Source organism: Pimephales promelas, chromosome 11 (genome assembly GCF_988280905.1).
Source record: "Pimephales promelas chromosome 11, fPimPro1.hap1.1, whole genome shotgun sequence".
Taxonomy (NCBI): Eukaryota; Metazoa; Chordata; class Actinopteri; order Cypriniformes; family Leuciscidae; genus Pimephales; species Pimephales promelas.
In genome coordinates this window covers 21,019,227-21,079,931 of record NC_142779.1, presented here as the reverse complement: position 1 = coordinate 21,079,931, position 60,705 = coordinate 21,019,227, and the positions used below count along the sequence as shown (strand labels likewise).

General features: G+C 38.2%; 2 protein-coding genes across 7 annotated transcripts; both read left to right on the top strand.

The window, feature by feature from the left end:
* Positions 1-6,514: 6,514 nt before the first annotated feature.
* Positions 6,515-55,617, top strand: actn1 (actinin, alpha 1). 6 transcript variants are annotated; one of them, XM_039656149.2, is made up of 22 exons: positions 6,515-6,926; positions 26,302-26,416; positions 29,129-29,248; positions 32,044-32,130; positions 32,435-32,522; positions 32,646-32,724; positions 32,816-32,897; positions 41,960-42,045; positions 45,512-45,604; positions 46,237-46,467; positions 46,581-46,728; positions 47,635-47,785; positions 47,875-47,983; positions 48,122-48,262; positions 49,316-49,498; positions 49,669-49,803; positions 50,605-50,784; positions 50,877-51,023; positions 52,478-52,558; positions 52,806-52,871; positions 54,529-54,687; positions 54,771-55,352. In XM_039656149.2, the coding sequence occupies exons 1-22, from the start codon at positions 6,798-6,800 to the stop codon at positions 54,927-54,929; spliced, it is 2,769 nt and encodes a 922-aa protein (XP_039512083.1). In that variant the 5' UTR covers positions 6,515-6,797; the 3' UTR covers positions 54,930-55,352. The 6 variants fall into 6 exon arrangements, with proteins under 6 accessions (XP_039512083.1, XP_039512082.1, XP_039512087.1 ...); XM_039656148.2 differs by lacking the exon at positions 41,960-42,045 and adding an exon at positions 41,389-41,474; XM_039656153.2 differs by lacking the exon at positions 52,478-52,558 and having other exon boundaries at positions 54,771-55,617.
* Positions 55,618-57,096: 1,479 nt separating this feature from the next.
* Positions 57,097-59,839, top strand: cox16 (cytochrome c oxidase assembly factor COX16). Its single transcript, XM_039656170.2, has 4 exons — positions 57,097-57,299; positions 57,812-57,889; positions 58,046-58,114; positions 59,415-59,839. Exons 1-4 carry the CDS (start codon positions 57,237-57,239, stop codon positions 59,526-59,528), a joined length of 324 nt encoding a protein of 107 aa, XP_039512104.2. The 5' UTR covers positions 57,097-57,236; the 3' UTR covers positions 59,529-59,839.
* Positions 59,840-60,705: the final 866 nt, after the last annotated feature.

Genomic DNA, 60,705 nt, shown 5'->3' with positions numbered 1-60,705 from the left:
TATTGCAAATATATGCAGTTCTTTTGATCTTTCAATTCATCAAAGAATCCTGGAAAAATGTATCATGGTTTTTAAAATCAAAATTAAGCTGCACAACTGTTTTCAACATTGAAAATAATAGGAAATGTTTCTTGAGCAGCAAATCAGCACATTAGAATATTTTCTGAAGGATCATGTGACACTGAAGACTGGAGCAATGATGCTGAAAATTCAGCTTTGCCATCACAGGAAAAAATTACATTTTGAAATATAATAAAATAGAAACGTTGTTTCAGATTATATTTCACAATATTACAGCATCAAATAAATGCAGCCTTTGTGAACATATAAACATAAAAAAACAACAACCCCAAACATTTAATAGATATAGGTTACATGTAATGTATACGACCCCATTATTCTCAACCCCTAATCTGTGACTCAAGTTTCGTCTATTGAATGACATTGCAGACAATTAATAATGAACTAAATGTGTCGAACAAAGTGAACTCTTATAGATATCACCTGATTGTTCTACAAAGAGAAAATGCAGTTATTGAGTTTGACATAAAACAATTGCAGAACAGTTCCTGCGGCTGACGATGAACAGATTAAACTCGTGGCATCTAGAGAATTCACAGAATCGCAGCAGTATTTTTTAATGCAAGCCCTTGGATGAGAAACAGGTTGTCCTGGAGGAAATGAACTACAGCTTTTCCACTGGCCACACACACACACACACACACAGTCAGACTGACATGGTCTTGTTCCGATGAGCAGTTCGAGGCAGCCATACATGGACTCGTCTCTGTTGTTGAACACGATAAGGAAACTCCACCCAGCGGTAAGCGCTATACTGACAGTTATTTGGCTGATGTCATTCAGGAGTACGGTCACTGGGACACACCCTCAGTCTCCTGTAGAAGTGTGAATTGTTCTCACATCATGACCCCTGTTTTGCAGTGAGTCATCTCTAGAATTGTGTTCTAGTCCTCAAAACGGCAGGCTGCTTTTACTCACCTGTGGAATCAAGGTTTCATGCAAACAAAGCTTTTGATATTTCTCATGACCAAGGCCAGAAATCACTGTTTATTTAGACATAAATGTGGGGGCATCAAGTTTTTCATAAATTCATAACTATATTAGCTGTATTTAGTACCTCTAGTGACTATTTTTTTTGTGTGTTTTAGGATATCTTGTGCCTAATTAGTTTTTTGTCACTTTGGTAAATTTCTTGAATCATCCTTAAGATTTTTTTCTTTTTTTTTTTTTCTTAGATTTTCTCACCCTTTAGACCAGTTTTTGCATTTTTCAAAACAATACATACAAACAGCACCACACAATGGATTACCTGCCAAAACCCTGTAACTTGCTCAAAATCCTCAAAAGTATTTACTCAAGATTGTTTGTCACTATACGAAGGTTTAGCGAAATGGTAGCAATCCTTACAGTGCCATCACATATACCATTGTGCAAAATAAACAGCTAATTTAAACAAATACAATTAGAGTAGAATTTTAAAGAAAAGATATACAATAAGCAATTTACAACACATTATGTCAATAAACAATATACCATAATCAATAGAATGCAAAAACAATACACACAAAACTAGTGAGAGGAAGGCGGGCAGTCGCATATTGAACAGAAATATTGCACAGTAAGCAACATGTACTGCTTGATATTGCACACAACGAAAGAGAGGTAAGTGCAACAGACTGGAAACAAATTTGAATAATATAGTGTAAACATATCGACACACTGAGATATACGCCTTATTCACGGCAGCGCCATCTTTGATTTTTAATGAGAATGAAAGCGAGGCTGTGAGGGATAGACATGCATCTCTTCAATGGGCTGTACTGTTATTTAACGTGTTTTCGGATTGTTCTGCTTATGAAACACTGGAAAAATATCTTTCCAAGACATTTCAGTTGACAAAAAACTCCCGACAATGTGCTGTGGAAAATTGTAAGTTATCTAGGAGCTTTATTCAGCGGATGCCATTGGAAACATGTCTATCCCTCACAGCCTCACTTTCATACCTGTCATGGCGCGGCTCTGAATAAGGTCTATAAGTGATTAAATGAGTGATTGAAAATGCAGAAGACTACACCTTTTTTCTATGGCATGTATACATTTAAACAATATACATTTACACATTACTCTTTGGGATATTGATTGAATGAGATTGTACAGGATTCACAGTTTCACTTTACTGTCAACAAATTACAGTACAATGTCATGCGATATAAAGAAAAAGACAAGACACATGAATATAAACAGACTGTATGTGTGTTTGTTACATTGTGTCTCTATGAAGTATATTTACTGTATGATGTAAAATTTATTAATTTAACATTACAGTATTGAACATTGTCTGATTGAGGTCACGGATGTTCTCCCAGGATGTCCTGATTTAGAACATGGTCCACAATGGCCCTTTTCTACAGTTTTGCCTCTGTACCCACCCACATGCATCCTTACTCTTCTTTTTCTTAGCTGTTGACCTTGTTTGTTTCCTGATTGTTCTTCATTGTCAGAATTTGTAATACTGAGATGTGCTCTGTCTATACATGCACCTCTGAGCTATTTTAGAGAACTGGTTGATCATTGGTTGATTTAGTCCTTTACATTTTCCTTCATTAGTGGAAAAAAAAGTCTAATAAATATGCTTGACTGCTTATGACACCTAGTTCAACCATTCTGCATTTAATCAATAATGCATAGATGTATGAAGTGAAGTGAAAATCAGTTTCTGTGAGAGGGCTGTTGCGATAATGATGTTTTTGCTCAGCTGTAAGCGTCTGATCGTGTTTAGTTTTCGTGTCTCTATCCTGTAACCTTGTTCTTCTCGTTCTGTCTGAATCGGCTGTAACAACAGGAAACTTATGATGTGTACGCCTTCTTAATGTCCTTGTGCACATGAGGAGGTTGGTTATTCTTATACTTTTAAATCAAATAGGCCACTCAGAAAACTAAGATAAAATTTCACAGGCTTGCCTTCATCGGCCAGCATCTTATCAGGAACATGACAACAGCTCTAGATACTGTTGAGTTTCACACTCAAAGGGGGCAGGGGGTGGTAGTGCCAGCTTGTGCCGGATTATAGCCGGAACGCTTTCAAACTGTCCCAAAGATCATCCATATAAAACATGCTCTACCTGCAATGCTTTATATGTTTCACATGGGGAAACTGTGAGAAAAAGTTGTGTTTTTGTGCAAAAATAGCCTATTTCAAAATGTAGAAAATAGAAAGTTTGACTATCTGATGGGTTTGAGAGAGTGTTTGTGTGATCCATGTTTATGTGCATATAAATTAGACCTTCTGTTGTGAAATATCTTCAAATGTTTGTCTGGTGGACCAAAAACGCTTATGAGGGGGGCCATCCATTACAATTTTGTCCCAGGTCCTTTGAATCCAAACAGTGATCCAGTGTAGTGGAGTTTGTCTTAGTAATTTAACAGCTGTCTTGCCTCTCTCTGGTTGTGAAAAGTTTGTTAGTAAAATGATTTAAATGGCATGTGGCTCCAGTTTTGTTGATGTTGGTGTTGATAATATAAAATGTTATGTATATTTAGATAGCATATGAATCATTTTAATAATTTCTAAGTACATAAAAAAATATCTGAATGTGGATCTTGGCACAAATGCAAAAGGTCCAGTGTAAACATTTCTCTGACTAAACCCAAAGCCAATCTTGATGATGTTTATAAAAAGTGCAAATGACTGCAATAAGACTTTATTTTTTAAGGTGGCATTTAATGGTAAACGAGGCATCCAGATCCTTTTGTCACTTTTGTTTTCATATGAAACAGAATTGGCTATCTCGGATCTCCTTGAAACAGCTTCAAGAGAAAGTGTTTCCTGTTTACATTATCATAGGTCAAAAGTTCCCCAAGTTTAGAGATCTATATTGTGCAAACTGAACCCAAAGCTAGAATGATGCTGCTGTTTAAAATCGTCTGAAATGGACAGACTACAGAATAACTCTCCGGTCATCGTTTTCCTGAGCGAATTTTTCATACGCCGAACAAAAATAAGTACTCAACGTGTGAGGGAAATATAATGATGACGAGCACATAAATAAGTTTGTCATAAGTTGAACAAATTTTTGATTTATTTTGGCGATAAAGTGTTTTACTGCTTTGATTAAGCAGCAGCGTTGAGAATAAGATCTCACTGTCTGTGCGCTTGACCTGTGACGTCACTTTCCCAAACATTTGCCGCTTGGAAGTTTGTCCATATATGGAAGAGCGATCCAGACTACTGTGAGTGCATAGTGCGCGGGTGTGCTTCTGACCTAGTCATACTTTTAGGGATAACATTGCTGAAGAATGTTTCTAGAATTTTGCTAAATCAGATAAAACTTTCTTTTAATTCCTCAAATAGAGAATCAGACAGACAGACAGACAGACAGACAGACAGACAGACAGATAGATAGATAGATAGATAGATAGATAGATAGATAGATAGATAGATAGATAGATAGATAGATAGATAGATAGATAGATAGATAGATAGATAGATAGATAGATAGATAGATAGATAGATAGATAGATAGATAGATAGATAGATAGATAGATAGATAGATAGATAGATATCTCCAATATAGATATATACAGATAGATTAGATAGACACTAGGCTATATGTGTGGGTCAGGCTTCTGTCCTGGTTCATCCTCTGCAGAGAGGGACTTCTGTTCACCAGGTGGGGGCTTTACCCTACATGGCAGAGGCATTCCTTCCCAAACATTGGCCTTCTTCGGAATGTTGAGAGGATGGAGGGAGGAGGAGGACTTTGATCTGATGCCATGCACTGGGGGTGTTAGCGGTGTAAATTTTTGTAGCTCTGACCAATTTGAAATGAGAACAGTATTTATTGCAATACGTATAACAGCAGCCTACAATACAGTAGTAAGTATGAAACAAAAATACAGAGAATAAAAATAGAAGTCAAATCACAGCTCAAGCTTCATTGACACTGGATGGCTGATAATATATTACAAACATAATAATTAATAATAAATATAAAAATATTTATTTTTATTTTATGTTTAATAAAAACATAACACAAAAAGCATAACAGCAGCAATATTTAAATACAACATTATAGGAGATATAAATGCAAATTATAATGTGACTGTAATTAATTTCTATAAAAGAGTGAGCATGTGAAGGGTCTATAATATTTATCAAAAGCAAATCAAATTGTTTGTATAGATTATAAAAGGGCACCATAGATTTACGAAAGGAAACAATGGGCAGTACAGTAAGATGTTCCAGGCAGTGCATGAACTGCTGACCCTTGTTTGGCCAATGCAGGGCATCAAATACTCATAAGGCCAACATCTGTTTGCATCAGAGCACGCAATCAGACAAGCCCTGAATAAACAGAACTAATCATTTCGATCCTGTTCCAAAAATAACCGCAAGGGTTTAAGGGAGGAAGTCTCATCATCTTAAACTTTACAGCTTTTCTTCCCCACAGTAAGATGTAATGAATATGAGGAATATCCTTTGCCAGTCTAGGCATACTTCTTTGTGTCTGACCCATGGGTCTAACAACTTACACTATAAAATGATAATGTAAAATGTTGCTGTCTTAATTGTTTAAGTAACTTGGATGTTTAAGTCATTTCAACTTAAATTAAAATAAACTGACTTAATAAATTAGATGAATCTTGTATAATTTATATTTAAAATGTTGAAAATTGTGAGAGTTAAAAATCAATGTAAAAACTTTTTATCATATATATTTTTTTTTTTACAGTAATACTGCCTTGATCAGAAGCAGTGGTAGCATCCATTTTCAGACTTTTATCTACAATCGATTCCCATAAATTATAATGTTGTGAAAGTTTCATTCTTTTGGGAAAATTAAGATGGTGTTTTGGAACGTGGTTATCATTGGTCATCATCATTATTCGTCCTTATCTGGTTAACCAAGATAATACCCTAAAAAAATTACCATTATAAACTGATAGAACAAATTGGTATGGTCTGGAAGTCCAAGATGGCCTATCTGATTCAATAATGGCCATTTTGAACCAGCTAGCCTAGAAACCAGTTAGCCTACCATCTTTCACAACACTGACAAGCTCAAAATTGATTTTCTGGTATGGATAGCCAACTAATAATTAGACAATACAAATGTGAGTTGTCTAAATATGTAATATCCCCAACACTTTCCATGAGCACTGTTACCTGAGACAAACAGGGTGTGGTCACCTGGAGGGCATAGAGGAAACATTAAATGATTTTTAAGAAATTGAATACAATTATTTATTATACTTTAAATAAACAAACACAAACATAAATTCATCGTGCAATTGATTCCAGTGGCACAAACCTTCCAAAAACCTTTTCTAATACCTACGCCGATGCAGACAACCTACACCAAATCTATTAACGGACAGCGATATTAACCAATCACCACCAAGCCTTTCAAGTGGGCGGGCTTTAATGTTTTGCGCAATAGCCAATCAGACGCCATGCGTCTCTTTTTATTTTTTTCCGTTACTGTGAAGTTTTTGCTGCCGATTCTCGTGCTGGGGGTTCTGCCTACTCGCCACTCTGGATAGCGGCCGTGAAAAAACGGACAGAACGAGAAAGACAAGGAGGCACGGACTTTGGGGAGAGTGAACGGTGCAGGGAAAACGAGGCAGCTACGTTAGTTTCGTGCCCATCGTTTAAAGTGCGCACAGGAGTGTTTACTGCAGCGCTCTGTGGGAGAGAGGGAGAGAAAGAGAGAGAGAGAGATAGAGAGGGAGAGAGAGACCGGAGGACCGGAAAAAGACGGGAACAGCAGTTCAGAATGGATCACCACCACCAACACGATCATCATCATCAATATGATGGAGGAGAGAACGACTATATGCCCCAGGAAGATGACTGGGATCGGGATATGCTGCTTGACCCCGCCTGGGAGAAACAGCAGCGAAAGGTACGCGCTATAATCTCTCCACACCACCGGTTTAAGATGCAATGGGACTTTCTGCAGACCAGCAGAAAAAATACCATGCAGAAATGCGGAGATTTAAGGGCCCCGTCCGGAATCCGAGTCATTGAGTTGTGGACTGCTCTGCTGGTGAAATAGGCTTTGCATTGCGACTCATGCATGAATTTGTTTATGTTGTGTCTCTCATATTTGTTTGTCTCAAACCAAGCGAGTATAGAGCATCAAAAGCGTATGGTACTCTGTAGTCTTCATTATAAGAAACTTAAGGAACATCTGTTGCGGGATTGCGCATGTTCCTATTTATCATTCTGTCTGTCCATTCATTTGAGCGTTCTGACGGCCCACCCCCAGTCAACCGATCCGGCCGGACCCTGATCACCGGACACCGTGCGCCCACCTATTCTCTTCACCGCGCGCAACAGATGTCCGCGACAGACAGCAGCCTTTGCTCGTGGATGCGGCTCATATGATCTGCTCTGCGCGCGCAGAGAGCACGAACTCGCTTCATTTACGGGGTTTAAACGTGTGACCAATGTAGAGATGAGAGTCATCGTGGTTCCGATTCTCATTTACAATTTCAGTTCTCAAACGATTCTAGTGTTTTTGAGGAAGTATCTTATAAAAACATTCAATTCTTATAGCATTTACTTTCTTCGGCAGTCTGTTGCCAAATGATGAAGATTGTCATCATTCCTAAATGAAGATTAAATTAAAAAAATTAAAATTTAAAAAACTGTCTAGACCGTTTCCACCGTTTTTAAATTTTATTTTTCTATATATTCCATATTATATATAAGATTGTATAATATGACATTTAACTATACGCTGTCATATGGACAATTAACGTTAGTCAGTAACTGCATTGAATAAGTCTCACAAGTACAGCATAATACAGTCAGCAAGTACAGCAAGTCTTTTTGATTCACTTACATGATTTGTTCATAGGAGTTTTTTGTTCGAGAATCGAACTTCGCCGTGTGTTTTAGATTCACTTAAGGAACCGATTCATTAGAGTCGTTCGTTCGGGTTTTAACGTTATACGGATTTATTTGTAGGATCCGTAGCGGTGATGAACAGTAACGTTAGTTGCTAGCAGACACTCAAGAGTATTTTTATACAGGTTTCAGGGCTCATCGGCAAAAGAACAGATCCGAAAGTTATGAAAATGGTTTAGTTCCGGTATGTTTAACGGTCCTGCTGATTAAGAACCGGTTCTCGGTAGCCAATTCCAGGCCCATGGCAACTTAACGCATTCCGGTAGACCATTAGTTGGGCGAGGGGGTGTTTATAAAAAATGTCTCGGATGTGATTTTCTGCACAGAAGTCTAAAAACTATTTGAAATATGAGTGAAACATTTGTCGCTCCCACACTACGTTCTTCCCCTTTGGAAAACGGGGAGGAAAAAAGAACGAGTGCTGGAATCTGCTGCGGTTTGGGCTGGGCTTGTCAGGGAGCGAGTCTGCCCAAAAATGGTAATAACAGACCCCGTACACGGCTGCTGGAAAACTTTCCCGGGTTACTTTTTTTCCTTCCTCGAAAGCTTGTAGACTCCTGAATGATGTCATCAGCTACCGGCGGGAAAGACTCACGCTCAGGTATGCGGGCAGAGTCCTTCACTTCAGCTCCTACAACCATAAACCCATGACAAAAAACATGTGTCAACAGTTTACACCAGCCCTGACATGCTAAATCTACTTAACAGTGTGTTAAGAGATAACTTAAAATACGTTTTTCATCAGTAGCCTAGAGCAGGATCATCATAATAGATTTTTTTGCAGTTGCTACATTAACCAGTATATGTCGGTGGTGTGTATGTGTGTGTGGTGGGTCAGATGGAATTGAGAGACACGACTAGAAAAAGCCCTGAAGTGTTTTTCTCTGTCGTGAAATAAGCAGAGCATCATTTCCGACACTCATTAATCACACACACATACACACTCACAGTCTGCTCCATTCTGCCCATTAAACTCCCTCTGTGACTTTAATGATCTGTGTATGTGTGCGTCAGATAAATTGGTCATTGTTCTGCTTTCTGACAGGGCTGAAAGGTCAGTAGAGAAGTGGAGTAAAGTATGTTCTGCAAACACACACACACACACACACACACACACACACACACACACTGCAGGTGTAGAGGGCAGCTCTCGTAGTCGTAAAAGACATGTGGAATAAGTCTGGAGTGGATTTGCGTTGAGAAAGTGAATGCATGTGAGAAAACATCTGATTGGCTGCAGTTTATGTTTATGGGTTAAAGTATTTCAGCAAGTTCAGACTTAACCAATAGAATCAGAAACACATTTTCCTGTCTAATAACATCTGTGCAGGTCTGTAAGAGTTTTTCTGCAACTTGAGGGGAAGAAAAGCCCTCGGGCCAGACAGGTGAGGTGGGGTGATTCAGTTTAAAACAGCAGCGAGACCTTATGAACTCTCTCCTTTTTGCCTGGCCCCATCTGTGAGGTCAGACTTTCATTGTTTTGTTCATGTGTCCCATTCTGTCGCTTTTTAAGCCAACGGAGAAGTCTTCAGTTGCCACAGTTCATTTTGTATTGGCACAAGAGAGTTCTGTCAGGTTTCAGTGAATGTTCTGTTTACATTTACACTACTGTTCAAAAGTTTGGGGTCAGTTGCTCACGTCCCATGCAAACGCTCCACTCATGACATGTACCGATCATGCTCAGAAGAAAAGTCTGATAATAATAATAAAAGTCTGATAAGAAATGCTCTGATAATAATAGTGTTGTTGGACTACACATTATTCAATCTTCAAATGGTCATCGTTTCCTGTTTACACTTCTGGGCTTCAGGGTCTATATGACCCCAACAATTGATTAAGTAATTTGTACAAAAAAAATATACATTTTTAATCATACAAATAATATATAATTTTTTTGTTTACTTCTCATCTATTCATTAATGCTGTGTTTTTTGGAGATATAAAGTACTTTTGTATCCATGTACCACACAATTCCTCAACTACACCATTCTTGCATATGAAATATTATTTTTTACATTGCATTTATGCTCTAGTGCTAGGCCTTCATTTCTGTTTAAAAAAATTCAGATTTATGCTGGATTTTTTTTTTTTTGACACATGAAGAAAATATATTTAGTTTTTTTTTTTTCTTTCACATTTCCCATTCATTTCAATGTGGGATCATATTGACCCCAAAGACCAGAAGTGTAAACATTTTTTTTTACATACCTTCAGAACAACCGAATCAAGCCCAGTTTTGTGTGTGTGTATAGATAGATAATTTATAAAAAATGTCACAAAATCTTATTCCACTGAGATGAAGGGAACCTTCAATGGGGAACCCCATTACCCGATTGAGGGCTACATAATTAGAACTAAATAAAGAATAATATATTGATATTTCGACACTAAAAATCTTAGATATATAATATACAATAATTTTGTATATTTTCTGTCCAATTTTAGTGTTACTTTCAATAAAAGTGTGGTTATTTAATTTCATTGGCTTTTATTATTCTTTTAAATTCAGTATCATTAAAATAATTTAATTGTATTCAAAAGACTAATATTTATACAATTATACAAAAAAATATCATTTGAAATAAGAAATACATTATTTTAAAAAAAAAATTTAGTTTGGGTTTTTGGCCAAGTGTGTTCCATAATTTTCTGTTTCGGACCATGTTTCATTTCGGTGCATCCCTAAATTGTGTCCATGTTCAACAGGCATTTGCCAAAACACTGTATTTTGGTAAAGGTTGAGACTCACAAAACCAGGTGTCTATTTTTTTTTTGTATCATCATTATTTTCATTCGTTCAAATAATTTCTTGTTAAGTACATAAGGGATACAAATTTCTAGAGACTTACAACCACCCAGAACACCCTAGCAAGCAACCACTCAGCAGCTCCCTAGCAACAAGCCACTACATCATATTGCTAGCGAGTTTCCTTTAGAAAATGTGAAAATCCGAATTTTGTTCTGAAATGGCTAAATTTGTCTTTCAGTGCCGTGCAGTGTGTGTGGATTGAAGTAGTGGGTTATTTTGAAGTGTTTCCTTACTGCAGTAGTTCAGTCTGCCTTGGGCAGGTTTTATATGATTCTGTTTGCAGGTCTTGACTGCTCTGATAAGAAAGATGTAGATCTTCAGAAACAGGAAAAGTTTCAGCTCTAGTGGATCTGAATCAGTCACATATCATTGGGTTCTGAGATCTATATCTGACCATCTGCACTGTGTATTTTCTTGGTGTGTGTCTTTAGGGTGGTAAAGGGTTAATGTAGGCGGGACAAGCCTCTTCTGGCTTTTTCAGTTTAAAGAATTAAAGTAGGTCTGCTTGTAGCAATCCATCCTCTGTTTTTCTCTGTCTCACTCGTTCTCTTTCTCTCCACCTCTATTAGAGGGGGTAAGTTGAGTCTCCAAAGGGGATACAGAGGCTTTTTTTAAAAGCTGCTCTGAGGTGAGTTCCCTGAAATCTGTTGCAGATCTAAGAAGAGTTTTATTTCTCTCTGGAAATACTGAGATACACGAATAACTACGTTTAACACTTTGTTTATACAGATTTTTACAGAAAATCTGCAGCATTCCATGAAACATGGTAAAATGCGAGGACTGCATTATTATTGGTAGCTGAAAGCATAATAAAATTAGCCTGTTTATCTAATAAACCAACACGTGAGCAGCAGGGTATGTGTCAAACTTTGTGAATGGCAGCTGCTTCAATTACGTGGAGTTCTGCGGGCACAGATGCCATGTAGGCCTGCATATAACATGTGATGTCCTTTCCTTAGGCGTCATCATTGCATGCATGATTTTGTCCTTCCCACTTAATGAAAGCTGGCATTTTCAATTCTTGAGCAGAAGCTTTCATTTAGCCAGTCTGTTGTACTGAGTGATAATACTGCGTTAGAAATTATTTTTTAATGCTCTACATTTCAATGTGGTTATCAGTGGTAGAAAGCAATGGCGGCAGTATCACAGGCTCTCTAAGGCTATAATCATGTCTTGAAGATTGTGGGGGACGAAACCAGTTTTGGGGGGATGATGGGGAATGTGCCAATATCTGATTATTGGTGTGGACTTTTCCTTGTCAGTGTTTACTGGTTACCCAACACATCTCTCCGAAGCAGACTCCAATTTATTGCTTTTCTACAGCTTACTACATTTACATTTAGTTATTTAGCACAGGGGTTCTCAACTCCAGTCCTCGCGACCCACTGCTCTGCATATTGTCAGCCCATTCTCACTCCCAAGGCGTCACCTAACTGACGCCTTGGGAAGCATTTGGACATGCTTCACTATCTGACGCTTTAGGCGCCCTTTAGCGTCAGTTAGATGACGCCCTAGGATCGCGTGTACCCTACCCCCACCCCACACCTAAACCTAACCGCGTCCTCTAACAGACGCTTTCCTTTAGCGTCAGTTAGATGACGCTGTAGGATCGCGTCATGTAAGTGACGCTAAAGGGCGCCTAAAACGTCAAATATTGAAGCATGGTCAAAGGTGACGCCTTGGGGTGAGAATGCGTTGATAATATTGTGCATGTCTCCCTTACTTAACACACCTGATTCAGATCCTCAGCTCGTTAAGATATGCTGCGTCCCAATTCGCTTACTTATACTACGCCCTAAAAGTCTGTACTCTTTTTGTGAGGAAAAAGTACATACTTTTGAGTGTGTAGCAAAAGAGTTGGCAAGCTTTGGGACACACTGTACTATCACGTCATCTTTAACGGACAGCTCTGTCGCGTGCTGCGTGCATCCTGTCACCGTAAGCTGCCCTGTCAATCATCTTGTCACAGTTAAAATCCTCCATTCTATCTAATTTTATTTCCTACCGTTTTGGAGAGCACGTTCATCTGCCAGTTGTGGGTCTTTCATGCTCTCCTCATGTGTTTGCAATTTGAATATAATGATGCATTTAAAACGTAATGGCTAAACATGTCTTTACAAAAGTTCACAATGCTGCTGCAAATGCAATATAATGTGGACAACATTGAAAATTCATTTTCGTCAGGTTAGATACTAATAATTAATCACTCAAAGCTCTTTATCTAAACCTCTCTACACAACCGCGGGCACTCGCGCGTCCAACGCGCAATGGTTTGTGGGCAATATCAGCCGTTAGAGTGTGCATCGATCTACACTTCGGATTCTGACCGGAAAAAGTAGACCATCCGGGTATCTGTGAAACACTTATTTCAACATACTACGATTTGGGACGTACTAATTCTATTTTCGAATACTATTTAGGACGGATAGTATGCGAATTGGGACGCAGGCATAGACTCTACGGCTATCCTAACGAGCTGAGGATCTGAATCAGGTGTGTTAAATAAGGGAGACATACACAATATGCGGAGCAGTGGGTCGCGAGGACTGGAGTTGAGAACCCCTGATTTAGCAGACACGTTTTATCCAAAGCGACTTAAATCTGAGGACTAAACCAAACAAGTCATCATGAAGAGGCAACAACAACACAAAAAGTGCTCAAAATACAAAGTTCAAACATTGCTCAGAGTGGCATAACCCAGGCAAGTGAGGATTTATATTTTTTTTGTTAAGTGCTCACGGTAGAGACGAGTTTTCAGTTGTCTTTTGAAAGCTGTCAGGAATTCTGCATTCTGGATGAAGGTGGCAGATCATTCCATTAGAGAGTGATTTTGAGACTCTCTGGTACTAAGAGCTGTCGCTCATTGACTGATCGTAGGCTTCTGGTAGGGATGTAGACTTGTGGTAATGAGTGGAAGTAGGAGGGAGCTGAGCCGGTGGTTGATCTGTAAGCAAGAGTCAACACCTTGAACTTGATGCGAGCAGTGAGTGGACAGAGGAGTGACATGGGCCCTTTTGGGCTCGTTGAAGACTAGACGAGCTGCAGCATTCTGGATCATTTGTAGAGGTTTAGTTCCACATGATGGAAGTCCAGCCAGAAGAGCATTGCAGTAATCAAGCCTAGAAATAACCAGGGCCTGGACGAGAAGCTGTGTCGCCTGCTCAGTTAGGAAAGGCCTGATCTTCCTGATGTTGTGCATTGCAAACCTGCATGATCGAGCTTACTACGGTACTATCTGTTCTAGTAAAACAATGCGAACAAATGTGTTCAGTTGTGTTTTAATAAAAGATTAGGGTCAGATTGAAAAAAAGTCCCAGAACAGAAAGTGTATAGCTTGATTCAAATCAGTAAGATTATGTACTTTATTCATGCATAGCCTAATTACATTACATTAGATAATTAGGGTTGGGAATCGTGAGAAATTTTCCGGTTCCGGTTCCGATTCCGGTTCCGCCAAACGATTCCGGTTCCGGTTCCGGTTCCCATTCAATTAAAAATATTAGTAAGAGAAAAATCCACAATCCTTTTTGTGTTTATTTCTTATAGTAATTGACAAATTAGTTTAACAGACTGGTAATGTAAACAAACTCAAAATATTATTAAGCAATCTTTGCAAATAAAAAAAAAAAAAAAAAAAAAAAAAAAATATATATATATATATATATATATATATATATATAAAGGAAATTAAAAAATTCTGCAGTCTCTATAATAATTTAGACCTCTCCTTTATTGTATCTCCAACAGTGAAGAATACCCTCTCAGAAGGAGTAGAATATGCTTTAACACACATATGTGTGTAGAACAGATTATTTTTTAAAACGGTTTGAATGATTGATTTATAAAGACTTTACTTATTTCATTACTGGATAAATCGGCGCTCTAGCAGTTAATAAACAGAACTGCATGCGTCTTGCGGAAGAACATTGTTGCCGGAGCTACTTCTCTCTGTTTATGTCCATGACGAGTCACGCAGGCATTGGGCTACTCCGCAGCAGCTGCGATCCGCCGGCCAGTCTAAACAAGAAGTCCGAGTATTAACGCTTATTACAGGCTTTACGTAGTGATTCAAGACAAAAGCACGGTTTGAAAAAAAAACATTATGATGTACTCGCTCATTGTATATATTTTGTAAATTCTGAACACAAAAAATATACGGACTGCATCTGTTTTGACCACTACCGTCAATGTTTACTCAAACTATAATCTCACTAATTCTGTAACGGAAATCATTTGAATATGTGAAACAAATAAATATTGAGACTGTGTGATTGTAAAGCAGTTTCATATCGACAACTGCTCTCTCTCAGCGCAAACAGATTTGAATGTAGGCTAGAGAGTGACTCTCGGCGGTCGGCGCGCGCAGCGTGCGTGTGTCTGTGTGACAAATGCAGCGCGTGTGAGAGCAAATCGCAACTTCAGTGGTGAAGTTTTTGTCATTTAGGAATAAGACGGCGTCTTCTACTCCCAGCACTTCGCCCACATGATGATATCGCATCGGCATCAGAACCGTTTTCGGAACCGAAACTTAGGAATTTTGCACGGTTCCGGTATTTTTTCAAAAACACAACCGGTTCTGGAAAAGAACCGGTTCTCGGTTCCCAACCCTATAGATAATCCATCACTATTTCATGACATCATAACTAGCATGCCTGTGGACAAACACAAACACACACACAAAACTGTCCCAACCAAAAAGACATGTGCAATGACGTCCATGACACCGTTTCTGCCATTTCCGGTCCTGGAGTTTTATGTGAGGACGTGATGAGGTACTTTAAAGGGTTAGTTCACCCAAAAATGATGTCATTGATGACTCTCCCTCATGTCGTTCCAAGCCTGTAGGACATCCGTTCATCTTCGGAACACAGTTTAAGATAATTCAGATTTAGTCCGAGAGATTTCTGTCCCTCCATTGAAAATGTATGTTTTGTATACTGTCCTTGTCCAGAATGAAAATAAAGACATCAACAGAGTTGTCCATGTGACACCAGTGGGTTAGTTAGAATGTTATGAAGCACCGAAAATATATTTTTGGTCCAAAAACAACAAAAACTACGACTTTATTAAACATTTTATTGTCTTCCGGTTCTGTCCGCAGTGACGCTGCTGACTTGTTCTCTGGTAACCAGCAACAAGATAACACGTCAGCAGCATATTACGTCATCAGCGTCACCAGAGACTATTTATATAGAGACATGCCACTACCTCAATCCTTAATACAACTATATGGGGAAAACCCGTAACACCAAAGATGCCGGTTATATGCACATGTCCTGTCCCTCCCGCTGGAAAGCCAATCGTCTGCTTTTTAACAGTCAAGCCGGGAAACATTTAAAGGTACAATATGCAGGATTTTTTCAGTAAAATATCCAAAAACCACTAGGCCATTGAATGTTATATATTTTGTTTAGTTGATTACTTACAATATCCCAAATGTTTCCAACTATTTGTATATCGTGAGAAAATTGCGATTTTTAACCAAGGAAACGGGGTGTGTGAGCAGGGGTGAGGAGTCGCCAGTCAATGACGTCATAACCGCGTTACCCCCGGTTTCCGCCAGGTTTGACCTCACACTGCAATAGTAACCATGGCGACAGACGTGGACAACTGGGTGGGTTATGCCCGTTATGCGTGCTCAACAGCGTGAGCGTCCCTAACAGGGCTTTGTTCAAACATTATGGACCATGGTGGTGCGAAGTGCTCTTTTTTTTTTTTTAAGTGCGTCCGCGCCGTATCGAGATAAAAATATCTCAACTCTTTAGAATGCCAGAATCAATGCAGAATTATTTTTTTTTGTAAAATGCAGCCAGACAAAAGATTTAGATTTCTTGGACATTTTGTCGACTAAAGCCAAAACAAGTAGCATTCTAACAAAATGAATACAGCAAAACTACCTATATTGCTCCTTAGCGAGCACGAAGCAGCAGCGTTCCCGAGTGTGTGTTGCTTTAAACTGTGGCGCTGTTTTAAAATAGCCTAAATTAAAGCATTTAATGTTGGGGGATAAACATAGGCTAATTATATTTAGAATACGGTAATATGTAACTGCTTATAAAGGAATAAATATCAACGAGTAAATCATTTAAAATTTCTGGTCAACCAATAAGAATGTCAGTCGACAAAGACAGCATCGACTGATTAGTCGACTAAACGATTAAAGTTGACAGCCCTCGTATTTTCAATGCTTAAAACATTCTAACTAACCCGGCACTGATGTCACATGGACTACTTTGATGTCTTTATTTCCTTTCTGGACAAGGACAGTATACCGTATGGAGGGACAGAAAACTCTCGGACTAAATCTAAAATATCTTAAACTGTGTTCTGAAGGTGAACGGAGGTCTTGCGGGCTTGGAACGACATGAGGGTGAGTCATTAATGACATAATTTTCCCTTTAATCCCTCGCTGTGCTCTTTCAGCCAATGAAAGAACAGCTTGAATAGGTCTATAGAATAGTGTAGAGTGCTGCCACCTCATTTACTGCGACTGTGTGTGTGTGTGTCTGCTCGAGCCAGATCAAGATGCTGTGGGGATGCAGTTTATTAATGTGTGTGAGCGTATTCTTAAAAAGTTTATTTTATTGACTGTGTTTGGTCCTCCAGCGGCTCTGCAGTTTGAAAAGTCAAATATGTCAATTCAGACTTTTTATCTTGGTGAAAGTCAAGTTCTTCATGCAAATTATCACATGCCGTGCCTAAACTGATGATGCGCTCAAAACAAGGACTTTCTTCATGGGGACTATCTGACAGTTACCAAGAACCAGGCCTTATTGTTCCTCGTGTATAACCTGTGTAGATAATGAAACATTGCCCAGAGCTGTAACAAGCCGCAATGAAGAGATCTGCACATAAACTTTGGAACTTTAATTAACGTAAAAGCAGTGATCCGAGCGAGTCAGCGTTTAGCTCTAAGTGAAGCCTCTGGCTGTGTTGATAGGATTATTAATGAGCCATTAAACTGTGTCTGGAAACATGAAAATAAGAGACAGGCTCACCTTAGGAGGGTGTAGTGTGTGTGTGTGTGTGTGTGTGTGTGGGGGGGGGGGGGGGGTGGCTAATGTGGAATGCGTGTGGAAGCGAGACAGTGGGCCGCATGTCTCTGGGGCTGATCAGCACTTCCTGTCTGGAGAAGAAAGCCAGCAGACACCAACAAACAGCCCACTAATAGACAGATAGGGTGAGGGAGAAACAGATTTAAACTAAAGTAGTTTACATTTGCCCATGGGGTTGTGACGGTACCAAAAGTTCAGTTGTCCGTACCAATAGCATTAAAAGTTTGCGTTTTTTTTTTCTGTACCATTTTCGTTACAAGAGCAAAAACTGTTGAATTAAATAAATAAAAATTATTCAATATTTCTCCCGTCTGTTGGTAATCACTGACTACGTTTAGATGTGCACCAATAATGCGCTTATTTCTAATAATCAGAGTAACGTCTTAAGATATTTACATATTTACATAACACAAGCAAAACTCTTCACTCCAGTTTATGCAATTTTCATTAATCTGATTATTCGCTAATAAGTGTGGTTATACCATATTCAAGGTAGGCATTCAAATATGCATGTTGTGCCGAAATTTGACTACCTGCCAAATTATTACCCCCTCATTTACCCCTTTTCCACCAACAAGAACCAGGTGCTGGTTCAGAGCTAGAGCTAGTCGTATGCTCTCCAAACACTCCATCAGCTCCGATCAGTGAATCTCAAACAAGCCTTCCATCAACAATGGTGGTCGTTGCGTTACTATTTATGCCCATGGCTTCGCAAACCTACATCGGTATCCAAACACGGCAAATCCAAACTCGCCATAACTTGCATTAACGGAGATTACAATCGAGCTGCTATTAGCATGATTAGCTGCTATTTAAAAAAGGCGGTCACAAGTTTCTGTTCGTCTTGTTGGTCATGATAACCCCACCCCCAGTTGCTGACTTAAGCGGTTCTTACTTCTAGAAAAGCAGTGATTTGGCGCTACTTAAGAACCACTTTTCCTGGTTCGGAGCTGGTGCTTTGGAGCTCGAAAAACAAAGAACCGATTTAAAACTAGGCTCTGGCTCCAAACCAGCACCAGCTCTGCCTTTGTGGAAAAGGGGAAATTGAAGTCGCTACCTGATTGACTAATCCTAACCCCACCTCTAATCCTAACCCCTCCCACACAACTAATCCTAAACCCCCCAACACTAGGGGGGTAATAATTTGGCGGGGGTCAGAATTCGTCCCAACATCGGGTTTGCCTCTGTATTATGGTTAAAATTGGCGTATGCCACAGTTTATGAGCATGATTATGAGCTTCATCGCATTATTTTGAAGGAAGTATTGCATTTAAATTAGGTTAAGTTTAATCGCAATATTGCCAAAATCCCATTATAATCGCATAATTAAACATATGTATTAAACGCACTGACTGCGAATCATCGCAGTTTCCAATTCAATCTCACATTTAAATACGGTTGTCACAGAAACTTTGCGGTGTAGAGCTAGTGCAGGGGTCTTCAATGTTTTTCAGGGCAAGGACCTCTCAGGCAAGAGGGACATGTAGCAGCAGATTCAAAATGATTCAGCAAAAGATTCAGCACCCCTGATTCAAAATGTGTCAAACAGTGCTACATAATGCATATAGCCTTCGATATTAATTGAAACTAACCATATTATGATTAAAAATATGTTATATTATGTTCAGACAGTAGATCAGAACTATGCACATTATTGTTGTTGCTCATGCATCTCTGTCTGTATATTACTTTTTATTGTTAAAATTTAAATTTATGCATCATAATAAACATGTTGTGATAAGATTCACGGATAAATGTTGTAAATATTTTCATGGATTTGCAGTCATATATTTTTTGTTTTATTATTTAACAATTAAACATTTACTTTAACTTTAGTAAAATGCTTTTATTTTTATTATTTTTTTTAGTACTGACCGGTACCAGTAGTACCAGCACAGTTGACAACCTTATTTATGCAGGTGTGACACCGTCTGAGAGGAGTTAAAGACTAGGCTAATATTCAGGGTTAGGGGTTTATTAAAATGATTCCCCTATCAAACACCACTAATGATAAAGATAAATGGAGAAACAGGCATTTCATCTGTTGAGTGGGGATGATGTCATTGTCTGTGTGTGTGCGGTCAGCATTTTGTAACAGCTGTTACACCTTTAACACGTGCACTCCTGAGTAGGCAGAGCTAATGCGAGTGTGAGAAGCTTCATTCCTGTTGTTTTTCTCCTGTTCTGACACTGAGAATGAAATGAATGAATGTCAATGGGTTAGGGATGTACTGATTTTAAAGTTCCAGCTGAGACTGAAAAGATGGTCATATTTCTAGGTTATCTGACACAACATGTCATGGACATAAAAATGATTATTAAATATTATATTAGACTATCATTTAAATTTTAAGTTTAAATAATTAAACCTCAATATTATTAAATAATAATAGTACAATTTCTATTCTATTTTGTCTGAATAAATAAAAACTAAAAAAAAACCCATAAAGACCTTTTTTTTGCTACAAGTTAATTTAGACAGGAATATAATGTTCGGTATGAAAAGTGGATGTTCAGATTAAGATCTGTTAAAGATAGCATTCAACTGTCAGTGTTAATAAATTATTAGTGTTTTTAAAAATGAACTTTTTGTGTGGGTGCAAAGGTAATGTAGATGTAATTTGGGGGTTTGAAAGAAATTAAAAGATGTCTTCGAAAAGCACAGTTAGCTCTGAGAAAAGATCTAGTATCATTTGTTTGCAGATGCCTCTTGGTTTTTGCTCTGATATGTAGAGATTTTGAGTGCCCATAGGAGCCACCATATGCCATGCATGTGAGAAATTTTGAAGGTGGATCTATTAAAAAAAACGTTTTCTCTCTATAGCAATAAATAAACAGGTGGATTTGCTTGGCTTATGGGGGAGTTTGTTTGTGTGTACAGTATGTGTGTCTCAGGGCTACTAATTGTTTGTTGGTTTTCTGGCATTTGTAGTTGCTATGGCAACCCCATGACGATGAACTGAGTTGTGCTGTATTTCACACCAGAGCGAGGAAGAGAGAGAGCAGGAAAAGAAAGAAAGAGAAGGAGTGAGTAGAGGAGTTAAAAAAGAGCTAAAATGAAGAAATATGTGTAGTCTAGGTGTGAGGAAATCTAGCAGTATTCCTGCTGAGTGAGCAGAGACCTGCTTCCTGTCTGACTGTATTTACATGTACACATTTGCATGGCCATGCATATCTTTATACATGTGTGTGTTTGAATGCGTCTTTTGTTTTGTTCAGCAAGGATGCATTAAACTGATTAAAAGTGACAGTAAAGGCAATTATAATGTTGCAAAAGATTTTCAAATAAATACTGTTCTTTGAACCTTCTATTCATCAAATAATCCTGAAAACTGGTGATGTTTACAAGTAATAATAAATGTCTCTTAGGTTGAGCAGCAAATCAGCATTAGAATGATTTCTGATGGATCATGTCACACTGAAGATAAGTAATGATGCTGAAAATGTAGCTGTGACATTACAGGAATAAATAATACACTTTTTTAAAGCAGCATTATGTGACTTTTGAAATTTTGCTCTCAGGCTCCCCCTACAGTTTGGAAACAGTATTTTTTTCTACTACTGTCATAAAATCTGTCATGGTTACACTAGGGAATACATGCGTCCATTTTTTTTACAAACGATATTCCCGAACTCTGCAGAAGGAAGAGTTCTCACATGTTGGGCAGACTCCAGTGTTGCGTGTGAAATGTCTTCATCCCCGGTACATTGGCATATATTTCAGCATGTCATATGAATATAGTTTCATGGGCTTTATTTTTTTAAAACGTCAAAAGATTGCGTAGCTCACATTTACAAGCCATCTTCTTTATAGTAACGTTAGCCTATTGGCTATTGTTTTACATAATGGATATGCTAATTCAATTCAATGTTTGTATGGTAGATGATAGGGGTGGGGGGAAAATCGATTCTTAGCTGCATCGCGATGCGGACGTGGACGATTCTGAATCGATTCGCAAATGTCAAAAATCGATTTTCAAAAAAAAAAGTTTTTTAAAAACATATATATATATATATATATATATATATATATATATATATATATTTATTTATAATAAAGTAATATTGACGGAACGTGAAAGACGGAACTCTGAAGCGTGGAAGTGGAGTGGCCGGACCACGCCACAGACGAGCACAGGACACAGCCAAATCCAAACACCCTCCTCGTTAAAAGCTGACGTGTGGAAATGTTTTGGCTTCTGAAGTTGAGTGGGGAAAGGAGCTGGACAAGCGCCACACTAGTTGTAAGCTTTGATGAATAAAACTAAAATATTTCGGAAACACAACAAATATGAGAAGCCTTATGACACGTTTCCACCCAGAGGAGGAAAAACACTCGGCTGTACCGGTCATTGTTATATATATAAGTATGCTGCTAGTTCAGGCACACATTTATTTTCCTGTTGGTTCTTTGCAATTTTAATAAAATATATTGTACATTCATTCTTTATGGGTCATTACTTTGTACTTTTAAAGCAAAGCATTTATAGTCACACACACACACACACCTACACAAAAAGATTCAGATAATTGATTTAGCATTGAATCGCAAGCCCTCTGAATCGTAATCGAATCGTGAGGTGCCTAGAGATTCCAACCCCTAGTAGATAATAGCCATGTCGTCAATATTATAATATCAAGCTACCATAGAAGAATATGCAAATTTGAAAAATCAATTTGCATTATAGCCTGAGGTAAGACACTTTCACCAGAAAATGAATAACTCATTATCTTGATATTTTTAATATCTTGAGCTGGCGCGAGCTGCCAGCCACAACGCTACGGGGATGCTTGAAAGTCTTAAGCGCCCTCAAAAGAAAGCAATGCAGTCTACATTGGATGCGGCAAGATGACTACACAACACATTACCAACAGTAAGCTGATCGCCCGTGTGCTCTGTTTCTGACCCACTTCACATTTGGTTTTACTTGCTGCTTCAGCCATGACAACATACAGAGGGGAAAAAAACACTCGTGCTCTAGCGTCAGAATTTGAGGACGTGGGGGAAGTGATGTATGCCGTAAAGCAGTCGAATTTTGTAGTTCTTTTGTGCTCGGGTTCCTCCTACCCGCTCCCCGAAGATACAGAGTGCCAGTAAAAGCGATACAGACACTAATCAGGCTTTGGCAGACCTGTCATTCAACCTATTGTAAGTTGATGTACCATCTCCAGGGTTTGTGAAAAATATTATAAAGGTTGAAAAAGCTACATAGTGCTGCTTTAAATGTATTAAGAAAAGAAAACCGTATTTTTGACAGCTTGGAGGACAGATGTCAATCATGACATTACACCCCGTTTTTATAGCATCAAATAACTAATTAAAACCAAACGTATTGGGAAAACAACCATTTGCCTGATGAACTACCTAAAATGACAGAAATGAAAGTGTAATTGGATTTTTTTTTGTTTGATTGACATCCCATTCGTTTACATGGAGAAGGCGGGGTTAAAAACCTATAATGCAGTCAGCCACCAGGGGGTGATCGAAATATTTTTGCTGCACTTTTCAGGGCGTGTATCGTGCGACACACTTTGCTAAGCACCCCCCGAGCACCCCCCCTAAGAAAACCAGTCAGCCTATTTACACTGGACTTCCTTAACTTAACTGTCACCGTCCCACAGGTGGGACGTTTGCCACTATATTTTTAAAACAATAATATCTTAGTAAATACCTTAAATAATATTGACAAACTATATATCATTTGAAAGCTTACAATCTCTAGTTTCCATATTTGGTGACTGATTTTCAAAATATATTACAGAGGAGCCATAATTTATCAATATAAAACAAGAATATTTTGATACTCATAAGGCGTGTTCAGACCTTTATTTTAAAATAGCAGTAAACATGAAAAATCATGAAAAAATGGTAGATACCTCAGTTTGTTTTCATGCCAAAAGTTCAAAAGATAGAATCCATTCAATTATTTTGGAAAAAAAAGGTCTGAAAAGTTTGAAATATCAAGAAAAAAATAATAAATTCACCATTTGTGACGTGTCAGCTAGCTATGACTTACATGCGTGTTCTTTGTATGTGTTTCTTAGAGGTTCAATTCATATCAAAATCTGCCAAACTTCCCATGCTACTTCTGAATAGGATCTCTACTTCAGAAATTGTATGAAAATTGTGAAAATAATGGTTCATATCACTGAAAACACGAATGGAAATGCAGGCGCCCTTATATGGGCAGTAATGGAGTCTGATTGTGCCCTAGTGAAAAAGTTTGGTACTGCGCTCAAACAAAATCTTACTGAAAGCTCATTTTTTGAGGTATCAACCTAAAATTTGAAACACAACTTGTTCAGATTTTTGGCTTTGATCTTTCTGCCATTTTAGAGTAGCCCAGGTTTTGAAAATATATATTTTATGTAAAATATGAATAATTAATATTTTTACATTGTACATTTCCATAAACTCAAACTTCTATAACTTTTTTTCTGTTTCACTTTCTTAATTTATTTCACTTCTACAAAAATCTGCCAAATGTCTTCTTTAAAACAAGACCAATCATATGTCTATATTCCAAAGCATTTTTGAATTACAACCATTTAAGTTCGAAATGTGCATTTTCATGTCTATTCAAAAAAGGGGGGGTGACAGTTAACAGGTTAAAAAACTTCGCTTACTAAGCCCGCCGGCTAGTTGATTTTGAAACGGTGTTGTTTTGCTACAGTGTGTGCACTTTCACTTATGTTGCATTAATTACAGAAACCTACGGTAGCTCATCCTATATTCATTGATTTTATAAGTTGTATTATTAATACGTTTGTTAGTTATTCATAGTTTTATTTTTTTCTTCCACATTTTGATTTGTATTACAGTTGCTGCAATATTGTAGCGGCAGTCGTAGCTCGTGTGTGTGTGCTCACTGCTCACCCTTGGGATCAGCTGTATCCCATCATGTAGCAGTCCTGTCTAGCAGTCCAGATCTTGCATTTTCTCCTCACCTCTTAAAGTTGGAACAGTCTCCTGCTTTTACGTGCATAAACTGAAGGGTCTCTGGTTCTGTTAAGTGGCATATCAATCGTATTAGTGTGTGAGTGTGTTTAGCTTCTGTTCTGCTCCACAGCTGTTTCTCATCAGCTCACTAACATACCGAAGAATCCTGAAGCCACAGATACTCAGCGCTGCCATGACAACCCCTGTAGAACGCTCGCCCTCCTTTACTCTCGCTCTCTTGCTGTCACAATCGAGCATGGTTGTAAAAGATTACAGAATTTCCAAAAATATTTAAGTGCATGTATAGCACAGGTGTGTGTGAAAAAAAAAAACTGGATTAATGACTTTCTTGTGCTTTTTCGGGCTTTGTGTAGCACCTGCCACTCTGCAAATTCGTCTGTAGGGTCCCAACATTACAAAAAGTTTATTTTCAACTATGCCACTGATCCTATTAAGATCCAGTCTGATCTTAACAGGCCGCCACGCTACGGTTTCATAGAATTCTTGAAAAACTCAAAGAGTCTGTTGGTTTATTTCTATAGTTTGCATAGTAATTACGTTCCTGCGTATGTTGTGTGAATGTCGGTTGGTGTTTGGGCAGATATTGTGTTTTGCAGTTGGTGGTATGCCATACGGACCCGTTGCCACTGAAACTGCTTTAACGACGACAGTGGGGCTCGACAGTCAAATGGCTTGGCGCGTATGGTTGGGTTGCGTGAGATTGTGAGATTGTGGTTAGGTCACATGTGAACTCTGAGGAAGGAGCAACCTCAGCAGCAGGAGGGATGTAAAGGTTAGTAAGCTGGGTTGAGTTGAGTGGGGGACGGAGGGGGGTGACTCTGGGACGTCACCTAACCCTAACCTCTTGAGGTGTCGTGGGCTAGTCGACGAAACACTGAGGACGAAAGGTGCCCACTTGAAGACCCTAGAGAAGTCCCCTACTTGGCTCAATCCGGATGGTTGACGGTTGTCCACACTGTAGCACTGTAGTTCCCACTGTAGTCGTGTGTCAAGTATACAGCAGCGGTTAACGCCGGACAGAAGGAGAGACACATCACCATATGGAAAGAAGCGTAAATGGATTGAGACGCATAGGTTACTGTAAAGCTATGTCTTAGTTTGAGTTTTAACATCAACTCTCGTGTAATGGAAATCTTGCACCTCTTGAACCCTTTTCTTATTTCATGTGTGAAGGGGATGTTTACATAATGTTCCATTTAAACTTTGACAATTAAAAACAATATTATTGTTTTATTGTGGACATCATAATTTTTTTTATTTGAGAATTATGAGACCCATAAAACAACAAATAACTGAAATAAAAGTAATAACAGTATTCAATATCATTCACCTTTTAATAGATTTTTTAAAGTGTAAATAATATTTTAAGTGACTATTTTGTATTTTCATATTTAATGCTGTTTTTTTTTTCTTCTTTGGTTTTTCCAGTATTTTTTCTGCCAAGTCTTATTTGCACATTAAAGGCATTGGTTGCATTAAATTTTGCATTGTGTTTTGGTTTTATTTCTCTTCTCAAGTTATAAACCGTTCTTTTTTTCAGACGTTTACTGCATGGTGCAATTCGCATTTACGGAAGGCGGGGACGCAGATCGACAACATTGAGGAGGATTTTAGAGATGGACTCAAACTCATGCTCCTCCTAGAGGTCATCTCAGGTCAGTGACCTCTCAGTGCAGTTCCACCTCGGGTCTTCAGCCAATAAAGCTAATAATAAGTTAATATGACGACGCCCATAATGTTTACGGTGGTCACTAGGCGGAGAGTAGCGAGCAGTCGAGTCAAATGTGTTTTCCACAACCTCTAAAAGTGGTCGGAAGTGGATAAGCTCAAAACGTTTTACACCCTGTGTACACCTGTATTTAGCGTCATCCACTTGTGATGTCATTAAAAAAAATGCTTCTTAATACCAGGTGCAAAAGGGGCCAAAGGGCCCCTAGATCCACGCTGAAGAAAAGTAGTGACCGGGCTTTGCGACCATAGCCGGCCCTAAATTGTAGAACAGCCGACTGCTTTCTATCAGAATCTCGATAGAATCACTTTTTAAAGTGAAACTAAAAACCTATGTCTTTGAAAAGACTTACCTTATGGCGCTTTTCCACTGCATAGTACGGTACGGTTCGGCTCAGTACGCTTCGACTCGGCGCGAAACAGTTCAGCTCGCTTTGCGTTTCCACTGCAGTAGTACCCCTTCAAAGTGTGTGGGACTGATCGTTATTTGCGCGCGCCTCTACTGCCATGACATCATCTTAAAAGCGCCACATTTTCATTTTCTTAAAACCCACAACACAGGAACATTGGAGACTATCGAGGGGATGGTGTTCCTGATTCTCGGTATGTGGTTGTTTCTAACTGCTAGACGGAAAAATGTGTTTAAAATGAGGCTGATGGCAGCAAAACAAAAATACTGCTAAAAAAGTGTCTCGACGCTAGTAGTGACGCTGGTAGTGACGATTATGTCTGACCAATCATCAGTGATCTGCAGTGTTTCACGTCACATTTTAGTACCGGTACGGTACGCTTGGAACCTCAACAGACCAGGTACCATTTAAAGCGACCTGAAGCGAACCGTACTGTACTGTACCATGCAGTGGAAAAGCACCACAAGTGAGACGTACCGAACCGAACCGTACCGTACTATGCAGTGGAAAAGCGCCATTTAAGTCAGATGGGGCTAGTTTAAGCTTTAATTATGTGTTTATGTTGTGTTTTACTGTCATACTGTTGTACACATTGTTGCTTTTTAAAGCTTATTCTTAGCTAAAAACACTTAGTTCTTTCAAAAATATATGTGCTCATTAATGTATATTTACTTCATTCAAGTAATAAAGTATTCTTGTGAGTGTATAATATGCCATTGAAAATACATACGGATAAGTGGTTCTAATGTCGGTCGCCATGTTGCCCCTCCATCTTGAAAGTACATTAGCCAAAGAGGGACATACCCGTTAATTCAAGCTTCGCCTTTTGCGTTTACGTTTGAGTTAACACTCATGGATGAGGTCGAACTCAAAAAGCCATGTTAATCTTGGACTACATTGGCCACCGTAGGAGTTAAAACGAAATCGGAATTGAGAGGAACAGAAACTAATATTCACTGGATGGTCATATACCTTTTCACCGCTAGATGGGGGTAAAATCACACAGTGTAACTTTAAGCTTGAATTATGTGTTTATGTTGTGTTTTACTGTCATACTGTTGTACGCATTCTTGCTTTTTAATTGATATTGTTCAAGCACAAAGATTAACTACTTTTGTTTTATTGTGCTTTATAAATAAATTAAGATTGAGATTAAGATTATGAAAACTAGTTACAGAATGTTCCCTGTATAAATAGTATTTCTCTCTATGCATATGAATTTGCATACAAAATAATAAAATGTGTTAAAGGGACTACATGTAGGAATTGCTGCCATCTAGCAGTGAAAATGTATTTTGCATTCAGACGAATTGTGCTCTCTAGCGCCTCGCTTTTTGAAATGCGCGTTGCATCTACGGTAACTATTATGTACCAAAAAGCTATGACAGGTTTAGCACTTCGTCGAGTGTTCTTTCAGGTGAACAGGTTTGTTATTTCAAACAAACAGCAACCTGACACAACGAATGAACTAATATTACACTATCAATTACTGACTGAAAAACATGAACTATTGTAATAAGTAGTTAAGCCTTCTTTATTCGTTATATTTTATGAAGTAGCCTACGTGCATTAGATATCATCATCAACTTTTAACTATAAATGTTCATATGTCTATATCATAAAGTACACAACCAAACAATGAAAAAAAGCTTGTAATTCAGACTGTTACATTGACTTACCTGTCGAGAAGAAAGCAGGACTTCGGCGTCTCTTTTGAACTCTTTGTCACCTGTAAAAAGCTATCCCGACATTAACTCGTGTTTTTTATTATCTCCGGTCACGTTTCCGTTACAATCTATTTTTGGACTTTTCTGGCGACGAGGATTTGCAATGCAGACTTTTAAACTCCTCCGCTTCTACTGCTTTCAGACAGTCACGTTGGCTCTGAACGAAAACTCGCTGTAGAAACGCGTTGGCCTAGTACTTTATGTCCCTCTCTGCTATTATACTTTTTCAAGATGGTGGAATGACATGGAAGCCTCCGTGGACTTACCCGTACCATGTATATAAAAGATAATAAATTCTTCGTTTACGTGGATAAGTCAGATAATTGGCAGAGGTATTTGTACACCAAATACCTTTTTCTTAAAATAGAATTTGCATACCACAAGCTAGTTGATAACTGTCAGGAATAAGTGTGAAATTAAAGTAATTGTGTACCTGTTTGGTCATCTGAGGGCAGTGTGATGCAATATTGTAAATCCTGATATTTAAACCATCTTTCTGTAGGAGAACGTTTGGCCAAACCAGAAAGAGGAAAAATGAGAGTCCATAAGATCTCCAATGTGAATAAAGCTCTGGACTTCATCGCCAGCAAAGGAGTCAAACTGGTTTCAATTGGAGCAGAGGGTAGGTCCCCCCCCCTCCCCTCCTGCAGTGACCTATATTCTCCAGGCTTCCAGGGTCATGGGTTCAGTGTTTCCTGCATGTGGGATCAATGGCAATCAGGCTATTTGCCTGTATGTGATATGTGCTTGCTTATATCTCATGTCACATGTAGTCCCTCCCCCTTCCAATACAGTTAAATAGGTTAGACATGCAGTACATACCTGACATATTTTAGATCTATCTGAAAATGTGTTCATTTTTCCTGTTACCTGCTCTCTCTCTCTCTCTCTCTCTCTCTCTCTCTCTCTCTCTCTCTCTCTCTCTCTCTCTCTCTCTTTTTAATCCAGAGCGGCATTCCAGACAGATTAGCCATCTACCAAAGCCTTTGCCTTGGTGTGTGTGTGTGTGTGTGTTTGTCTGGCAAAGCTGGGATACACATACACACAAGCACATACTGGGATGTGTGTAGAGTGTATTATGAGATTAGCCTAAGAAGATGGAGAGGAAACGCATGCATGGTTACCTAGATATTTAGATGGGACTTCCCATATACAGCTGTGTGTAAAAACAATAATAAAAATAAATAATACAAATTGTAAATAATAAAAAGTTAATACAGACATTATTCAGTATTAATATCATATAGCCTTTATAACCCCTTTTTTCCTTTTACAAATGTCTTCAAAAATCAGCTTTTGGGGACATTTTCAGCAGTTTGTATTTAAAAGGATTACTCAATATAATCGTATCAAATAGTATAGTTTAACTAAATTTAATCATATCAAAATAAACAATCTGGCAAAGCTGTTTACCTGCATTTTAGACTCTAAAATATTTTTAGACACTCACTAATATCCCACAGCCGTCTCACTTTACAGTCTTAATTCTTAAAGGTTGTGTAATATTTAAGATATAATATCATTATTTGGAATAAGGTGGAGTTGTGATGGTAGAGGAATGCCAGAGGAATGTTCACGGGAGTGAAAGCAGGCAGCCATTTATGGGTGATATTTACAAAATCTGTCGAGAATAATTCAGGTCACCCAGAAAATCAAAAGGAAAAAATTAGCAATAATTATTTCAAGAAGATATCATTTTTAGACCTAAGAAATTTATTGTATCATTACCATAAAAAAAAAAAAATTAAGATATATACAATCTACAATGTTTATATATAAAATGTATAACTATGTTATTCCCTTAACTAAGATGAGTTGATGCATACCTCTCTTGTCTTAGTGAGACACTTTGATCGCGCACTTAACTAGCCCAGTTCATTCAATAGGGGCCAAGCACCTCCACGTTTTCCCTATTTAAATACACTTACTCAAGTAGTGTGACTCGACCAAGAATGGTGACCCATAATAAAACGTTGCGCTTTTCTAAGCGTGTAAAGTGTAAAACTATAATGTATGGCGGAATACCACAGCAAGTGCTTGGGAGCACTACGACTCATTAGTACTGCACGATTAATCATATCGCAATCACAGACCCCGTTTACACCTGGTATTAAAATGCGATCTGTATCCAGATAAGTTATCCGGATAATAAAAAACGCATGTTAATGCAAGGTGTAAACGCGTTGTGATCAGATCGTGATCGGATCTGCCTGACCACATCTGGAGGTAGTCTGGCTCGCATTGTGTCCGGATCTTTACTAGGTGTAAACGCAATCTGGTTGTTGAAACCACATATGTATATTTTACTCCTCCCAAAAATGCTAAAAAATAAACGAGTGAGAGCGTGTTATTTAGGCTATGTCATGTTATAGCCTAGTCAGATGCGACACGCGACACGCATCACCGCAGATGAGCGTCTATTCAACGTGCAAACATCGCAAATAAAAGTGAAAGTAAGTCACAGACGCAGTTAAAACATCTTCAAGTAAAGAAACGAAATTATCTTACCAGGCCTGTTGCCACTCTCTCTTATTGATGTCTCGGATTTGGAAATTAGCTGATGATCAATAAAATGCCGCTCAGATCTGTTGCTTTTGGTGGCGTGCAATCCAATAAATCTGCATATAACGCAGGAGGTGAAGATCGGATTTATATCCGTTTTGCAAAAACACATTTATGTGGCCAGGTGTAAACGGAATCAGTACTTATTATCCGGATAACTTATCTGGATACAGATCGCATTTTAATACCAGGTGTAAACGGGGTCACAATGTCAAGCCTATGCGATTATATGGCGCAGAATGCTTTTATATGAAATAAACAAATTCGGGCTGTTAACTCAATTAACACAGCATCTGTTACTTTTGTCATCCTTTGACTATTTTTACATGATCCCACTCTTATTCGTTCGCTTTTAAACCATTCATGCACGACAAGTCAAATGAGAGCACGCTGCATGTGAATGTCCTGACTGGACGCGCGCCAGTATCATGTGCCTGCACAGACCGCATGCCAGAATACAGTTCTCATTCGCGCTTGAACAGACAATAAAACACACAATTATTTTTATCCAGACATCAATGGCTTATTGATCATTATAGGTGTTATCAATCATTTAGTTTTTGTTGCTAGTTTGAGTTGAGAAATACACATTTCAGAATTATCACTTATCTGTGTGTGTATTTTGCTTTAGAACCAAGCAAGTTGACTCATGAAACCATTTGTTTATTATATCGCAATCGCAATATTGACCTCAATAATCGCAATATGTGTGTGTACATATATATATATATAATTATTGTTTTGATATGGCTTTAGTTTATAAAGTGATTTTAATGTTGTCACCTAACCTCAACGTCATCTAAACCTTACAGTAAATGTGATGCTTGTGTGTGTGTGTGTGTTTGTTCTGCTCAGAGATTGTTGATGGAAATGCTAAGATGACTCTAGGGATGATCTGGACCATTATCCTCCGCTTCGCCATCCAGGACATCTCAGTGGAGGGTATATATAAATATATATCACACACACACACACACACACACACACACACAAGTTTATAAGTGGTGCTTTAGATCTTGAAGAAAAAGACTGTAGGTAGTTCATTTGTGTGTATTAAATATCACGAGAGTTAACACAATGACTAATGTCTTAATTAGCATAATTAAATACAGTTCTCCTCTTTTGGATTTCTTGAATATTCACTGTTAAAAACACACGCAATCTCAGGAATGTGTAAGTCATTTAAATGACAACATTGTCTTTCCATTACTGAGATTACTGTGTGTGTGTGTGTGTGTGCGCACAGAGACCTCAGCTAAAGAAGGCTTGCTGCTTTGGTGCCAAAGGAAAACAGCTCCCTACAAAAACGTCAACATTCAGAATTTCCACATCAGGTGAGCAGACAGGAAATAAGCATTAGTGAGAAACAGATTGAATGATGGGAAGGCAGAGATACTGCAACTGAACGCTGCACTACAGTATCATACATCACCTTTCTCTGTCTGTGTCTCTGTCAGTTGGAAGGATGGATTGGGCTTCTGTGCACTCATTCACAGACATCGTCCAGAGCTCATTGATTACGGTAAACTGCGCAAGGTGAGGCATTACGAGAACCTGCGACCATATTTAGAGACAGCAATATAAAAGACAATGAATGACCCATGTTTTGATGTTCGCTTTCTCTCAGGATGACCCAATGACTAATCTGAACACCGCCTTTGATGTCGCTGAGAAGTACCTGGACATCCCTAAGATGCTGGATGCAGAAGGTAAGACATTTAGAGGACAGTTTCTATTTCACTGTGAAACTAGGTTAGACTTGTCTAAATATAGAGCTGTAGGAGGCACACAGGTATGTGTGTAGGTTGAATTACACCCCATTACTGCAGGTGTGATTGTGGAGGTTTTCCTAACATTTAGCCTCTTCAGAGGGATTTTTAGGATAATGGGCCGTGATGTTTTTCGTGATGAGATTGTTGCTGTGCTTGATGTTCATCAAACATTCTGATTAAGGTTTGTTTTAATCTCTCAACCCAGAACCACTTAACATGCAGTCTGCAGTTAAACTTTGTTTTGCTGATCATTTCAGGCTTAGGTGCGCTATCTGTTTCTAGCTTTTGTGAGCGTTATACTTTTTCAATAAAAAATTGATCAATTCATAGAATGTCGATGTCATAATCTGTGCATACTTAGTTAAGATGTGTCTTGCATCTATATGCATACTGACTTTTCTTTCTCACAACGATTTCTAATTAAATATGAAGCCAACATACACTGCAAAGATAGCGTCTATATTATCTCATTCACATATATGTTTTGTTATATGTCCCAGAAAAATATTTATACTGATAAATATTTTTTTAATATTTATAGAATTTTTTTACTCATCTATATATTTAATATAGTACCTTCTTAATATTTGTTTATTTATTTGAATACATCATATTAATTTTAATATATAAATCAATTCTGTTTTTCATTTGTAATAAAATCTGGAAATTATAAGGCTGTTATGTGTTTCCACAATTAATATAAACCAGCACGATTTGCAACAACATTTGAATTACAATGTTACCATAATTCTCTTGTTGCTTGAAAGCACTAGGAATTCCTGTTTAAACTTGTTAGGCATTTTCAAGATCGTTTCTTTTTAGTCAGGGAGCCAAAGTCTCAAAAATGGGTTGAACCTGACATGGTCTGCCATACTTTTTATTTGTGTTTTTTCTGTTAACTTTGACCCTAAGAACAAATAATTGGAGGGTCTGCTCTGCCGGAAATATCGCGAAAAAAAATTGTGGGCATTTTAGTGTAAGCACCCTTTATTTTTTATCAGAAAAATGTGAAAAATTATTTTTTTCATCAAATTCTTAGTGGGTTGGGTAGGTTCTCAATAAATGCATTCCAGATACACAGAACACATGTGCAGACAACATCCACTGAAAAAATAATTCTTAAAACACATTTCTACATGATTTCGCATCAATTTAATGCAAAAAAACAGGCGTTTTTTCACTTATTTTCCACTATTTTCATCTTTACTTCATTGGCAATCAACTATTCCCTTAAGTTATGACATCAGGCAATATGCCATTCTTTTCACCAAACACTATACTCATTACACAGAAAAAATTATAAAAATCCAAACAAAATCAATGGATCTGTGATGATTTCACTACTAGTTGGCGATCAACAGGCTCAGAATTTCAATAGAATTTTAGACTACTCTCAAAATTCTTAAAAACATGCTGGATATTTAGCATCATGGCTCACTTACAAACACACACACACACGCACACACATGATCTTAGTAATTTTTATGAGTTTGGAACAACCAACCAATGGTTACCAACGGTTACCAACAGACTTCGAAGCTGCTCATCATTGTCTGTGGTAAGTGATAGTGACTAATATACCGGTAGGTCTGCCCCAGAGTTTTGGGGAAAGAATGGTAATATGGATACTGTAATTGTAATTAACTGAAAGGACCACACCAGTCTTCAAACAATAATATTTCTGATGATTCCTCATCCCAAACATATCCCTGTAGCAGCAGCATTCATTCTCTACTAGTTTACTTAGCTAGCTTTAGCCGTTTTAGCTAATGTCGGTGGTTTCTTTAAACGGCATTACTCCTCACAGGTATGGGGTAGAGAGTAGAGACTTACTTTTTTTAAATGCTTAGGATATTATTCTCTAATAGAGGTATGTGTCCTATATGTTCAATAAGCTTCAACCGGAAGTTGAGAAATTGCCAAAATTTCAACTGGACTTGTTAGGTAAAGAAATAGATATGAGAATAAATGCTGCTACAGGGATACGTTTGGAGCGAGGAATCATTGGAAATAAACTTGTATGAAGCCTGGTGTGGTCCTTGAAGTGTTTTTCATGTCAGACAGATAGTAGGCTAGTAAGGATAACTAAAGGCTACATTAAACGTTAGTTGCCATTAGCAATTAGCTACATGGCTAGTTGTTACATTCAGATTTAGAAAGTTTAGCTAGTTAGCTTGTGCACGAATGGCCACACAGACACAAAAAAACAATATGTAGCTATATTGGATATCAGATTGTACACAATACTGAACAATACAAATGTTCAGTAAAATGTAAACATACTATATAGTATGCATAGTTTGTTTTTTGTATATAATACTGTATAGTATAGAGTGAGTGATTTGTCAAAAGCTAGTTACCTAGTAGTGTCAAACATCTAGATTTCTTTCACCCGAATGCACAATATTTTCCATTGGCAGATTTGGTTCTGATCTTATTGGGTTTGCTGTGGAGGAAAAGGTAACGAGAAGAGAAGTCAGCAGACGATTGGAAAGGACTGTAAAAAGGAGTGGAGGACTGAACAGAAGGGAAGAGTAGAATCAGGAGAGTAGAGTGAAGAGGACAGGGGTGGACTGAACAAGAGAGAAGAATAGTAGATGGAAAAAGAGGAGTGAATTGATCATTTACATTTCTTCATTTAGCTGATGCTTTTTATCCAAAGTGACTTACAATTGCTATATATGTCAGAGGTCACACACCTCTGGAGAAACTAAGGGTTAAGTGTCTTGCTCAAGGACACATTGGTGTCTCACAGTGGATTCGAACCCCGGTCTCTCACACCAAAGGCATGTGTCTTATCCACTGCGCCATAACCACCCCGCTCAGTGATGATCAGATGTGGTTTGTTGGTGCCTTGGGGAAGAAAGGACCACAGTTGATCACAGTTGCAGGGATGGTATCTGGGATGAGAAATGTTGGAATGATTTCCATGTAGGAGCAGTGCAATTTGGTTCCAGGTCCTCCAATAGTTTGTTGGTGACTTGGGGAAGATGGGACCATAGCTTATCACAGTTGCGGGGATGGTATCTGGGATGGTAAATGCTTGGAATGAACTGCCATGCAGTGTTCGTCCATCCTTTGTGTACTCTGGGAAGTCAAGTTTATCAAACTGTGTGAATCATCAAACCTTCAGGTTCGTTGGTATGAAGGCACCATCCCTAGTTGTCTGCTCTTCAACTGCCATTGTTGTAAAACATATGTAATTCTTTGTAGCTGATGCTGTTCCTAAATCTATTTAGGAGTGACACGATTGACTTCTGGTTTCCTTAACGGCTATCCCAACGTGTTTCGGTGTTAGGATCTTGGCAACTGCTTTGCAGACATCCTGGGCAAGGTTGAGAACTTGTTCTTGCTGCTTAAGACTAACTTTCACCCGGTCGTCTTCACCTAACTCTGGAGATGCATCTGTTATCATCCATGCCAGGTGGTATAACAGCTCAATCTTTGGGATGCCTCCAGGTATGATATCTTGCTGCAGTGTTGGGTCTTCAGTCATACTGCCAGCGATCTGGTGACTTCCTCTGGCTTGAGCTGTTCTGGCTTGTCTTGCTTCCTTCAGGGCCTGCTTAGGTTGGTCCTGGAGTTCCTTCCGTATTCTAGTTGCAGTGTTGTAGGAAGAGACTATGGTGTGAAATATCTCAAGCCTATGCGAGTACCCACAGCTCAAGATTAATTCATCCACGCTGTTACAAAGAGCGTTTTAGAAAATCTTTTTTTCCAACTGCAATTAGATTTTACAATCAGTGCTATATAAGATGATGTAGATGATGGTCATATATATAATCATGGTCATAATGCTTTGAAAAATTGATATTTGAGTACAAGACCTGTTGTTGTTGTGTATGTTGTTGTTATGTTTTTATTTTATTTTTATTGTATTTATGTGCTGCTGTGACATATAAATTTCCCCCCTGGGATTAATAAAGTAAATCATCATCATCAACTCACTTTCTTCTTCATATTCTGCAAGAAGTATGCAGAGTATTAGGGTGGTGATGGTGCAGTGGATAAGGCACATGCCTTTGGGTTGAGAAACTCTGGTTTGAATCCACTGCGAGACACCAATGTGTCCCTGAGCAAGACACTTAACCCCTAGTTGCTCCAGAGGCGTGCGACCTCTGACATATATAGCAATTGTAAGTCGCTTTGGATAAAAGCATCAGATAACTGTAAATGAGTATTTCTTCTTCATACTCTGCCTCTTCCGTTTTCTCCTTAAGTTCCTTCAACTTTGAGAGCATGTGGCCAACATTCATTTATGCTGAGCAAATAGAACATACTTTCTGTGGCACAACCATTATTTTAAAAATACCACCTACTTCAAAGTGCCTTCTAAGGTGGGCAATAAAGGACTGATATGTATGAGGTAACATTGTGAACTCCATGGCTTTCCAAGTATTTATGGAATTCATCCCTCAAAGCTGTAACGAAGAATATGGCATTCAGGTCTGGATGCTGGTGCCATAGGGTGGCCCGTCTCTGAGAGAGCAGATCCTGGGCCAGGGAGGGGCTGTTGCGAGGAGCACCAGTTCCAGGAACCAGATCCGGTTGGACCAATACAGCGCAACTAACAAGACCTGCTCCTCGTCCTTCCTGACCTTGCACAATGTCTGTGCAAGAAGGCTCACTGGGGGAAACGCATACTTGCGTAGGTCCGGGGACCAACTGTGTGCCAGAGCATCCATTCCGAGGGTCCCCTCGGTCAGAGAATAGAACGACTGGTAGTGAGAATTGTCCAGGGCGGCAAACAGATAAACCTGTGGGGTCCACACTGAGGCCTGGATGGTGGCTGCTGCTGGGGCTTCACAGGAGCGGAGGATGCCCCAGGAGGTCGACCTCAGTGACGAGCGGATGGAGGGTCTGCGACCAGTGAACGGGTGGGGCAAAGCTGTCAACCACGTCGCCGAATAACCAAACCTGGGACAGAGGGGCATCCAGGAACCGATTCTTAATGGTGTCCCTCATATCAGCCAGGTTGAGCCAAAGGTGGTGCTCCTGGACCACCAAGGTGGACATCGCCTGACCAATGGAACGTGCGGTTTCCTTCGAAGGGGGCAACACAGCCGAATCCTCATCTCCAGAGGACTGAAGCTCCCCCTACAATGCTGTGAACAACATCTGATCATCAAGCAGAGCCCCAAAGGACATGGTTGGTTGTTGCAGCGCTTGTAAGGTGTGAGGGACCCAAGGAGATTGCCTCAGCGGGGAAGTCCTCACATTAATCCTCAGATCACCCTCAGATCACCCTGACCATGCACAAAAGTAGGTTTATTTTGAGGTCCAAAATAAAAGCTAGATCGGGACATAGGCGAGGGGACTGCACCTCCCTTGAGGTAAGCAAGTCTCAATCTCAGCACAGTCATAGTCATATTCCCGCAATGAAAACATGAACTATTCACAAAAGTTGCCTCAGCGTGCTGAATGCCCAACACGAAAAGGAACTATTGTGACCATCTGCTGGCGCCAGGGAATGACCGCATCCATAAACGCACGAGCGGAAAGACATCCTGAAACATCCTGTTGCTCTTTTAGTGAAAACACAAAAATTCAGTGTCAAAGTACCCAAGGATAGCCGTGGTGTAATCGGGGTACACTCTCAAAGAGGAACGACCACCAAGACCGACACACACACACACAAGCAATGCTGTGAAAATCCTTGAGGCCACCACTGATCGCACAGTCACACCAGCAGTGGATACAGAGTCTTGCTTTTCTGGAATCTTAAACATTGCACCAGTCTGCAGAACTCAGCCAGACGAAAGCTCGGCTCCTAAGTGAAAGACAATGTGTGCGTGCGCCCGCTTCCTGTTTATACCCACGCAATGGATCTGTGATGATTTCACTACTAGTTGGCGATCAACAGGCTCAGAATTTCAATAGAATTTTAGACTACTCTCAAAATTCTTAAAAACAAGCTGGATATTAAGCATCATGGCTCACTTACAAACACACACACACACACACACACACACACACACACACACACACACACACACACACACACACACACACACACATGATCTTAGTAATTTTTATGAGTTTGGAACAACCAACCAACGGTTACCAACGGATTTTCGAAGCTGCTATACCCACGCTGCGGAGTGGGGCACGTGATGCGATCCCTGAAGTGGTCCCGATTACATTGTCACGTCGATGTTACGCCGCACGTGATCGACTGAAAGGGAACTAAAATTTTAATAGTAGGTACTCAATCAAAACTGCGGAATTGTGGAAGTTTTACACTTACTATCGCCGACTCTGTTATCTTTCTTTCTTCTCAGGTTAAGTCTGAGTGTCATCCTGTATTGATAAACTTCAGATGGTTCAGAATTCAGCAGCTCGGATCATTACACAAACACTGTTGAATGAGCATATTACTCCAGTTTTAGGGAACATTCATTGGTTTCCAATCAGATTTCATATCAATTCAAAATTTTACTTTTTACTTTTTGTAAGGTGTCCTTGAGTGTCTTGAAAGACGTCCAACAAATAAAATGAATTATTATTATTACTACTAGCTAACTAGCTTTTGACAAATCACTCACTCTATATACTGTAAAAACAAAAACAAACTATGCATACTATATAGTATGTTTACATTTTACAGAACATTTGTATTGTTCATTATTGTGTACAGTCTGATATCCAATATAGCTATATATTGTTTTTTTTTGTCTGTGTGGCTTTCTAACTTTCTAAACCGCAATGTAACAACTAGCCATGAAGCTAAATGCTAATGGTAGCTAACGTTTAATGTAGCCTTTAGTTATCCTTACTAGCCTACTATCTGTCTGACATGAAAAACACTTCAAGGACCACACCAGGCTTCATACAAGTTTATTTCCAATGATTCCTCGCTCCAAACGTATCCCTGTAGCAGCATTTATTCTCATATCTATTTCTTTACCTAACAAGTCCAGTTGAAATTTTGGCAATTTCTCAACTTCCGGTTGAAGCTTATTGAACAAATAGGACACATACCTCTATTAGAGAATAATATCCTAAGCATTTAAAAAAAGTAAGTCTCTACTCTCTACCCCATACCTGTGAGGAGTAATGCCGTTTAAAGAAACCACCGACATTAGCTAAAACGGCTAAAGCTAGCTAAGTAAACCAGTAGAGAATGAATGCTGCTGCTACAGGGATATGTTTGGGATGAGGAATCATCAGAAATATTATTGTTTGAAGACTGGTGTGGTCCTTTCAGTTAATTACAATTACAGTATCCATATTACCATTCTTTTCCCAAAACTCTGGGGCAGACCTACCGGTATATTAGTCACTATCACTTACCACAGACAATGATGAGCAGCTTCGAAGTCTGTTGGTAACCGTTGGTAACCATTGGTTGGTTGTTCCAAACTCATAAAAATTACTAAGATCATGTGTGTGCGTGTGTGTGTGTGTTTGTAAGTGAGCCATGATGCTAAATATCCAGCATGTTTTTAAGAATTTTGAGAGTAGTCTAAAAAATTCTATTGAAATTCTGAGCCTGTTGATCACCAACTAGTAGTGAAATCATCACAGATCCATTGATTTTGTTTGGATTTTTATAATTTTTTCTGTGTAATGAGTATAGTGTTTGGTGAAAAGAATGGCATATTGCCTGATGTCATAACTTAAGGGAATAGTTGATTGCCAATGAAGTAAAGATGAAAATAGTGGAAAATAAGTGAAAAAACGCCTGTTTTTTGCATTAAATTGATGCGAAATCATGTAGAAATGTGTTTTATGAATTATTTTTTCAGTGGATGTTGTCCGCACATGTGTTCTGTGTATCTGGAATACATTTATTGAGAACCTACCCAACCCACTGAGGATTTGATGAAAAAAATAATTTTTCACATTTTTCTGATAAAAAATAAAGGGTGCGTACACTAAAATGGCCACAATTTTTTTTCGCGATATTTCCGGCAGAGCAGACCCTCTAATTATTTGTTCTTAGGGTCAAAGTTAACAGAAAAAACACAAATAAAAAGTATGGCAGACCATGTCAGGTTCAACCCATTTTATAGAGCTTTTGAGACTTTGGCTCCCCGACTATTTTAGGTTGATTATAATCAGTGCCGGTATTTGCCATCCACACCCCCCCAAACGTGTTACTGTGCCGTGAAAGAGAAAAGCGAGCACGCATTTGAAAGCGATTACAAATGCACGCATCCAACCCATCACCAAGGCTGAACCTGATTTCGGCAGCCACTGAATCCCCCCCACAAATATAAATGCCCCCCTGATTTGTGCGCCCTGGTTCCGGCTCTGATTTTGATGATTTCATATCTCCATTCACATTAATAACTCTTTCTTTACACAGGAAGTCCCCTCGTATGGGCCTCTGAAGTATGTGACTGTGTGTGATGTGCTCTGATCATTCTTTTTTTTCTCTCTCTCTCTCTTATTACTTTAATATCACCCCCTTCTTTCTCTGCAGATATTGTTGGTACGGCTCGTCCCGATGAGAAGGCCATCATGACCTACGTTTCTAGCTTCTACCATGCCTTCTCTGGGGCGCAGAAGGTATCGCTGGGCACCCCTCTCCCAATGTCATGAATTTCTACACTCACCCAATAAGGCCCTCCCTTCACTCTGTTTCCGCTCACTGGTTTTCGTGATCGCCACTGGATGTTGTGGTTTCTTGTGACCATGACTACACTCCTAACCGTCTGCCTCTTTCTGACTCTTTGCAGTGCTAAGCTCCGCCCATCAGGGCTCATGCTCCTTCTACAGTTGCATGGGTCTTTCCACCTGTTGCATGAAGGAAATGAATTCTTATGATGAAGGCATGAGTGTGTCTCCACTTCAGTCTCCTAAAAAAATACCCAAACAGTCACGGCATCGACGAGACCTCCTGGAGACCTCTTCATGCCTTGTATCATTTCTGTAGAACTATGCCCCGTTTGTCTTTGTGTCTATGCAGTCTTTTACTCTGTGCTTTTTTTTTCTCTCCCTTCCTCTCCACCTCCTTTTCTCTCTCTGTTCCCGCTCCCTCTTTCCCTGGGCAGATATCGTTAGTACGTTGCGTCCCGATGAAAAGGCCATCATGACGTATGTGTCATGTTACTACCATGCCTTCTCAGGCAAACAGAAGGTGAGCGCAGACCGACATCAGCCAATCAGCTTCCACATCAAAATCCTAGTCAAATCTAGACTGAAAGAGATGTGATATATTGTTCTTCACTGAACCGAACTTCCTTGTGAAAAAGAAGCATAATATCTTTAGCATACTTTAGAAAGAGTTCTTAAGGAAATAAAATACTTTTTGTTTCTGAATGTAATATTTTCAGGCACTTGATTGCATGTGATTTGCAATTAAATGGAAATGTATTATAACGTAAATTACTGTAGGTACTTAAAAGTCCCACTTAAATACATCTTAATATATAAGTTCAAAATGACTTCTATCAATTGTCTTTGAAATATGGTTAAAGTGTGCTGCTGATTGTACACAAATTTCTGTCATGTAATGAAATTACTAATTTGTAATGATGACGTTGTAATTTATTACATTTAAAATATATTAACTTTAAATATCTAATTACACAGTACAGTTAAAATTAATGTATTTTTCATTTGTGTTAATATAGTTAGTTAACACATACTTTAAAGTAACGCTTAATTTTACACTAACAAAGTGCACTTTTTAGAAGTGTAAATAAGTGTGTTAAGAAAAACTGTTTGTTTACTTATTTTAAGTGGCCTTTTCTATTCATATCACCATTATCTGAAAATACGTTAAAAAATTATAAGATTTGAAGTACACTACAAGTGATTATTAAATTCAATTAAGCACACTTCTTTTTCACAAGGGCTATTATGGTGAGGTCAGTCTCTGATGTCACTGTCGGGTCAGAACCCATCTGCTCTGAAACTCCATTGTGACTTCTTTCTCATTTCTTGTTTGGCTGTGATATTTCTCTCTTTCCTTCTTTGGTTTTGTGTCAGTTCTGGCTGTTTCCCGGGCAACCCTGATCTAATATTACATAACACACCTAGCTCTGTTTCTCCACACATCTGCACGCCACACACACACACACACACACACACACACACATTGTGTCTCGTATAGAAACCATCAAACTTCTTTACATTTTAGAATATGTGTTGAAATAGATGTCCTGCTAAAATCACTGGGACAGTTAGTCGGTCCTATTCAAACATCTTTATAAATTTTTAATTGTTCATAATTCCTTCTGTGTCAGTAAAGAATTGGTCCAGAAAATTCACAGCAGTGAATCTGTTTAGGCAGACTCAAGAATCCAATTTAGTTCATATAGATTCATGAATCTGAATCAGCTTAGCCAAACTCATGAGCTCAAAGCACAGAAGCCACATATGCAGCGAATGCCACAAAATAATATGTTTACGCTTTTTAATGTGGCACAAAGGCGGCATAAACATATCACAATTGGCAGAAACAAAACATCACTTGCTTTTTCTGCCTAACCTTGCATTTTTTTTAATGTAATTTAAAGGGATGGTTCACTTTGAAATTAATTTTTGATATGTTTTAGCTTACCTCAAGGGCATCCAAGATGTAGGTGTCATTGTTTCCACAGTATTTTCAATTTTGATATTTTTTGGTCAAACCGTTGTTGTCTGTCAGTCAAATAATGGAAGTCTAAGGGGATTTTCTAAAAGAGCATGCACAAAGACGTCAAAATTAAACATGATTTAATGACTCGTAAATGTAAGTACACATTGATGGCCTAAGACACAAAACGAGCAGTTTGTGTGAGAAAACGAACAGTATTTATATCGTTTTTACCTCTTGTAACCACAGCCATGTCCAACTGATCTGAATCAGTTGTCCAACGGAACCGAACTGAACCGTGTCCAACGTTCCACCGGAAGTGATCACTTGCGTGTGACGTCACTCATTGTTTACACAGAGATTTCGGAAGTGTTGCCTTTCACTGTGAAGATCTAAACATATTTAGATATACAGGAAATCGCAATGGAAGACGATTTCGAAAACTTCTGAAATCTCTTCCGCATCACAAACCGCTCGTTTCGTGTCTTAGGCCATCAATGTGTACTTACATTTACGAGTCATTAAATCATGTTTAATTTTGACTTTTCTGTGCATGCTCTTTGACGTGGACCCCCTTAGCCTCCATTATTTGACTGACAGACAACACCGGTTTGACCTAAAAATGTCAAAATTGAAAATACTGTGGAAACAATGACACCTACATCTTGGATGCTCTTGAGGTAAGCTAAAACATATCAAAAATTCATTTCAAAGTGAAATATCCCTTTAAGCTAGTCAGATTGGTTCAGTTCTAATAAATAATAGTTTTAGCTTGTATGAAACCAATCAATTTAGATGTTACCTTTAACGTATGCAACATACATACTAGATTTACTAAAATATTTAATTAACAAGGGTCAGACCAGATGTATTTCCCCATTTTTCATGTGGGTCTTCTCGCATGTTAAGTGGATTGAGTCAAAAATCCCAAAAGTTCATTCAGAGGCAGCATGTTTCTCACTGACAGGGTGAAAGTTACTACTTCATTGTGCTGATTCATCACATCCAGCTGGGTTTCCTCAACTCTGTGTGAGCGTTTCTGAACTGATGACTAACATCCCTCAATAAAGTTTCTACAAGCTGGGTGTGTGTTCCCTGCACACTCAGATCCTGTCTGCTCTTATAAGGCACGAGTCTGATTGTAAACCCACCAAACAGTTCAGTATTCAACAAAACTTCCTCTGACACACCCACATCCACACCCATGCACCGTTATTGTGTGGAAGTGTAGCTAAAACAAGCTAATTAATTAGAAAATACAGAATTTTATTGTTTTGGTGATAGTCACTGACTCTGTTTTCCACAGCAGAAAAAGCTAACAAATCAAAAATAGTTTGAAATGACATGAGTAGATGATGACAAAACAATCAATATAAATTTAAAAACATTAAAAAAGCACTTTCTATAATGTTTTTTTTGTATTTTAATTTTCAACACAAAGTACAAATAACAAATCAATATAAGCCTAGTAAAAACTTTACTGTTACTTTTTCATCTAAACAATGTAAACTGAAAGATCGTATGATCACGTTTGTATTGATTTTTAATTTTTTTTCTTAAAACTTTACTTTTGCACTATTCAGCAGAAACTGCTGGTTTCTTGAAAACATTTTTCTTATGAAAAGCATGACATTTTATCCACTGCTGATCAGCATTATGTGCCGACATGTATAACATTTTAGATCATAAAGTTGAGAGTCACTGCATGAACTCTGTCTGTCACTGACAATGGTAAACTGAGCTTATCATTGTTTTCTCCTCTTCCTTTTTGGCTTTTAGAATTGCAACTCACTTCCTATAACCCCCGCCCCCCTCCCCTCCAAAAATACACACATTTATAATTAAAAACATGCACAGAAGGGTTATATGATATTGACGTAGCGGTTGATTGCTTTTGGTAACGGTAATAAATTGACAGACGACCTCATCACACTTAAACACACAAAACCTTAACAGCGTTGCCATGGCGCTGATGTGGTTTCCACAGAAACAGAAGCAGATTCACTGTCCTTTACCCCCTCAGGCCGAGACAGCAGCCAATCGGATCTGCAAAGTGCTGGCTGTCAATCAGGAGAACGAGCAACTGATGGAAGACTATGAGAAACTAGCCAGTGATGTGAGCACACTCATTCATGTTCTGTCCTCTTCACTCCCATCCTCCTCTCGTCTCGTCTCCTTATCTATCCTGTCGTCTCAAACTGTGCTCATTTAGGGCCTGTGAGAAGTTTCAGTCATTTAAACTCAGCTAATATCTAGCACATTTACTCTACAGTGTTCCTATGGTCATGGAAAAGAGGGAATTTTAAAATACTGCTTTCCAGGCCAGGCAGTTCCATGAAAATTAATACAATCTTAAAAGATCTTGGAAATTGAATATATTAAATGTGAATTATTTTAGCTTTGTTAAACTTCTCTAAATAAAGTAGTAATTCCACAATAATTAAATACTGTAAATAAACAAACAATTAAGATAAAACAAAATTAATAAATAAAACCCAAATCCTGTATTTCAGAATAACTGGAAAAATCATGGAAATGTATTTAAATTAAATGGGAGCCTTGTATCTAATTCATATTAAAAAAAACAATAAATCTCATATTTAAAACCCAATCTCATATTATCTCTTTTTCTCTCTTTATCTCATTCTGTCTGCTCCCACTATTTCCAATGTGTTTTATCCTCTTTTTTCCCCTCTTCTTGTTGTTTCCTCCCTTTTTTCCCGTCTCTCTCTCTCTTGCTCTCTTCAGCTATTGGAGTGGATTCGCAGAACCATCCCGTGGTTGGAGAACCGCGTTCCGGAGAACACTATGCAGGCCATGCAGCAGAAGTTGGAGGATTTCCGGGACTACCGACGACTTCACAAACCGCCTAAAGTTCAGGAGAAATGTCAGCTGGAGATCAACTTCAACACACTGCAGACCAAACTCCGCCTCAGTAACCGGCCTGCGTTCATGCCCTCAGAGGGGAAGATGGTCTCGGTGAGAACTTAGCCCAAGTACTTACTTACAAGTATCAACTAAAGTTTTCGAGCATCCAACTCTAATAGCTTGACTTGTAATACTGGTCAGTAATGAGTCGTCTGCATGTGTAGGATGTCTCCAATGCGTGGGGAGGTCTTGAGGGAGCAGAGAAGGGTTATGAAGAGTGGCTACTGAATGAGATTCGCAGACTGGAGAGACTCGACCATCTTGCAGAGAAATTTCGCCAAAAAGCCGCCATCCATGAAGCCTGGACTGCTGGTAACAGATTGATGAAGCAAAACGAAGCAGAAACACACATGCTGCGTCCCTATTTGCCTACTTATACTATGCCCTAAAAGTATGTACTCTTTTTGTGAAGGAAAAGAGTAGGCAAGCTTTTGGGCCTCAACCGGCCTGTCAATAATAATCACAGTTATCATCTTCATATACACCAAATTTTATTTCATTAAATATACTTAAACGATTCTTCCTACCATATCGAAAGAAAACAAGTAGTGTGTTAATTTGTCAGTCATGTGTAGGGGTGTATTTATTCACTATATGCACAGTTCTGTTGAATGATAAATGACATTTAACTAAATGTACAAATAAAACTGCTTAAATAACCACAATATTAATAACAACACTGAAAAAAGAGGTTTATCTGTCAGTCGGATGCGCATGAATGTTGCGTTCCTTACTTTAGCAATAGTAGACACCCATCTGAAGGTCGCAGTCGCTGTTTAATTTGCACCTTGGCTGAGACACATTAGGGGAAGCATTTAAATAATCGTTGGTGCAAATTAAATATAACACAGATAACATTAAAAAATATTTTTCATCAGGGTAGATAATATTGATTATTAATAATAATCACCCTTACAGTGTGTCTCTACCGTTGGTCTTGCGAACATCTGCCATGTTTGTAGTTTTTTTAGTCATGTTTGTAGTTCTGAACCAAATCATCCACTAGCAATGAGTTTTTGGTAATATCAGTGTTAGAGTAGGTCACACTCTTTTCAACAAACTATGCATTGGGACAAACTTATTTTAATCTCACATATTATTTAGGATGGGTAGTATGCACTTTGGGACAGAGGGACAATCTTTTCCTTTGTTCACAAGAATTGAGTTCCTCATTCTCTCTAAGTCTAAGGTATGGCTGATCTTTACTGCTCCCTGTAGGTAAGGAGGAGATGTTGCAGGACAAAGACTTCGAGACTGCAACCCTCTCAGAGATCAAAGCTCTGCTGAAGAAGCACGAGGCGTTCGAGAGTGACCTCGCAGCTCATCAGGACAGAGTGGAACAGATCGCTGCCATCGCTCAGGAGCTTAAGTCAGTAAACACACTGAAAAACCTGATTCAGACAATGCTCGTTGAAGTAGTTTAATAGCTTCACTCTCACACCAATTCTCGCTCTTTAGTGAGTTGGAGTACTACGACTCTCCCAGTGTAAACGCTCGCTGTCAGCAGATCTGCGATCAGTGGGATTCATTGGGAGTTTTAACTCAGAAACGCAGCGAAGCCTTGCAGGTAAAAAACGTGAAAAATGCCTCGAATTTATCATTTCTATTCTGTATGAATTTTTGGTGATATTCTGTCTGCCACTGTTTGTGTTTGTGTTTTCTCTGCATTCATATGTGTGTGTCTTGGCTCTATCTCTTCCCTCAGAGGACAGAGAAACTGTTGGAAACGATTGATCAGCTGTACCTGGAGTTTGCCAAAAGGGCTGCACCCTTTAACAACTGGATGGAGGGAGCCATGGAGGACCTGCAGGACACTTTTATCGTCCACACTATTGAGGAGATCCAGGTATTGCACATTAATCATCCATTTATCCATCTTTTCTAGTCGGCTTGCCTCAGTCATAAAAATTTAATTTACTGTACAATGTGGAATGTCACAGAATTTGGCTAAGTATGGATGAATGAATTAAAAGTGGGGCTTTTATAAGGTGTTTGAACACAGATGTGTGTCCACAGTGTGTGTGAACAACCAACCTATAATGGTAAAAATCAACCCAATACTGTTTTATAATCCCCATATATCATTATCAATCTCTCACAACAAGCTGTTTCAAAGTTCCCCCTACTCCTATGTAAGAGTAGGGAAACCCCGCCCACGACTGGTGACGATCTGCAATAGATCCGGCCGTGTTATAGTAGGAGTTGATCTTCTTCTGCGGGGGTGGTGTTTTATCTTCTTTGACGTCATAGTTCCCCACTTTGAAAAGAGTCGTTTGCTGAGGCTGGTGTCAATAAGAGCTTTTGTTGGACTAACAAGGATGTTTTCAGTTCTGAAACTTACAGGATATTCTTATAATATGACGACCTCTTAGATGTCAAAAGCTCAAGGAAAATTGGATTTCTCAGTTTATCACCCCTTTAAAAATAGCATCCCACCGGGAGGGTAGAAATTGTGTGTTTTCCCTCACACCCAAAAAGGGGCAACTTTGACAAGCTGTAATAAAAAAATCTGGGTGGTATTTTGCACTGAAGCTTCACAGACACAGAGATTTATATTACATAAGTGTGAAAATGGGCATAATAGTTCACCTTTAATCAAATCGCGACATGGACTAGTCTTGACTATAAAATCACAAAAAGACAGTCTTTAAACATGAAATCAGCATGTATAGTTTTGTCTGAATGAGCAGAAAATTCTCCTTCAGCACATTAGCAAAATGATCTCATCTGTCTGTCCATCCATCTGGTGGATTTCAAGTGTGACGGTAAAGTTTTCTGGTGCATTTCATACAAAAGTTGATGTAAGAGTGAAAATTGAAATGTTGCAGAGGAGGAATGTTTCAGAAAATTATAGCACCTCTCTTTTGTGTGTGTGTGTGTGTGTGTGTGTGTGTATCAGGGACTCAGCACAGCACATGAGCAGTTTAAAGCCACACTGCCCGAGGCAGATAAGGAACGACAGGCCATCCTGGGCATCCATAATGAAATTGCTAAAATTGTGCAGACATACCACGTCAACATGGCTGGCACCAACCCCTACACCACCATCAACCCCCAAGAGATCAATGCCAAATGGGATAAGGTTTGAGCACATTTTCTTTTCTTTTTCAAGAAAATAAACTTGTGCAGGTAAAATAGAGGAGAATTTTCCATGTATATATGACACATGAATATATATGGGTACAAGAAGAGATGATTAATTCACCTCCACACTGCTTTCTCCTAATCAGATTTCTCTCTCTCTCCTCTCAGGTGAGGCAGTTAGTACCCCAGAGAGATCAGGCCCTGGTTGAAGAACACGCTCGTCAGCAGAATAATGAGAGACTGCGCAGACAGTTTGCTAATCAGGCAAATGTTATCGGGCCCTGGATCCAGACCAAGATGGAGGTGGGACATGAGCTAAATTAACAGAAAATTAATCACATTCTCTTATGGTACTGTCAGAGAACTGAGAAAAGTCAAAAATGTTCTTGGTGAGTAGCTTACATACACGGTCACATGTAGTTGATTTACATACAGTACCGTTCAAATGTTTGGGGTTAGGGTGACTTTAAAAAAAATAAATAAATACTTTTATTCATCAAGGATGCATTAAATTGATCAAAAGTGACAGTAAAGACGTATATATATATATATATATATATATATATAATGTTATAATGTTTCAAAAGATGATTGAAACGAAATGATTTCTGAAGGATCATGTGACACTGAAGCCTGCTGAAAATTCAGCTTTACCATCACAGGAATAAATTACATTTTAAAATATATTAAAAATTAAAACAGTTACAGTTTACAGTTAAAACTGTTTAATTACTTAATTACATGAAATGTTTACATAGGATATATAAGTTATTATTTGTCATAACTATTTGGAGCAAAGTAAGTACACAGGGATTGTCTTGTTAAAAATTCTATGGGAATCTACATCCAATACCTCAATAATTTAAGTAATTTTATTGTATTTGCTCTTATGAAACTTTTCCTGAGGTTAACACTGACATTTGTAGAAGACAGTGAGATGAAGTCAATCATGGAAAAGAATGCATCCAATACTACTATATTAGCTCTGAACTATAATTTGGGTGGCCTTAGAAAAAATGTGTAGAGAAAGACCCTGAGGCAGAGGTTCAGGAAGAACTGTCATTGTCCTCTTATTTTAAAATGGTTTTAATGTTTAATCTTCAGGAAATTGGCCGAATCTCTATCGAGATGCACGGTACCCTGGAGGATCAGCTGACCCACCTGCGGCAGTATGAGAAGAGCATAGTAAACTACAAACCAAAGATTGACCAGCTAGAGGGAGACCATCAACTAATACAGGAAGCACTTATATTTGACAACAAACACACTAATTACACAATGGAGGTATATACACGCACAAAAACTCTCAAATGCTTATTTCCAACCCCCCCCCCCAGTGCATTTGTATGTTCCTGACATCTCTTTTCTTCCTCTAGCACATCCGTGTTGGTTGGGAGCAGCTCCTCACCACCATCGCTCGCACCATTAACGAGATCGAGAACCAGATTCTGACCCGTGACGCCAAAGGCATCAGCCAGGACCAAATGAATGAGTTTAGAGCCTCGTTCAACCACTTCGACCGAGTCAGTATGACACTGCACAGTCCAACACCACAGTTTAACATCATTAAGAGCAGTAGGACGTCTGAGACCGTAACTTGGTTAATTCATCTGAGAATAGCATGACTATATTTTAGTTTGTGATTGGCTGCTGCGATACTTTGTGTGGTACCTTGCAGACTCGGGCAAAATTTAGAGTTTAAAGCTACACTGTGTGATTTTTACCCCCATCTAGCGGTGAAAAGGTATATGACCATCCAGTGAATATTAGTTTCTGTTCCTCTCAATTCCGATTTCGTTTTAACTCCTACGGTGGCCAATGTAGTCCAAGATTAACTTGGCTTCCAGTTCGACCTCATCCATGAGTGTTAACACAAACGTAAACGCGAAAGGCGAAGCTTGAATTAACGGGTATGTCCCTCTTTGGCTAATGTACTTTCAAGATGGAGGGGCAACATGGCGACCGACATTAGAACCCCTTACCCGTATGTATTTTCAATGGCATATTATACACTCACGAGAATACTTTATTACTTGAACGAAGTAAATATACATTAATGAGCACATATATTTTTGAAAGAACTAAGTGTTTTTAGCTAAGAATAAACTAAAAGAGTTACACGGTGTAGCTTTAAGATTTTGGTTCCTTTTAGAGCACAAGTTATCATTTGAATTTAATTAATCATGCTCCACAGGAAGTGTGGAATGACAGAAAGTAGAATTTATTGAATTGTGATTTAAAGAAATTCAGCAGGTAATGTTTTGCTTCAACAAAGACCAACAAAGTTTATTGTGCCAAGATCATTACCTCAATAACTTGTTTTAACAATAAAAAGTGAAATTGGGCAGGATAAAATTGTTTAGTCTTATCAGATTTTGTTTCAAGGATTTTTAAACCTCACATATATAGAAAATGTGAATTTCTTTGATTTTCAACTCATTTCGATTCTACTTTAATTCAAATTTCAATTCCACGTCATGTTTGCTACTTTTACTGATTTTCAACTCAGGAATTGAATGATCAAAATGCACAAGTATCTGAGTTTTGGCTTTCATAGAAATGCATTTGTATTATTGACCTGATTTGCACAGAGTGGAATTAATGTCACCCACACATGTCCCAGATTACAGGCTGCCACGCTGAAACCTAACGCTGCACTAAAAACCCACGCAGTGCCACCCAAGACACCTTAACATTGATTAAACAGCATAGTTGACCGTTAACCGAGCACAGCAGGCCCAGATTTTGAGCATCACATTTTAGATCTGTCCTCACAGCCACGCCCCCGCCCCTCTCACAGCACAGTACTGCACAGTTTGTCCTAACGTTTGTGCACTTTCTCTTCTTTTGTCTTCTCGTTTTTCTCTTCTGCATGGACCCTCTTCCATGTCTGCATGACATTACCCCACCCCTCCCATGTGTGTGCTGCATGTCCACGCTGCTGACCTCTGACCCTGCCCACGGCTCTGACACCCAGGACCACTCGGGCGCACTGGGCGCTGAAGAGTTCAAAGCCTGCCTTATCAGTCTGGGCTTCGATATCGGGAACGACGCACAGGTACACACACACCGACACCAGTCAGGGAGTTCTGCCATTAACCACACTCTTTTTGTTTTTGTTTTTTTTCCCCTTTCTACTCTCTTTTTCTTTTCTTTTCGCTCTCGGTCTTATTTTTTTTTCCAATTTTCTCTCAACCCTTCCTCTAAAATGACTTCCTTCACTTATACTCCTCCTACCCTCTTTCGCTCTTCATCTTTCTGTCCACTACTACCTGGCTCTGTTTGTCCCTCGTGGGTTCCTGTAGAAGAGAACAGGCATGATGGATGCAGAAGACTTCAGAGCCTGCCTCATCTCCATGGGTTATAATATGGTAAAGCAGAGAGTTCAAATCTCCATGGGTTGTGATAAGGTTAAACTGAGAGTTTAGGTCCCCGTGGATAATGAACTGGTAAATCATATAATCTGAATGTTTTGTAATATGGATAAATTGATAGTTACAATCCCTCTGGATTAATCTGGTAAAACGGATTTAGAAATCTAAATGGTACAACCTGGAAAATTCTAGATTTATGATCAGCATGGGGAAGCTGTTATAATCTCCAAGTGTTCAGTTAATGCAGTTATCATTTGGCTTAGGATGAATTTCCTGAACTCTTGGATAGTTACATCTGTTTGGGTTATTTTCTGAGAAAGTTACTTAAGTATTACTGGAAAAGTAGCATGAACTAGTAAAAAAGTCCACGTATAGTAGCCTAATTCAATCCCTATGTAATATAACTTATTATAAATTGAAGATATATGTGGTAAAACAGAGATTTATAATCTACTACATAGATATAAACCTGGAAAAATGAAGATTTGTCTACATGGGGTATCCATCTTATTTTTAACATAAGAGTAGGTGCGGCCATTTGTAACTTAAATGTGCAAAAACATTCTGTTATCCTGCTTGTTGCAATTACACGCCTTAAAGGAGCCGTCCCTTAAAAACAGATCATTACAGACAGAGTGTTCGAATGAAGGCAGAAATAATTATTTTTTGTTGTTTTATTGCTAAAAGCTTTATTAACATTATAAGTGAGCCTCAAGGAACATATTAAAATAATAAGAAAAATTCCATGTCATGACCCCTTTGAATTATTATACTCATAAACACACTGGTTTGTAACACTAATAGTTTACAGTTTTCACAGGAAGTAGCTTACTTCCACATTGAAAAATAAGGTGGATACTATGGTAATAAACTGCATGCATTATTATCTAAGAAGGCAGAGTTATGTGGTTAAGGGAAGATTTCCTGAACTCTTGGTTAGTTCCATCCATGTGGTTCAGTGTTATTTTTGTATTTATATAATATTATAGTATTTATTCAAATTTTAAATTATCTTTTATTTTGTATATCTTCATTGTACTTTTAAGTTTTTGTAATTTTGTTTTGTCGTGTGTGTGTGTGTGTGTGTGTGTGTGTGTTTATATATACATTTTTTACATGGTTTTAACTTTTTTTTGTTTTAGCTATTTTAGTACTTCAACATACAATTATTAATTTAGTTATTTGCCTAGGCCATATTTCTGATTTTTAAATAATATTTTTAATTTAATCTTTTTTAATGTAGCACTTTTTTGTCTGTTTGTTTTAGTTAATTAACAATATCAGCACTAATGTGGTTATTATTTGAGAAATTACGCAAGTATTTCTGGAAAAAGTAGCATAAACTGGATGAGAAAAGTCCAAGGATTGTAAATTAAACTACAAGTGGATCAAAAAAGTTAATCAAAGTTCTCCTAAGAAAAGAAGGGCTATTGTTCAAAATGTATATATAACTTTAAAAGATTTTCTATCCACTTTTAATCCTGTAAAATATATTATTCCCTTAGACTGTTATAATCTATAATCTGGTAGTTATTCCAGGTTAAAAAAAAAAAGAAGAAGAAAAAAAATAGCATCAGCTATGCTAACCCAGTGAGGAACAACCCTTCATACTGTTTTCATAGTGATTTTTAAGAAGAATTTCTCTGTTCTGTAGGGAGAGGCGGAGTTTTCCCGCATCATGAGCATTGTGGATCCTAACAGACTGGGATTGATCACATTCCAGGCCTTCATTGACTTTATGTCTCGCGAGACGGCCGACACGGACACCGCTGATCAGGTCATGGCATCGTTTAAAGTCCTTGCTGGAGACAAGGTACATATGCAACATCCAAAAGACATTTCCTGTGTTAAAATGTTTAAATTAATAACCAAGTGAATAACTCTTATCTGGTGCAGAACTATATCCTGGCGGATGAGCTGAGGCGCGAGCTCCCTCCTGATCAGGCCGAGTACTGCATCGCCCGCATGACGCCTTACTCCGGCCCTGACACCGTCCCGGGAGCTCTCGACTACATGTCCTTCTCCACAGCCCTCTACGGGGAGAGTGACCTCTGAAACGTGTCCCCCAGGATGTGGGGTCAACCTGCCTTCTGATACAAATACACACAAATACGCATATTCATAAACACACACATAGCTTGCACTCTATGCGAGTAAAAGCGGCTCTTCAGTGTTGATCTAGCACCAACAAGCAGAGCAAGCAGAACTGGTCCCAGATCAGCCAATCAGAGCAGCTTCCATCAGCACTTCACAATGATGTTGTGTCATTTTTGTATCTTCCTATCAGCCCAGGCCTTTCTGTGTGTCATATACGACTTTCTGCTCTTTTTCCAGCCGTGTTCATGAAGTCTGTCTTGCCTGTTTTGGGAATTGTGTCACATAGAGAAAGCCTAATGTTGTGACCGTTGACCCATGTGATAACTAATGACCAAGCGTTCAGATTGGTACCCTTTTTTTACATGCTTGTTGATGAGAATGCTTTTTGATTGTTCTCTTGTGACGGTGAGTCAGATTTCATGAACCGTTCTTCGCCTTTCTGCTTCCATGCGCAACATTGAGAAACTCCCTCCCCCCCAGAGGAATGTTTTCTGTATTTTTACTTCTTATTTTGTTTTTTCCCTCTTCATAAAGGAATAAAGGTAACATATTTTATTATACAGAACAAAAAAAGGTATTTTTCTTCACCTTATTAAAAAAAAACTTTAAAAAAATTATGAAAATTTAAATAAAGAAACAACCACAATTGCGTGTTTGTGTTTTTTAACTGCTTGTATCAAGGAGAAATGTGTCCTATTAAGTTGAGATGCTTTGTTTTAATGTAAAAAGGACAACAATTAGGCATATCGTTTTCAAAACTGTCATTTTGACTAATTAATTTATTCATTCGCATGCTTACTCAACTCATTAGTAATTCAATTTGCTGGCAGAATTAGGGGCAGAACATACATATACAGTATATATATATATATATATATATATATATAAGAGTTCAGGTGCAAAAGCCTCTAAAAGCCATTTGAAATTTTCTTCTTTAATGATGATTTTTATCAAACTTGTATATTTAAGTTCATTAATTTCACTTACTTTGTAAATGGCAAAGATAATTACCTATTAATTGTTATTTAAGTGAAATTACTGAACTTAAATATACAAGTTTGATAAAAATCATCATTAAAGAAGAAAATTTCAAATGGCATTTAGAGGCTTTTGCATCTGAACTCTTCATATATATATATATATATATATATATATATATATATATAAGGACCAAGCTGCTATACTTTCAGATTATTCACATAATTTGATTAAATTCTTGATAATTCTTGATAAAGTACATTCATTTAAAAAAACAATATGTATGTGCCCTAGTAAGTTTCTCAGAACTTCCCTAAAGTTTTGGCAAGGTTCTCTCAAAAGTTAGGTTCTCTCAGAGTTATCGTCTCCTATACTCACATACTGTAATAACCTCTCCCTTCTAAGTACTTGAACCATTGGCCAAGTTTTCCAGCCTGTCAAGAAGTATGTTAAGATTGATAGTGTCAAATACAGCCCTGAGGTCGAGTAGTACCAGTAATTTGCCTGAATCAGTGTTTAAGTGAATATTGTTTATCTTTTCGAGCGCTGTCTCTGTGCTGTGATCGGAAAGTCAGACTGAAAATTGTCAAAGTATCCCTAAAACTACAACAAAACAGTGTGCATCTTTCCATTAAATGTCTCATGTGTCAGCCAAGGATCGAGATTGGTACATGATGTCCAACCAAAACCAGGTCATTCAAGTGACAGAATGGAGAAAAAAAAAACCTTGTTTGAACCCAGGCTCAGTCAGTGGCCAGTTCTCCTCTGGCCAACAAATGAACAGTATATGGTATGGTTATGATTCAGGCAGCATTATTTGCCAGAAGTCAGATTGGATTGGAACATCCAATTAATCTAGAGAGAACATCAGCATACAGATGGCCTCAGAGCGAACAGACATGGACTAAAAATCACAAACTCTTATTCTGATTTCATGAGTTTCATTATGTCTTCTGGCATTTCTTGCTAATTTTATTTTATGATTTTCATGACAAAGAATAATTGAATTAAATATCATATTACATTGATCAGTTTACGTGCAGTTTACGTAAATAATCCATAGACAGTAGAAATAATCACATTAATCTACTACGCCCTCATTTTTTAAAGTGGAACCCATTGCTCCTTTCGTAGTTCTACACGGACGGAAAATGAGGCTGTACGACACCGCTGCAAGGATTTGTGGGTTTACATGGCTGCGCCCTGTGAAGCCATGTTGATTTATATCCTACTGACTTTATTCTGAATAATATGAATTTGTGAAATGACGTACATGAGCACATAAACATGTGGGATCAAGTTCGTAAACTACAAAAGAACAAAACCGTGAAATATGGGATCCCGATGCTGGTGAGCTTTTTAATGTAGCGTTGTGTATGCTGGATGAGCTAAGTTATTATCATCAAGTCTTTAGTTATGTTTTAAATATTTGTGTGCGACCTAATCTTTAGTAATTATTTGATCGTGGTTTAAATAATACTTATAATAATAATGGTAACGTTAGTAGTAGTAATGAGGTTGTTTAAATGAACAAGTCAAACAAAGGTCATTTAGAGTGATGTAATTTTTTTTGTCCAGGTTTCTTTTTTAATTAAATTTTTTTATAAGAGTGCACTGTGAGGATTATTTAGTAGTAAAAAGAAAACCTGTATTTAAATCAACTCATTAATGCCTAAAATAGTAAAGTAAAATATTACAGGAGTATAATTCAGTTCTTTCAGATTTCTTTTTTCATTGTTGATACTATCAGTTTTTCAATGTGCAATATTTACAAGTTCTAGTTTCTATTTACAGGATCTAGTTTCTGCCTTTGTACATAATGAGGTAGACTAATACTCATATTTAAATGTTTATCTCTGAAGCTTCTGATCGTGGGAGGGTCGTTTGGATTGAGAGAATTCACTCAGATTAGGTATGATGTGCAGAAGATCAAAAAGAAGGTATGTGAACCTTAAAAGACTTCTGAAATACAATCTGTCCATCTTACCAAACAGACAGAACTGATTTGTGCTGTTAAATGCAATCTCATACCATGTTATCATTATACTTCTTTCATGTTGTTATTATTGTTTAATTTTTTTGCATGTTTGTTCTAGCTGGACCCGACACTGGAAGCTCGGGTGAACACTCAAAAACAGTCTGTCATCCTCGAGGAAGAGTATGAGGTATTGAGATCTGTGTTCGCACACTGTTTCATAGTGCTATAATGTTTTGACGAGCCATCTGCTGTTTTGCTGCCTACAGCATGGATGTTATGTTTATTCGGTAGTGAGTTTGTGGTAGCATAATTGTTAAACATCTGGCTTGTTAAATACAATGGGTGCAGGTTTGGATCTGACGCAGGGTGACTCATGAATTGTAATCACAATTTTGTCGTGCAGTTTGTCAATCAGGACACATAACACTAGGTTGCTTCAGTAAGACTCACCGACCTGGTAATTAGTGTGCTACAATTTTTTTTTTTTGTACCGAAAGTGTAGCTATTTAGTCCCAACTAAGTGCACTGGATGGCACTTGGTTCATATATAATCTCCATTTCATGCTGTGGGTGTTTGAGGCTGTCCACAGCACAGTAGCAACACACTTTCATTATACTGCAGTGGTGATTCTCTCTGCCTTTAACTTTTTTTTTTTGTTGCTTTTGAGCCATTTTAAAAAGTTTACAACGCCATTAAATGTGACCTTCTGCTACCAGGCGAGTAGTATAAGAGCGCCCTCAAGTGGAACCAGAGAAGATGAGTTATTATAAGCAACTTCACAGCTGTTCATTAGATGATAAATAGGTGTCATCTCCAGTATTTTATATTAGATTTCACACTGACCCATCATGCATCATTTATAACAAACCAACGCTCTGCTTCAGCTGATTGGGCTCATCTTTAGTTACTAGATGCATTACAGATTAAAAGTTTTGGGTCATGAAGATTTTATTCAGCAACGATTAAACCAATCAAAAGCGACAGTAATTTATAATTTTACAAAAGAACCTTAAAATAAATGTTGTACTATTGAGCTTTCTATTAATCAACATTGATAATAAGAAATGTTTCTTGAGCATATTAGACTGATTTCTGAAGGATCATGTGACACTGAAGACTTGAGTAGTGATGCTGAAAATTCACCTTTGCCATCGCAATAAATTACATTTAAAAATGTATTATAATAGAAAACAGTTATTTTAGATGTAATAATATTACTATTCAAATAAGTGCAGCCTTGGGGAGCACGATAGGCTTTTAAAAACATTTAAAAATATATTTTTTACTTTAACTGTATTATTCAGGCCATTTAATAATTTAGCAAGACTTGATTAGAAGTTTAATGCATTTTTCTATGCATTTATTCTTGACTTCTGATTGCCATTTAGCATGCTTTGCGCTTTGCTTGTGCATTCGATTTGTGGCTTAAACTGGCTATGGTAAAAAGAGTCATTTTGATGGAATCCAATCTCATTTGTTGCTACAGAAATTGAAAGATAAGGACTTGGGTGGATGGCAGAACATCCGTGGCCCTCGTCCCTGGGAGGATTCCAGGGAGACCCAGGACCAGCAGCGATCGCGGCTCAATAAAGGCACATAGAACTGAAAGTTTAAACTTCACCTATTGGCCCTAAGATGTAAGACACTTCAAACCAGTGCAGGCTATACCTTGGTTGTCACTTCATACTAGATCAGCACTATTATGTTATTGTATACCTAGACCAGAAACTACCGATTTGGATTTGTTGTTGGAAAGATACTTTTCTAATACACTTTTGTGGCTGGATATGTGTATAGTATGTACTCTGTACAGTGTCTTATTTATGGTGTCAGGCAGACTGTAACTAACTCTTATGCCTTGTGTGTTACCTTGTCAGTTCACAAGCACAGTAATACATAACTCAAGACCCATTAGTGCGTTTGAGTGATAATATATATTTCCATGTTCTTTCAATGGTGCAAACAGAATCAGTGCTGGATGAATGGTGTACAGTCTGCATGAATGACCCTCTGTACTTTAAAACCGTATTTGATTATCGCGATTTGAAAAATACTGTCCAGAATTAAGGAAACTTAGCAACCGTCTCACGCAGGAGATATATATATATATATGCTTTAAACATACGTATGTTTATATTCTCTGTAGCTTTACAAATTTGATAGATATTTTACAGAATTCAACAGTAAGGATTTTCCCCCAAAAAAATGTTTAATCCCACCTTCAAAGATTAAGCAATTTGTAAATCATTTTTTCAATGCATTTTTATATTTTAGTGAATGTGAAGAATTGCGTTTTTATATATTTTCAATTTCATTTTCTTTACAAAAATGATTGAAAACACTTTAGAATAATTTAACCCATTAGTTAACATGATTTAATATATTAACCCACATAAAATTAAATGAGCAATGCATTTCTTACTAATGATAGTTTATAAAACATGAAATAGTTAATTGTTAGTCCATGTTAGCTTAGGTCCATTAAAGGGATACTCCACTTTTTATGGAAATAGGCTCATTTTACCACTCCCCCAGAGTTAAACAATTGGGTTTTACTGTTTTCAAATGTATTCAGGCATTTTTTTTATATATTTAGAAGAATATCAGTAACCAGACAGTTTCTGGTCTCATTGACTACCATAGTATATTTTTTTTTAATGAGACCTGAAACTGTCTGGTTACTGATATTCTTCTAAATATCAGAAAATCGGCTGAATGGATTCAAAAACGGTAAAACTGTTTAACTCTGGGGGAGTGGCAAAATGAGCCTATTTCCA

Bases quoted from the DNA above. Each gene is read 5' to 3' on its own strand.
- cox16 (XM_039656170.2), top strand. From the start codon at position 57,237: ATGTGGGATCAAGTTCGTAAACTACAAAAGAACAAAACCGTGAAATAT. The intron at 57,300-57,811 runs GTGAGCTTTTTA...TTATCTCTGAAG, and splicing joins AATATGGGATCCCGATGCTG to CTTCTGATCGTGGGAGGGTC. The intron at 58,115-59,414 runs GTATTGAGATCT...TTGTTGCTACAG, and splicing joins TCCTCGAGGAAGAGTATGAG to AAATTGAAAGATAAGGACTT.
- actn1 (XM_039656149.2), top strand. From the start codon at position 6,798: ATGGATCACCACCACCAACACGATCATCATCATCAATATGATGGAGGA. The intron at 50,785-50,876 runs GTATATACACGC...TTCTTCCTCTAG, and splicing joins ACACTAATTACACAATGGAG to CACATCCGTGTTGGTTGGGA. The intron at 51,024-52,477 runs GTCAGTATGACA...TCTGACACCCAG, and splicing joins CGTTCAACCACTTCGACCGA to GACCACTCGGGCGCACTGGG.